The sequence below is a fragment of the Zingiber officinale genome, chromosome 7B (genome assembly GCF_018446385.1).
Source record: "Zingiber officinale cultivar Zhangliang chromosome 7B, Zo_v1.1, whole genome shotgun sequence".
Classification (NCBI taxonomy): domain Eukaryota; kingdom Viridiplantae; phylum Streptophyta; class Magnoliopsida; order Zingiberales; family Zingiberaceae; genus Zingiber; species Zingiber officinale.
Window position 1 is genome coordinate 110,571,054 of NC_055999.1, and position 57,714 is coordinate 110,628,767.

The following is a 57,714-nucleotide window of genomic DNA, read 5'->3' on the forward strand; positions in this document are numbered from 1 at the left end:
ATGTAAATTTTTCCTAGATTCTATCTATTTAGTAGATAGGATCCATCTAAATTAATCAATTAATTTATATGATTTATTTTATAATCCGTAGAATACGGAGATCTCACCTACCGGATCTCACTTATTAGAATCGGATTCTGAATCACAATTTACGATACAAAGATGGACGGCTGCATACTGCATTCATGGGCGATTTGCATAAATCTCAGATTGCCGTAAGAAGTTGGTGGGTGGAGAGTATTACGACGGCGATTGCATACCTCTTATTAATTGGTCGGACGTGGAGATGCGCCTATAAGACAAAGGCGAGATCTCAATACGAGCCGATTTAAGTGATAGACTAAGCCATCACTGCATAACTCATTTTTGTCTCATCCACGCGCAGACAACCGAAATGCCATTCACATTATAAATATAAATATCTTTTTAAAAATTTTGATGTAATATATATAAATATTTTTCTTCTCCACGGGCCATCCTCGCCGTCAATTCGACGATGGACGGTCTGCATCCCACCGTCTCCCCGAGCTCCGTCGACGCTCTGCTAGCCAAAGTGATAAACAAAAAAAAACAAAAAGGATCCGAGGAAATGCTACTCTTTTCCCACTTTCCTTTTTCTCACTGTGTCGTCATTTCGATGGGAGGCTTCGGTCGATGTTCCCGCTCTGCTGATCCCTAACGGAATCATGTGAGTTTTCCTTCCCATTCTATCGGTTTCTTATGGGATCGGTCGCTTCGTTCGACTCTTCACGGTCGGATCTTGGCTCCCGGTGCTTTTTTGTTGATCTGAGGTCGGGGGGCCGTGATTTTCTTCTATTGGATTCTGGATTTGGATGACACTCCGGTATTTTTCGCTTAGGTTTCTGGAGTTGGGGTTTCGAAGCTCGAAATTGACTGTTTAGGTTCTCGTGTGGTTTCTAGGGTTTCGCAAGTTATGATCGAGACCCTATTGGTTGTGTTTACTTTAGGGGCTTTCGTGTTTGTTCTTTTCCTTAGTTGAATATTACTTGCCTTTTGCATTGGCTTGTCTAGGTAGTCTGTGTTTCAGGGTTTAAGGTACGGTGACCTTTTCGAGTGATGCCTAGTGAGGCGGATAGTTCGTGAGAAGTGAGTCTCGCAAGAAAGCGAGTCTAGGTTGTCTAGCGCTAATTTGAGTTAACTGCAGTTGTGATTTGTCAAAAATGGATGCTTAGGAACCATTTGCATCCGGTTATATGGTTAGTTGGAACAGAATGGTTGATAATGAGATAATTAGATCACCTACTTTGCTGAGATTTTTGTATACTTGAGTGATATTCTCGAGAGAAATGAAAGTTTTCATCTTAAAAATGTTGTCATAGAAACAGAGGACAAATACCAACTTGATATTTTGTTTATTCTTTCTGAGATATCAAATTTCAAATGCTTTCTGCAATGATGACTAAGGGTTCTTGATTCTTAAAAAGATCTAGCAGTTTATGTCTTGAACCATCTAAAATTATGTTGTTGTTTATAGTGTGCTTACAAGTAACAACCAAAGCGAGACAATGCTAGTACCTGCACGTATTTAAATTTACAGTCATTTTTGTTCTCCTTAAGTGTTCCCACTCCAAAGGTGATAGATGTTTTTCTTCCCACGTGGTTCTTTTATTTTCAATGCTTTCCTTTCTGTTGTCTATCAGCAATTTTTAGGCATCAATTTTGGTGGTATATAGATATTTGAGCCTTATTATGTACATTCATTCAAGTTAAACAATCTTAACCTAAAATGACTTTTTCCCTCTCTCTGTTCCTATCCTCAATTTCTGAAAGTTGTTATGCTTTTGGCATATCATGTGTCTCAATGCTAGACTTTTGTATACAAATATTTAGTGCTGAGAAATGAAACGGAATTACATTTGACATTTGATGCAAGTAGCTGCCTTAAAGTAGGACGCTAACTTTAGATCTTGCCATGTGATTGCTACAACTCTCCCTATGAACATTAAAACACTCTAGCATCAGTATTCTGCAGGTTATCATAATATAATTTGTTAGACCAGTTAGGACCGGCAAGGGTTGAGTTTATCTGTCAAAAAGTAAAACAAACGCTTTCTCGACTGTTCAATTCAGATTAGCAACAATAGTATAATTAAAATAAACAACAAGAAAATGAAGGAAGAGGCGCAGGGTTTACTTGGTTACAACCTAGGTGGTGTTAATTCAAGGAATATGAAAGCTCTAAATATCTCCTTCGGTGAAGGCGGAGAAGCCTCTTACACTCGTTAATTGCTCAGACTATTGCTAGAAAAAGAATACAAGAGTTGATCTCTATTTCCTAGGTCCAGGGTCTTTTTAAGATCCTGGAAAATCTTATCCGTGGCTTGAAGGCGCCTTTCATAGGGCTGGAAGGCGCCTCCAGCGAGGCGCCAAAGGATAAAGCTTTACCCTTTGGCAACGACTAAAATTAGCTTGACCGAAGGCGCCTTCTATAGGACTGGAAAGCGCCTTCGTACTGTTCATCAAAAGCGCCTTCCACGGTGAAGGTGCGGAGGCGCCTTCAATTCAGCAGCAATTCCAACCTCCTTTCGCTCTTTTGCTGCTCCGATCGCCTGGGTGATTGCGGTCATCCGAAATAGGGCTCACCCGGACCCATTTTTTGGCCTTCTCCTCGAGTAGGCTTTCGCTCTGGCTTCTCGTCCACCGGTGTATTTTTCCGCAGCACCTCGTCCCTCGAATACATCGAGCCCGTTGGCTCCCTTCCCGTGCAATCCTTCTCGCTAGCTTCATCTTCCGCTCGATTTTTTGTGTTCCTAAGCTCTTGCACACTTAGACACAAGGGTCAAACACAACAGGATCTAACTTAACTTGGTTGATCACATCAAAACTACCACGGGTTCCAACAATCTCTCCTTTTTGATGTGCATCAACCCAAGTTCAAGTTAGGGTAAAAACAATAAAAATATTGTAAAGAAATTGCAATAATAACATTTTAGGAACATTAAGTATACTGTTGCAAAATATAAAAGTTTGCAAAATTCAAAAAATTTTAAAATCTCCCCCTAAATTCTCCAACTTGTACATATTTCTCCCCTTTTGATCACATCAAAAAATAACATAAGAAGTTAGAATATTTTGAAGTTAATTTTGAGGGGTACTTAATAAAATAGTAAACAGAATGTTTAAAATTTTTTATAAAGTCGTACTTTGTATTTAAAAAAATTAACGAAAAAATATTTTGGAAAAAAAGTCTAACCTTGTTAATAGAGTAAATCGTTTTAACAGTTAATTAATTAAATATTTATTTCGATAATTGGCTTCCAGGTTGTGGCGAGGCACTAGACCTTTTTGGATATTGGAGCAACAATCACTTTCTTAGACAAAGCCTTTTAAAGAAATTAATATTCAATTTAACTCTTTTATAAAAGAATTGTAGTCTAGGTATGATCTTGGAACCCAATATAAGTTTCTACCTATTAGATTAATCAGAAATTTTGGAGGTACATAATTTTTAGGAATATTCCTAATTTGTCTATGGTGATGTCTAATATACTAGTTCAAATTATTATATCTCTTAATATTTTGATTGTTTAAGCATGCACGATTTTTCAAGTATTCTATTTCTGTTTTTAGTTTATCATTTTCTATTTTTAAATTATCAAACAAATCTAATGGGCATGCTTTTGCTAATTGTCTTTTCAAATTATTGTTTTCTTTTTCTAGTTTTACTAAATCCTTAGAAAGAGCTTTAATGAACTGAAAAGATTATTTGTGTGAAAGAGTACGTACCTCACTTACCTTAAGTTCTGATGCTCCCCCTTCATCGCAGCTTTCCTCTGATGATCCTCCCCATTTATCGATGTTCATCTCTGAGCTGGTTTCGTCTTCCTTTTGATGGTCTGCTATTAGGTCTAGTCTGGCGGTTTCGATTTCGGAGTCGGAGGACGATGATTCATCCCATGTGGCTTTTAGATTATGTTTGGGCTGAGCTGACTTCTTATTCTTTTCCTTGTCTTTGTTCTTCAATTTTGGGCAGTCATCCTTGATGTGTCATTCTTCATTGCAGCATCAGACCATCCTTTTGTTTCGATAATGCTTTCTCGTCTGCGATTTAAATTTATTAGATTTAATAAATTTATTAAATTTTCTCACTAGTAGTGTCGCTTCATCTTCGTCAATTGACGCTTCGGAGTCAGGACCTTCCTTCTTGGCTCTCAAGGCAAGATTGTTGTTCGAATTTTCGATTTCTTTAGAATCTGCACATCGAGTTTTGTGAAGTTCAAAAGTAGAAAACAAATTCTCTAGTGTACTTACCTCGAAATTCTTAGAGATGTAGTATGCATCTACTAAGGATGACCATTCTGGAGTTCTTGGAAAGTCGTTGAGCGTATACCGGATTGAATCTCGGTTTGTTACTGATTCTCCAAGATTGTTGAGCTAAGTGATGAGTTCTTTGATTCGTGCTTGGAGTTGCACTACCTTTTCTCCATTGTTCATCCGCAGGTTTGTTAGTTGGGTTCGGAGGATGTCTCGTCTTATTAACTTTGCTTCCGAAGTGCCTTCATGGAGTTCTAGTAACTTCTCCCAGAGCTCTTTGAAGGAGTCGTAGCTGCCGATTCGATTGACTTCCTAGGGCGGAAGGACGCTGAGCAGATGAAATTCTACTTTACTATTCACCACGAAATCGGCTTGCTCCTTCTTTGTCCACTGGTATTCTTCTGTCTTTCGGAACTACAAAATTTTATTTCATAATTAACAGAATCTCAAAATTTGTTTTAAAGAATACCTCCATCCGACGTTTTCATTGCGCGAAGTCTCCCCTGAATTTTGGTGGGTGGATGCTTGCACTGACCATCGTCTCGTTGCTTCAGTCGGCGGTTAGTCTTTCTGAGGCGTGTTGACCCTGATACCACTTGTTGGACCAATTAGGGTCGGCAAGAGGGGATTGAGTTTATCTGTCAAAAAGTAAAACAAACATCTTTCTCGACCGTTCAACTCAGATTAGCAGCAATAGTATAATTAAAATAAACAACAAGAAAATGAAGGAAGAGGCGCAAGGTTTACTTGGTTACAACCTAGGTGGTTGTTAATCCAAGGACAATGAAAGCTCTAAAAATCTCCTTCGGTGAAGGCGGAGAAGCTTTTTACACTCGTTAGTTGCTCAGACTATTGCTAGGAAAAGAATACAAGAGTTGATCTCTATTTCCTAGGTCCAGGAGTCTTTTTATAGCCCCTGGAAAATCTTATCCGTGACTTGAAGGTGCCTTCCATATAGGGATGTAAACGAGCCGAACCGAGCCGAACAGTATCAGGCTCGAGCTCGGCTCGTTTAAGTTATATTCGGGCTCGAGCTCGGCTCGAGCTCGAGCTCGAATCGAGCTTTTATCACAAGGCTCGAGCTCGGCTCGTTTTAGAATTATCAGGCTCGCGAACAGTTCGAGCTCGGCTCGTTATTAGCTCGATTATCAAAGTTAACGAGCCTAACTCGTTAAGCGAGCTCGGACTCGTTTTCGAGCTCGTTTAGAGCTCGTTTTTGGCTATTTTTTGGCTCATTTTAAGGCTCGCTTTTTTGGCTCGTTTTAGATGTTGTTTCTTGGCTCGTTTAAGGCTCGATTTAAAGCTCGTTTTAAGGCTCGTTTTTTTGGCTCGCGAGCCTATAAACGAACATGTTCGCGAGCTCACGAGCCGAATATCCTTAAGCTCGAGCTCGGCTCGATAAGATAAACGAACGAACTCGAACGAGCTTTTTCTCGAATCGAGCTCCGAATAGCTTGCGAACCGTTTGGTTCATTTACATCCCTACTTCCATAGGGCTAGAAGGTGCCTTTGTACTGTTCATCGAAGGCGCCTTCCGGCCATGGAAGGCGACTTCCACAGTGAAGGTGCGTGGGCGCCTTCAATTCACTTTGAAGGCGCCTCTGGCAGCAATTCCAGCCTTCTTTCGCTCTTCTGCTACTTCGATCGTCTGGGTGATTGCGACCATCCGAAATAGGGCTCACCCGAACCTATTTTTCGGCCTTCTTCTCGAGCAGGCTTTCGCTCCGACTTCTTGTCCCGTGGAACGTCGCGCACGTCTTTCTCGTCCACCGGTGTACTCTTTCGCAGCACCTCGTCCCTCGGATGCACCGAGCCCGTCGGCTCTCTTCCCGTGTCATCCTTCTTGCTAGCTGCGTTTTCCGCTCGATTTCTTATGTTCCTAAGCTCCTGCACACTTAGACATAAGGGTCAAACACAATAGGACCTAACTTAACCTGATTGATCATATTAAAACTACCACGGGGTTCCAACATAATTAACTGTAGCTGCCTTAAAATAGTAGAATTCAGATCTTGCATTGTGACTGCTACAACTCTCCCTATGAACATTAAAACACTATAGTATTAGTATTCTGTGAGCTATCATAATATGACTTATTGCCCTTCTAGATACTTATGATTCTATGACTGTTGATCACATGCTACTAAGGGTTAGATCTATAATAAGCAGTCAAGTAAATATAGAAGGTAAACTCAGCCTCATTATTCCAGATATACGCTTTCTGGTTCAATGTTGTGTAACATATGATTCTTATCGTTTAAAAAAAAAAGGAACTTGAGCTTTCTGATAACCAAACTTCAGCAAAAGATGAAATTTGGTAAGTGACATATTGCATTATTGCAACAGGAACCATACATCATATACTATAAAATCTATCTTACAAAAGCATCAATAGATAAACAACAGCTTTATTTTTTGGATGGCACCATTCCATGATTATGCCTGGACAATCTCCCTCCATAGAACTCTGTGTTGGCTAGGCAACCATTTCTATGAATCCGACATTTGACTTCTTTCCTATGTGGCAGTGTGGCCAGTTTTGATTGACTTGTTAGGTCTTTGATTCTATTTCAACCAATTCATTTTTTGATTTACTGCTTGTTGTCTAAAGACTTATTTTTCTTTTCTGGTAGTAATCTGCTATGGCTGATAAGGAATCTGTTGCTACACTTATTGATTCTACTACTACAAAGATACAGCAATTGCATCAGGCATTTGTTGAACTTGAGAGTCACAGTGCCATATCTCTGAACTTGAAATGGAAAGAACTAGAAGAACATTTTCATGGCCTTGAGAAGTCTCTAAAGAAAAAGTTTATTGAATTGGAAAATCAGGAGAAGGAATATGCCACACAGTTCATGAATACCCAAGAGATGTTGGAGAAACGGAAGGCTGCTGTTGTAACCAAGGAGCTTGCATCACTAGATAAATTGCAGGAAAAGAGAGATGCTGCTCTTGCTTCTTTATTTGATCAATACAAAACCTGTTCCCCAGAACTCATTGCTGATGGTGAGGGTGCTAGAAATGTCATGGCTGATGTTATTCTGGAAGAAAAATTCTGTGTTGTACTGTCTAATTCTGACTTAGATGTGTGTCCTACAACAAATGGAGATGCTGGCATTGAACACCCATCAGAGCTGGTGAAACTCTGTGCAGAAATGGATTCAGAAGGACTACATAAATTTGTCTCAAACAATAGGAAGAATGTAAATTCCATACGTGAAGAAGTCCCATTTGCACTTATAAGGGCACCAAATCCTTTCATTCTAGTCTTGGATTCCCTGAAGGGCTTCTACACTACAGAGAATATAGGATCGAAGAAAGATGGGAATCTTTTGGGTCAACGAAGGACTTGTCTCATGCTAATGGAATCACTCGAACAGTTGTTGGCTGATGATGCACAAGATTCACTGCCGGATCAGAAAATACTGACACCAGATATTAAAGAGAAAGCAAAGGTAATAGCTAAAGAATGGAAACCAAAATTGGATCATCTGGACATTGAAGCCAGCTGTGGAAACTCATTGGAAGCACATGCATTTCTTCAGCTTTTGGCTACTTTTGATATTATCTCAGAATTCAAACAAGATGAAATCTGCAAACTAATGCCAGCTGTTACACGGCGCCGTCAAACTGTCGATTTGTGTCGTTCACTTGGTTTGTCACATAAAATGCCAGGTTTGCTGTCTTTATCTTAGTTATAGTACTAGGGTGATGTTGATGTCAAGATTTACTTATAATATTTAATATTGTGGTAGGATGTTCAGGATAATGTTAGATAGTATAAAACAACATCCAATAATTAAGAATAACATATCAGAAAAAAATTCCAAGTAACCCAGTCAATATCCAGTGTCAGATCATATGTTTTCATTTGAAAATTTTCAAGGTTCAAATGCTTCACCATTCAAAAATGTAATTTTGGCCACTAGTTCTTTTTGAGATTGTTATTAAAGTTTTCTTTCATCATTGCTTGAAGCATTCAATTATCTTCTAGTAGTATATCTTTTATTTTTATCAAGCTTCGTGTGCTAATACAGGGAAAATTACTAGGGGTAATCTGTGAGATAGTGTTCCCTCTACCTATATGCATATTCTCATATTATCAATGTACTTACCATCCTTGTACACTTGAATATCTACAAATTGGTCCCCAAAAGGTAGTAGGTTGCTAGGCATCTATATATGATAGAATATCTGTTTTGCAGTCCGTTTATTTGGACTAATCTTAGAAATCTATGGTTCTATTACATCCTTTTTGTGGTTGCTTTCCTTCTTCTAATTGGATCATTCGTTCTCAGGTTTGATTGAAGTTCTTCAGAATAGTGGGAGGCAACTTGAGGCTGTTAATCTTGCATATGCATTTGAGCTTACAGAACGGTTCACTCCGGTTCCATTGCTGAAAGAGTATCTAAAGGAGGCAAGAAAGGTATCTCAGGTTAAAGCTGGAAGCATGTCACCTGGTACACAGGTCGTGATCTTGTCCACTAGAATGTCTTATTTTGAATTGATAAAATTGCCTACTAACTGACCTCCATTTTATTTTATAGTTAGTTGTTAAGGTGGGGTTTTATCAATGAATGATTGATGCCACAACTGGTCTTGTGTCTGAACTGTTTGGGCAAATTACCCTTATTGCAATAAGTTACCCTCTTTTTTCTATCTATCTTGATGATGAACTGTTAAATTATTTATTACCTTAGTCGAATTAAGATTAGAACTATGATTGAAATCATGTATCATGTTGAGCATCATAGCTAAAATGCCTAAATTATTGAAATCTGATATTGAGTGACACTAGTAGTTTCTCATGTTGCCTGGACCTATAGGGCTCATCATATTGTGCCAACACTAATGCGCCGTTGTTATGCTACAACACACGATAAGATGGATTTTAATAGTCCTTGTTATTTTTTATTTCTTATTTTCTCCTAAATTCTAATCTAATGTATCCTTTAATTTTTTTTACAGGTAAGTAAACTAAGCAGAATAAGATTTTAACTGTAATTTTACACCAACATTGAAGTAAAAAATGTATGAAATCATTTTTGATTCAATTACTAATTGATATAATCTTTATAACAAGTAGAAAATTTATGTCAAATACAGTTAAATTCATCTTGGGATACTTTAACACATGACAAAACTTATCAAATATTGGTATAGTATAATATAATAAAAAAAATATTCAATTGACTATTTAATTATTATATTGTTATTTTTATAAGTAAATAAATTAAGTGAAAGAAGAGTATGAATGTGATAAAACTCTCCTAAATTCGCTGTGGCATACTTCAATACCTGTTAAAGCATGCGAAATGTCAACGTAAGACAATATTAAAATTATATCATTCTAATCGGAAACTAAAACATACACATGGAATAACATTTTAAACGATGCCCCTATTTATATGGTTGTCTTGTCTTCATCTTTTTCTTTTTCATCTTCTTTACCTTCATTTCATTGTTGATAGCATGTGTCAGCTCTTCAATTTGGTAACAGAATCATATGTTCTGATTGATCAAAATTCCACCATGGATTGTGATTTCAATCCTTGATTACTATACATGATGGCCTTGCTATTTTATCAGATGATGGAACTGAACTGAGTATTTTTCCTTTCTTCTTATCCATTTTTTTTCCACAAATATTGGAAACTGCCACAACCTTTTTCTAAAGACATGCGGATATTAGTTCTGGGTTGATTAATAAGAATTTATGATATGGCATTCTGTTTTTAGTTTGCTAAATTCATGTGAGAGAACTGCAATTCCTTACTATCAAGTTTGCTTAGATTTTTTTATAGTGGAACTTGGTAAATCCTGGTAATTTGTATCCATAATAATTACCCCTTGCTGGATTCTGGCATATTGCATGAATAATTGCAATGAAATCTGCTTAAACTCATAATAGGATAGTCCTTGATGGTGTGCAAAAGTGCTTCAGTTGGCTTTCACATGTCTGATATGTGGTGTGACAATCCTTTTGTATAATGTCGGCACATTTTTACCTTTCAACAATATAAATATATAAATTGATCTCTTTCCTCGTAGCTTGAGCCTTTAAGATAAGTGGTTAATTAATTTAACATGTGGTAAAGGCGATTCGCTCGCCCCCAGCGCCCCCGCCAACCCGTCCCTAGACCAACACGGAGGAGATAAATCACGGGTGGCTACTAGCCATTAGTGCAAATGGCCAAGACATGGGGGAGGTTATGCTCGGTCATGCCGAGTTTCGACCCCAAGACCTCATGTGGTAACACTCTATGTCTTAACCATCGCACCGCCCCGAGGGGACACGGTTAATTAATTTAACATGAAATTAGAACCGGAGGTGCAGAGGGAATTCCATCTGTATCCAAAAAAAAAATGCAAGGGACAAACATGCGCAGTTCATTGAAAATTAAAATTATACAGTTGACAAGGTCTGCATGATATGAAATAAATTCGATTGTGTACTTATTTGAAGTTATGGTTTGAATAGTTGAACAGTACAGCCAGTACAGTAGTAAACAGTAGAACAGTAAAACCAGTAACAAAATAGGTAATAACAGTTGAACAATAATAGCACGGTAAAGTTTTAACTTTTTTTTAAGTCCCAAATGCGATTTGTTTTTTTTTTTTTTTGAAAAAGGGACTTGGTCAGATAAGAGAAAATTCTGTCTTATCTCTTTTTTTTTCTTGTTTGTTTTCTAGGGAGCCTCACCTGTTCAGGATCTCACCGTTGAATCGTTGTCCCGGCTTGCATAAGACTTTGGGTAGGATACCCTTCTTAGCCTGCACAAGTCTTATAGGTTTTTCTTTTGGTTATTCCTAATACAGTACCTATCAGTTACTAAGATAAGGACCGAGGAAAAGAACTAAGAAAAGATAGACGGAATAGAGAATAGTCTCCCTGACTAGGTCAGGGAGCGTTTAGTTCATCGTAAAAACAAGCATGGATTTTACTAATGGAGAATTTTTACCGGAAGATGGAATTTTTACCGACAAAAACTTAAAGATTTACATATTTTTACAAGTAGTACATAAAGAAAACTTACAAAGACACTTGAGCACACTAGAAAACACACTGGGGAATTTGAATACTTGCGTTGGAGGAGTGGATGCTTGGAGAGGAGAGGTTGAGAGCTTTTTATAGGCAAAATGGAGAGAGCTTGCTTGGAGAAGAAGGAAAGTAGGGAGAGAAGATAAAAGAAGGGCCTGGAAAGATAAGGCTTAGTGAGAGACAGTTAGTTGTCCTTCTGTCTGCGTGGAAAACAGGGAGAGAAGAGAAAAGAGGGGCCTAGAAGGATAAGGCTTAGTGAGAGACAGGTGGATGTCCTTCTGTCTGAGTGGAAGTACGGTTGTTGTTTTATGGAGAAAAATGTCATGACTAACGTTTAGGTAAAGTTCTAGTGGGGTTACTGTGGGAGATGTTGAAAATGTCATGGTTGTCATTAGGACTCCATTAGGTTATCTAAATTACTGTCGCTTGTGAGATCTAGAGAAGGATTTTGAGAGCTTCCTGCTAGGTCTGGATTCATGCTTCGGTGGAGTGCTGCTCTGTATGCTTTGGTAGAGAGAACCGAACTGGCTAGTCTCTTCGAGCAGAATCGTTCAATTTTTTTGTTGATAATGTTGGAGTAAAATTGTGTTTTAAAGGCGAAAGGAAAAAAATCTAGTGCCCATATCTTTTGGCTAATTGATTTTTTGAGTTTAGGTTTCTTCTACTAGGAGATAATTGTCAGGATTTATCAAACGGTCCCAAGCCCAATTGGTTTCTTATACTAATGCTCTCCAGTGTTTTAGTTGATCCCCAAAAGTAGGAGCTTCCCAATCAAGATATGGGTCAGAAGGATAGTCTTCAAGTTCAAGTTGATATCCTCTAACTTCATTGATGTCGAGTTTAACCAAATGTTTGGCTAGTTCAATATTAAGATCAATCAATTCAGGAGGAGAGTTGTCAAAAGTACAGACTACAAAAGTTTCTTCTTCTTCTTCTAAGGCCAGAGAAATAATAGTTCCAAGCTTCTTAGGAAAATCTTTGACAAAGTTTGGATCATGTATCCAGACTTTATAAAGAAGCCCATGATCCATCAGAATGAAAGGAGTAATGAGACTTCCTTTGTATGAGGTTGCTTTATATTTTTCATAGTCTAGATTGACTTTGTCGAAGAAATATAGAAGTTGGCACAGACACCATATTTAGCAGATTTTTCACAGGCTGGACCAATCTTCTGGCATTTGAATTTTGGGCTAAATTCTACTTCATAGACAACAGTTATCCGGGGGGGGGCGCTTATGGAAAGCTTTCAAGATTTCACATAATTCAATAAAAGTCTGTAATATAGACTGTTCTTCTAGATTTCGAACATAAGAGTTTATGTCCTCAGGTATAGTATTAGGCATGCTCAATAAATGGGCTTCTGAAGTTCTTTGGACAGAGGTGGTAACAGCTTATTCCTTTAATTGAGCGCGTGTCAAATAATTAGGCAGAGGAGACTTTTTGTCTTAAAAATGTAGGAGAGGAAGGAAGTCCATAAGCCCCTTCGATAATTTGTGCATATGTCGGAATCTCATGGGTTTGTGGCATAGTTGGCCAAGTTAGGCTCTGGTATCATTAAAAGCCTTTTCAAGTGAATAGTATCCTTTAAAAAAAAGGATGTTCTAAACCTTATATTGCTATATTTGTTTCTTCTCAAGTGGCATATACCCCAGCTTGTGTTCCGGAGAAGATGACATAACAAGAGAATTTCTTGCCTGCTGGTTTATGCATGGTTGTTAAAAAATAGTTTGATAAAGCATTAATAACTACAATCTTATGTTCAGAACTGTCAGGAATAGTTGGAATGCATCAAATGTTATCAATGAGGTAGTGTTGGATGCGATCTAACTTGTCTCTAAATGTAGAGTGGAACTGATTTTCATGCTGTGTGAACTGTTCTAATTCTTGATTTCCAAACGTTAATGTTTTAGTAGCAAACGTTCGTACCTTCCTTGGTCTATCCATCGTCTGAAAGAAAAGGGGATTAGTGTAATAAGCAGGATAAAGTATCTACTAAAGAATTATTAATTCCTTTTATATGTTCCCAGTGAATGTGTAAACCCTTATTAATAATGGTATCTATGAATAAAAGAGCATAAGATAAACGTAGTCAATCTAGGATGATATTTAACTACAAGAGACTTAATGATAACTGACAAGAAGATAGTTATAAAATTTCTGACAAGGACCAGCTTTTAAATAAAATTCAAAACTCTAAATGGTATTCTAAATTTGACATGAAATCAGGATTTTCGCATGTCAAAATGCATCATGAGTCCATTGAATGCACAACCTTTTCTTGCTTCGAAGGACATTTCGAGTGGCTTATTATGTCTTTTGGTCTTAAAGTAGCCTCTCAAATTTTTCAAAGGAAAATGGATGACATTTTTTTGAGATGTTTCTCTTTTCACTTGTGCTTATATAGATGATATTTTAGTTTTCTTTAAAACTAAACGAGAACATTATGCTTATCTTCATATTATTTTTAACCTATTCGAAAAACATGGTTTTATTATTTCTCGAAAGAAAATGACAATAGCAACTATCTATATTGATTTCCTAGGAGCTGAGATAGGCCTGGGACAAATAGCCCTTCATCTCATATCTCTGCTAAAATCCTTGTTTTTTCGATAAAATGGAGGATACTAAAACTCTAAGAGCTTTATTAGAACTCCTCAATTATGTGAGATTAGAGCCGTCAATTTGGGTTGGGCCCGTCGGGTTGGCCCGTCCCGTCAAACAATTTAAGTGGGTTGGGTTGGAATTTTATCAACCCAAGTCCGCCGTGGGCCGACCCGCCTAGGCCCGCGACCCGCGCGGGTCGGCCCGCTCGGGCTTGGGTTGGCCCGCGGGTTGAAAAACACATGTAAGCTAAGTTTTAGGCGAATTTATTATCTTTCTTTGTTATAATTTTGAAATAAAAATAGTACTTTTCATCCAACATAAGTACTCGTTTGTGTTCATTTATATTTAAAATACATGTTTATGTATACATTTAATTGTAGAAAACTTTTTCGAAGTAAAATGTTGAAGATATGAATATTTTTTAATTTTTTTAAAAAATTTTGATGGGCCCGCGGGTTGGCCCGCCCCGCCCCGCCACAGGTTGGCCCGTCTAACAGCTCTATGTGAGATCTTATCTAAAAGATATAGGTAAAATTAGCGGTCCCTTGTACAATAAGACATCCTTAATAGGACAAAATCATTTCAATCAACAAAACATAGCACTTGTCCAACAAATTAAACAGTTAGTTAAAACAATTCCAATGTTAACACTCTCGTTTGATTCTGACGATTTAGTCATTGAAATAGATGGATGTGAAACAGGATGAGGAGACATTTTATTTAGAAAACTTCCAAATATGAACCTAAAACTATTTAAACCTTATACAAATATGCCCCTAGGAAATTTAAAAAAAAATGATATTTAACTTCACTAGACTTTGGAAATATTAGCTGTTATTTATTGTCTAGAAGTATTCCGATTATTCATTTGCAATAAACAAGAAATTACTATTAAAATAGATTGTGAAGCTATAGTCAAATATAGACAAAAAGTTTAAGAAAAGGATTAAGTACTAAGAGATGGTTAAATTCACAGATATCATTATTAATAAGAGTTTACACATTCACTAGGAACATATTAAAGGAATTAATAATTCTTTAGTAGATACTTTATCCCGCTTATTACACTAATCCCCTTCTCTTTCAGACAATGGATAGACCAAGGAAGGTACGAACGTTTGCTACTAAAACATTAACGTTTGGAAATCAAGAATTAGAACAGTTCACACTATATGAAGATCAATTCCACTCTACATTCAGAGACAAGTTAGATCACATCTAACACTACCTCAATGATAATATTTGATAGATTCCAACTATTCCTGACAGTTCTGGACATAAGATTACAGTTATTAATACTTTAACAAACTATTTTCTAACAATCATACAGAAACCAGTTGGCAAGAAATTCTCTTATTATGCCGTCTTCTCTGGAACACAAGCTGGGGTATATGCCACTTGAGAAGAAACAAATATAGTAATATAAGGTTTAAAACATCCTTTTTTTAAAGGATACTATTCGCTTGAAGAGGCTTTTAATGATACCAGAGCCTAACTTGGTGCTAATTTTTTTATTAGCACTTTATTAAAAACAACACCTCTGGTAACAAGCTCTGTTATGCCACAAACCCATGAGATTCCGACATATGCACAAATTATCGAACGGGCTCATGGACTTCCTTCCTCTCCTACATTTTTAACAGACAAAAAGTCTCCTTTGCCTAATTATTTGACACGCGCTCAATTAAAGGAACAAGCTGCTACAACCTCTGTCCAAAGAACTTCAGCAACCCATTTATTGAACTTGCCTAATACTATACTTGAGGACATAAACTCTTATGTTCGAAATCAACATACTTTTATTGAATTATGTGTAGTCTTTCTATAAACTCTTGGAATAACTATTGTCTATGAAGCAGAATTTAGCTCAAAACTCAAATGCTAGCAGACTGGTCTAGCTGTGAAGAATCTGCTAAATATGAGTGTCCGTGTCAACTTCTATATTCCTTCCGCAAAGTCAATCAAGACTATGAAAAATATAAAGCAACCTCATACAAATGAAGACTCATTACTCCTTTCATTCTGATGGATCATGGACTTCTTTATAAAGTCTGGATACATGATCCAGACTCTGTCAAAGATTTTCCTAAGAAGTTTGGGACTATTATTTCTCTGGCCTTAGAAGAAGAAGAAACTTTTGTAGTCGATACTTTTGACGGTTCTCCAATTGAATGGATTGATCTTAATATTGAATTAGCCAAACATTTGGTTAAACTCGACATCAATGAAGTTGGAGAATATCAACTTGAACTTAAAGACTATTCTTCTGACCCAGATCTTGATTGGGAAGCTCCTTATGAGGATCAACTAAAACACTAGAGAACATCAGTATAAGGAACCAATTGGGCTTGGGACCATTTGACATATCTCGGCAATTACCTCTTAGTAGAAGAGATCTATATTGAAAAAATCTATTGGCCAAAAGATATGGGCATCAGATTTTTTTTCTTTCTCCTTTAAAACACAACTTTACTCCAACATTATCAACAAAAAACTGAACGATTCTGCAGAAGAGACTAGCTTGTTCGATTCTCTCTGCTAGAGCATACAAAGCAGTACTCCACCGAAGCATGAATCCAGACCTAGGAAACTCCTTCTCTAGATCTCACAAGCGATAATAATTTTGACAACCTAATGGAGTCCTGACGACACCATGACATTTTCAACATATCCCAAGACGTTTTCAACATCTCCCAGTAACCCCACTAGAACTTACCTAAACATCATGGCTAACGTTTTTCTTCATTAAAACAACAACAGTACTTCCACTCAGCCAGAAGGACAACCCCCTATCTCTCACTAAGCCTTATCCTTCCAGGCTCCTTTTTTCTCTTCTCTTTTTGCTTTCCACTCAGATAGAAGGACAACCACCTGTTTCTCACTAAGCCTTATCTTTCCAGACCTCTCTTTTCTCTTCTCTCCCTACTTTTATTCTTCTCCAAGCAAGCTCTCTGCACTTTGCCTATAAAAAGCTCTCAGCCTCTCCTCTCCGGGCATGCACTCCTCTCACTGGCAACGCAAGTGTTCAAATTCCTCAGTGTGTTCTCTAGTGTGCTCAAGTGTCTTTGTAAGTTTTCTTTATGTAATACTTGTAAAAATATGTAAACCGCTAAGTTTCTGGCGGTAAAAATTCTCCATTAGTAAAATCCATGTTTGCTTTTACGATGAACTGAACAATCCCGAACCTATACTCCATTCCGTCTATCTCGTGGTAACAAAAATGTATTGTTCTGAGGTATATCAAGATTCAGTCTACGGTTCATATTACGTCGACCAATCCTTCCTAATTCATATCTTTGTTGAAATAATTTCTTTTGTAATTCCTTACATAAGGACTCAGAAAATATCGGATCCCCGCCTACACAAGCAAATTGTTGATAAAATTCCAAAATAGCACTTTCTTTTGACCCAATCTTTTTTTTCTCCTTATCATTCAAATTAAGGAAAGACAAGAAAATTTCAGGGTAACAAACATTATTTAGAATTTCTCTTAGATTCTTAGTTCTTTTCCTTAGTCCTTATCTTAGTAACCGATAGGTACTGTATCAGGAATAACCAAAATAAGAACCTATAAGACCTGTGCAGGCTAAGTAAGAAGGGTATCCTACCCAAAGTCTTACGCAAGCCGGGGCAATGGTTCAACGTTGAGATCCTGAAGAGGCGAGGCTCCTTCGAAAACAAACAAGAAAAGAAAAAGATAAGACATAGTTCTCTCTTACCTGACCAAGTCCTTTTTCAAGAAAAACAAATCACTCTTTGGACTAAAAAAAAGAGTTAAAACTTCACCGTACTATTAATGTTCAACTATTATTACTTATTTTGTTACTGGTTTTATTTTGTTAATGGTTTTTCTGTTTATTACTGTGCTGGTTTTTCAGTCTTTCTGTTCAAACCATAACTTCACATAATCGAATTTATTTTATTATTATTATTATTGCAATAACTGTTGTAGATATGGATGTTAGCCATGCTCTTTGTTTAAATGGCGGGGGTCTATTTGGCATCTTTCTTACAATAGCTAATTTCAAATAGTTAAATTGCTGTGTTTGATGTGTTGAGCCTGCTTGAAGCCTTTGCATATACTGATATTAATGTTATCAGGGTTCATAGAAAAACTGTTTGAAATGTCAATTCCAGAGAATCTTGACATTTAGCAATGGAATTAGTGGTTGAATGCAATTAGCGATACCATCATTACTAGAAACTGCCTATATGTTCATACATGATTGAACTAACTTTGAGCTGCATAATTGGTGTTTTGCATGCATATTTTGTGTGACAACGTAAACATGAGTTGCTCCTCAGTCATGAAGCTATGTGGTAATGAGACGTGATTAAGTACATTTACTTCACATACAAGACTTGGGATGTCATGGATTGAAGATGATTTGAAAAATAACATATTCTTCTGGGTCATCTTTATTTTTATTTTTCTTGCAATTGCTCTACCCTATAATCGGGGCAATCGTTGCTTGTTGCTTATAGGATTTTCTGAGATTGAAAAATGTCTAGACATGCATATAGTAACATTAAAATAGATAGGAGTTTGAGCTTTTGTTTTGATAACTTGGCAAGTAGTCATTTCTTTGCTTAAGTTTCTTCATTTTATTATCTTATTTACTACTGCAGTGTGATTGCATCGTAAAAATAAACTTCAGATCAGCGCTGAGTTGCATGCATCACAAAAAATAAGCTCTATTTACTTGTATTCCTTTCTTTTCAGAATGAAATGAATGAACGTGAATTATCTGCTCTTAAAGCTGTCATCAAATGCATCGAGGAACATAAGCTCGAGGAGCAATACCCTATTGAACCACTGCAGAAGCGTATTATACAGCTAGAGAAAGCAAAGGCAGACAAGAGGAGGGCTGCAGAAGCTGCAAAGCCCCAGTCCAAGAGGCCTCGTGCTGGCGGAAGCATTTACAACCCTCGTGTCACTGGCATACCCGACAAAAGCTTTTACCGGGCAGCATCCGAAAGGTTTGCTCACCCATATGACAGCCCTGAGAGGTTCGCATACCCTTACGAAAGACAATATATCTATGCTGCTGAAAGCCATCACCCTACTCTGATGGGATCGACTCCATACCCCATTTCCACTACTCATCCCCCATATTATGGAAATGCTTACCGAGTCCAGTACCAGACTGCCTATTTGCACTAATGGAAACAGCTACAATGATCACGATCTCGTCTAACTATTAGCACTTTAACCCACTGGGTCCTATATGTTAATCTCATAAATCTGCATAACCAGAAGATTTTATCTATATGTATTAATGTGTGTTTACCCTTTTGACTGACGCAGATGTTTTTCTTCTAATGTTCAGTTTGATCTTATATCATTCTTGTTTGTGGCTGGGTTGCCAACGATTGTGTTTCTTGTGCGCCGTTCCTTTTGCTTATACTTGGCAATTTAACAATTTTGATTTATACTGCTCTTGTGATTGTAACTTCAAAGGATTACTTGCCAAGTACCTTCTAAAACTCTTTAGTTTCTTTGAATATCATGGCTTTTCTCTGATTTATCAGCTTGTCTCTTAGGGCATCTGCAGTGGGAGGTTTATAGCATACAATGTATGCTATAAATCTCTCAATATAAACCCCACCTTCACTACATAGGTGGGGTTTATAATTTTTTTTATAAATCTGTATCAAAATCCAATTTTATAAAAAAAATAGTGGAGAGATGATAGAGAGAGAATTTTAAAAGAAATGAGGTTTTTAAAAGAAAGAGGTTTTATGATAATAGAGAGTGATTTTTAAAATAAGGTTTTTAACTTTTGCTGTGATAATGATGTGGTAGAGCATAAACCTCTTTAAAAGGTTTACGATTACGGATGTCCTTAGGCGTGGGAGGTTTAAATTTGGTTGTATTCAAGTTTATCATCTTCAGTAAATGAGGGATTTAAAAATTTTGTCTTTTTACAAAAAAAAAAATTAAACAGGAAATACCAAATGTGGGATGATGGATCTGGTCTTATAAAATTTTTTTATTGGGGGAAGGGTTCATGAATAGGTGGCATAGAAACCTAACATTTTATAATTGTCTTTTATTTGGAGAAATTTTTTTTATAAATGTATCATAATTAGAGATTAAACCGTAGATATTTGAGTGATAATTTAACGCTTTATGGGGAATTGGTTCGGTCTCATGGATGTTTTTCATTGGTCATCAAGTAAATTGGGAAGCGCTTGCGATGAACAATCTACAAATTTAACATTTTATGATTGTGCATTTTATTTGAAAAAAAAAATATAAATATATTATAATTAAGATTGAACCATAAATATCTAGATGATAACTTATGTTCCATTTTTTTGTTCTTACACTTTAGACTTTGAGGTGCATATAATACATTCAATATGATTCGATCTGAGATCTGAATCCTATACTGGGGGAGTTTTGTGTATGGGATTGTCTTACAGCTTGATCTTTTTTACGATTTAGATTTTAAGGTAAATTATCTGTCAATTTCAAAAATATGAGAACAAGATATTAATTAATCTGTTTTCCTTTATCCTCAATCCAAATTTCTGAGATTATTATTATTATTATTATTATTATTCTTATTATTATTATTATTATTATTGTTTTCTTCTAGGGACAGTGTTAATAATTTTCAATAATATAATACGAATTCAAATTTCAATCGGTGATTTTTTTAATAGACACAAATGAGCCATATATTCTTAATTGTTATTTAAATGCGTGAGACATTAGAAGGATAATATAAGCGAAGCAAAGATGATTTTCGTTCTTTCTTTCTATATTTTTTAAAAGAAAGTAGAGTTCTATTGAAAAAAATAATTTATAGATTATTCGATGGAAGCCCACATAGAGGATGCCAATGGAATTTTCTCGGCAACAAATAGATTCCTTCTCACGCATAGAAATTGGGATTCATTTATAGTTATGACTATGATTTAAAATTTGGATCTCTAGTTTTGATTTACGATAAAAAAAAATCATATAATTTTAAAACTGTATTATGTGTTACGTCGTCGATATGATTTCAATTTTTTTTAAATATAAAAAAATGTAAATAATTTTTAAAATTTAAATATTAATAAAATATAAAAATAAAATATTGCCTCGTGTAGTATAGCCCATGATTGTCGGGCGACAATGTCATGACACTTAAGATGTGTGCAGTATCCTCGTGATGTGCAAGACATCCTTGAGATGTAATCTGATCTGTCTGATCGACAAGGGGACACGGGGACAGAGAAATTTAGGGACAGAGGATTTGAATTCACAGCATCCTGATTCCCCAAAGTTCGAGAGATTCTCGGGCGGTGGTGTCATGAACATATGTCGTCTAAATCGTGCCACCTTTAACTCTTGGCTCCGCGATAAAGGTGTCATTTTGCGGGCATCGCTGTAAGAATTCGATCGGGAAAGGCATACGTAGTTGTGCTTGCTTTTCTTGCTCTTGATGGCTTTGTAGAGGAAAGGAATTAGGCCCTCCATCTAGCTTTGGAATGAGAAGATGCGGGAGAACATGAAGATATTATTGACTTATTAATCTAATTAAGGGACAGTTGAAGTGTCCCTCTCATTCTTAATCACTCGGATAAAAGTATTGTCATTGACTAATTCAAAGACACAGATCATTCAAGTCCTTAATCCTAATTAAGGATTATCATTGATTCATCTGACCACCTTAGTTAGGCCTACCATCACATTTGACCTACCAACTTGCTGGTTGTTAAATTCAACTGACTTGATTAACCTGATCAGCTTTCCAACCCTTTCGAATAGGCCACCTGATTGATCCATCCAACTAGACCATTTTGTCAAACCCAATTGAAATAGTTTTAAATGCAACGCTAGCCCATTCAGCTAATCTAGCTCACCCAACCTAGTTTGCTTGATTGTCTTGTTCAACCTATTCGGCTTGCTTGAGCTATTCAACTTGTCTTGCCTACTCTTGATCAGTTTGGTGATTGAAATTTAAATCCTTATCGTTTAAGAAACTCGTCCCACCTCTTATAATCACATCATAACTCAAGGGGACATCCACTTAACATTTATGATAATTTAACAAATTGTACACTAGATATATGTTTGGTTTTTGCTAGATTTGTTAGCTAAATTTAGTTGAAGAAATATAAGTTATTTCAAACCTAGTTAACTTTGATTTCTTTTTCTCTTTTTTCTTTTCACTCAAATCACCTCATAGAATATTGGTTATATGCTAATTTAATAAAATATTTGTGTTAAATTTAATAGAATTTATATTGATTATTTTACATTTAATAAAAAACCTTAATCTATTAAATAGATTATTTAATTAATTCAAATGATAATAACAATAACTACTAACAAAATGATTAATCCAACGCCCTTAATTTCTTGGTCCACGTAAGGAGTAGAGCCGTCAATTTGAGTTGGATCCGTTGAATTGGCTCGTCCCGCCAAACAATTTAAGCGTGTTGAGTTGAAACTTTATGATCGGCCCGCGACGGACTTGACTTGGCCCGCGGGTTGAGAAACACATGTAAACTAAGTTTTATGTCATTTTATTACTTTCTTTGTTATAATTTTGAAATAAAAATAATACTTTTCATCCAACATAAATATTTTGTTTGTGTTCATTTATATTTAAAAAATATATTGGTGGATATATTTAATTGATTAAATCTTTCCGAACTAAAACGTTGAAGATATGAAATATTTTTTATTTTTAAAAAAAAAATTGATGGGCTCACGAGTTGGCCCGTCAAATCGACAATCCACCTTAGATTGGGTTGAGTTGGAAATTCTAACCCGTCATGTTGACGGGTCAGCCCGCACCACCCCGTCCCGTCAAATGATTGGCCCGTCACGAGTCGACCCACTTCGTCACGGGTTGACCCGTCTAACCGTTCTAGTAAGGAGGCATAAATCTGCCAGCCCTCGATAGTTAACTTCGTGCGGGGGATCACGTAGTATCGGTAATCGCGGCGGCCGTTTCCCCAAACAGATTAGGGTTTCTTCAGCTCCCCCACCCAAATCCGAGACGAAGGAGATCACTCCTCCTGCTTCCTCGCAGTTGGAGAGCCGCCGCGTCGAATCCGAGTCGAAGGAACGGATTCGTCTGTTCGTATTCGGTATCTCCCTTCTTTCTGATTTGTCGCATTTATTTGTGCATGACTTGATCGATTTTGTGTGAATCTCGTTGGATCGCATTGTTGTAGCCAGCCCTTCCATGGAGTTCGATAACTCTCACGACGGCGAGCTGGAACCCTTGATCCAGATTCAAGCTCAAGAGTGCGATATCGACCAAGCTATAACGATCGACCCTCTGGGGCATGAGTCGGCAGCAGAGCTCCTCTCCGTTCCGCCTGAAGTTTCCGGAGAAGGACGGGAGTTGGAGGTCGACGTGTCTGCTCAAGTTGCATCCGGAGGTCCAGACGAACCTGCTCTCGGGGTGGAGTTCGACTCTCCGGAAGACGCCAGAGCTTTCTACTCTACGTACGCCGAGCGCATTGGCTTCCGTATTCGCAACAGCAAGTCATTCACCTCCCGAGTCGACGACACAGTGATCATGAGGCGCTTCGTGTGCTCCAAGCAGGGCCGTCCGTCGAAGAAGGACCCTTTTGACCTTACCAAGAAGCGGCGCAACCGGTCGTCCTCCCGGGAAGGTTGCAACGCAATGCTCCAGGTCAACCGTCGTGACAATGGCCGATGGGCTATCTCAAGGTGCGTGCTTGACCACTGCCATTCGCTTGGTATTCTCCCCAATCCATCGCCTTCTGTGCAGAAGAAACTTGCAAAGAAGCCTTGGGAACTGCTGGTCTGCCCGGCTGCTGAAACCCATCAGAATGGGTTAGGTCCTGGTGGCGGTGTGGCACAGAGCCTGTTGGAATACTTTAAAAAGATGCAGACCGATAATCCTGCGTTCTTTTATGCAATTCAAGTTGACCAGAATAATTGTGTCTCTAATGTTTTCTGGGCTGATGCCCGATCAAGGATGGCATATAGCTACTTTGGCGATGTTATTGTCTTTGACATGACCTGCAAAAGAAACAAGCGGGTGGTGCCCTTTGCAACCTTCACTGGGATGAACCACCATAGGCAGCTTATTTTATTTGGTTGTGTATTCATGACTGACGAGAGTGAGGCTTCTTTCATTTGGTTGTTTGAGACATGGCTTGGATTGATGAGTGGATGTAGGCCAGTTTCTTTCATCACTCCTTACAATGAGTCCATTGCTTCAGCTGCAGCTAAGGTGTTTCCAAATGTTCGGCATAGATTTTGCAAGAGGGACATTTTCAGTAAGTGCAAGGATAAGCTCTTAGGAGTTTATTCTCAACACTTATCATTTAAGGGCGAATTCAAAAAGTGTGTGAACGAATCTGAAACTGTCGAAGAATTTGATTCTTGTTGGAGATCATTGCTTAGCAGGTATAATTTGGAGGATAATATGTGGTTACAAGAACTTTATGCAATTCAGCAGAAATGGGTTCCTTTGTTCTATAGAGGCACATTCTTTGGAGAATTTTTTGGTGCTCCAAAGTTGGAAACTATGTACAAATTTTTCCAGAGGCATTCAATAACAACCACCACTTTACGTGATCTAGTTACTCAATTTGATAAAGCAATGGTGGGACAATTTGAGAAGGAACTACAGGCAGACTTTGATTCAAGTCACACCAAGCCTGTTTTGAGGACTCCATCACCTATGGAAAAGCGAGCATCTGAAGTATACACAAAAACAATTTTTGCATTATTCCAGGAGGAACTTTCAGAGTCAGCTGGCTTTTTGATGGAGAAGGTCACAGATGGTGTTGTTAGTAAGTATCATGTCACAAAAGTTGAGGATGCAAGTAAAGCATATATCGTGACACACAATGCTTCCAGCAAATGCATAAACTGTAGTTGTTCTATGTTTGAGTTTTCAGGGATACAATGTAGGCATGTGCTTAGAGTTTTGATAATTACTGGCATTCTTACACTTCCGGATGAATACATCTTGAAAAGATGGACCAAAAATGCCAAGAGTTCTGGTTTTTCTTGTGAGGACCATAGTGTATATCAAAATAATTCTGGAAAAAATTTGACTTGGCGATGCAATGATCTTTGTCGTGATGCCATTAAGTTTGCAGAGGCAGGGGCTACCTCTGCAGTAATATATAAAGTTGCTAAGGGGGCTCTGCAAAAGGCATTTGCTGAAATATTTGCTGCTAAGAAAGGTTCCTTCTCCAATGCACCAGGTAGTTTTCAGTTGTTTTAGCAAAAAAGTTATTTGTTCTATTTTTAAAATGATTAAGTGCACCAGCATAATGTTTGAATTAGTAGCAAGGAAATGATATATAGATTTAGACTAGTATCTAATTTGACCATGGTTTTCTGGTCATTCAAATATTCCATTCTTGAGGTTGAAAATATTTAAAGTTATGGCTAAGGTGTTGAGAAGTTAACAAGCTATTAAAAGGGTCAGTTAGCACAGATGATTTCAGCTACAGTTGGTAATAGAGATGATAACGATGAGTAACATCAAACTATATTAAAATAAGGGAAACATACATAAAAGGTTAAAGGCTTTTAAAGTTGAACAATATATGTTATAATTAGACAAGTTGAATTATCTAAGATAAATTTTTAGACGTAGAGAGGGATCAGGAAAACTTAAACATGAATGAAAGAAATCTAAAGATCTAGCTATCACAAATCAATTGACTTGGCATACATTCTAACTGCACATAAGATCCATGCGGCAATCCAAATAATTGGGAAGTATGATTTCTGGTGGTGGTTGTGATTTTTTCTAATTCTAATTGAGTTGTGCTTCATTACCTTTAGTTAGTCTGTGATTTTTTTTTATCTGAGTAGCTTGGAAAGATGATGAATTACCAATGTGCTAAAGTATTGGTGTTCTATTTATTCCAAAATTTCTATATAAATAGTTCTCTGTATTTGATTATTGTATGCCTATTGCTGAGTTAACCACAGCATTTTCTGTAGAATATTTTAGATGCCTTGTAGATGTGATCATCCTCATGTTTATTTTGTCTCCATTGTTTAAATCTGTATCAGGAAGGTGAAATACTTTTTGTTGATTGTTGGTGGGAAGAAAAGTTCTAGTGGCCAAGTTCTGTTTGCAGCAAAACTTGAGCACCAGAACTGCAGTTGAGACCGTGAGCTCGAACAAAGCTGGAAAAGTGAGATCACTGATCTTTTTTCTTTTCTCCTTCCATTACGCTATCTACATTCAATTGCTTTCCCAGTGGCCATTGCCAAATATTAATGGCAATGATATTCCATCACTTTTCTTTGATGAAATTGGTTTAGACATTGATTTTTATCAATAACCATGGCCATTGACTCTTGTTCTGTTACTTTTGAAGCAGAACCTGATAAATTGTCATGGGAACGAGAATGTTGCAAGAAAAAAATCATCTTTTATGTATTTCAAATTTAATTTGAATAAATTATTTTTTTAATTTTACTTTCTAAGTTTTTTTCTATTAGTTAAATCATGGCATATATGCTTTTGAGTGAAATTGAAGCGAAAACATGTATTGACATTTCAATTCAAGCAAAGAATTGTGTAAATTAATGGATGGTTCTGTTTCTTCATCACTTGCTCTAACTTTCGCACTTTTTCCCCCCTTAACATATGGGACTTGTAAAGACCGTATATTTATGTAAAAATTAAGGAAAATTTAGAATTATTCAATTTTCAGACTAACTACTATAGCCTTGGCTACTAATTTTTCCTACTTTTCTCTCATCCTCCTGTTTTCTGTTTGTTCTAAGGTGCTCTAAGAAAGTCCCTGTATCAATTTCAGATATGATCACCAAGATTTTCTATTGGTTTACGAACGTGCCATTTTATCCCGTAAGGGAATGGCGTATTAATTGGTGTTTGACTATGAAGATGATAGTTGCTGTTGATACCATCTGACAGGTCAGTTTTCGGAGTATGATTGCTTTACAATGCTTTGAGTTGTTTATGTATGCTATGATGTAGATAAATGTGTGAATGCATTTTATTAGTATTTTTCTTATTGGAAATGGGTATGATGTTCCATGACTTCTTACTCTGTTGTTGCTTTCTTTACTTTATTTTTTTTAAATCATTTTCTATTCCCTTTACCATGTCTGTTATTATTATATCTTGATAGACTACTTTTCCTTGTTATTGCTGCAGCAAATGTGATTTTCCACGATGGTGGTGTATCATTCATTCACGGTTCTTTCACCAGTAGTATTCAGAAAAGGATCCAACATTTATCTGGAAAACTGCAATGGTATACTTTGATTTGTATTGAGCTACATAATCTTCTTTGTAATGTTTGCCAATGGATTGACTTAAATCCAAGATCATGCTGTTTGAAGTTATTATTTACTTATTTGTTTATATTCAATTATCTGATTTAGAACTAGGAATCCAATGACTAGGGTAGCACAGGATATGAGATAAAGAGAAGAAATGAGAGAGGAGGGGAGCCCCCCATAAGAACTTTCAAAATAGAAATTTTTTGAAAGGTCTGTGCAAACCTGAAATTCCAAGTAGGAAAAAAAAAATGAAAATGGAAACTTGAATAGCTGTCTTTCTGTCACAACTAGCTGTCTAGATATGGTATCACCAACTAATTCATCCAAGCACAACTAGCAGTTTTTCCGTACCAGGGTTTTAAAAGTACATGCAGACATCATGCAATCTCATGACTGCAAAGTGCATATGCTATCATTATTAATATTAAATAAATTTTGTATTCATAATAAGATATAATTTACATAATTGTTTAGAATCCAGAAATAGTTTATACATTAGATGAAATGGAAAACCATGCCATAAAGTAAGATATGTGAAGCTTCTGTTAAATAGCATAAACAATATGCAAAATTGTAATCTTCAAAAAGCATGAAGATCATTAATTTCTAACAATCAGTACCTTCCCACAAATTTTAGTTTGGGGAAACATGTGATTCAGTAGTTTCTCCTGCAAATATAAGTGAATCTAGGCTTCTCTTCTCCAGAAATTTCATTAGCTCACTTTCTTTTGAATTTAGTCTCTATCTATTTCAAGCTCAGTGCAGTATATCAATATCTTTTTTTTTTCTACTCCATCAAGCTACTTTTACTTTGCACATAATAAATAATTCCTGAGTCGTTATATGTGCACAAACTAACTTAAACTATACCATTCATCTCCATTTCCAATTTGTTCTGCAAGACTTTAGCTGACCTAATAAACTAGCTTAGTTCAGTTTAGTGAACTGAAGATTAAGATAAAGTATACTGCATATGCATAACATCTGGGACTGGGAGGCAATCACGTGCCCTTTTAAAACAATGATTTATTCATGTATACTATGAGGAAATATTGTTGCCAGAAACTTAATCACCACTTGAGTCCATTTGAAGCCATGCACCACTTTCTTCAAGTTCATTGTAGAATTTCTACGTTAAGGCGTGGCATCCTTGCACAATGAGTTGTAGGGTCGAAGGTCCACGGACGCGCACCAGATGAATAATCTGGGCCGGCTGTGTTAAATTCCGGAGACACCACGCTTTACCCGGGCCAGCATTCACCGTTGATTTACCTCCTCCTAGGATCCCTGTGGGGCCAGGCCTAGGGGGCCGTTGGGCGGCGGGACCCGCCTTTTTGCACAATTGTAGAATTTCTATGTAGATAAATGACATTATTTAAACATAATCTCTGTTTGCATTCAGTCGTTACCAAGTAGGGTCATATTCTGGTTCAGGGATTTGGTAACTATGAGCATGTGTTGAAGTACAAAGCAATTCCTGTAAGATATCTGTATTGAATCTCAATAGAAATCAAAGAACGGTGGTTGCTAAATTTTGCTAATGAAGGTTGTTAATACGTGTGAGTTCCTAAGCCAACTAGACTGTAGGATTGGATGTGTATTAGTTTGCTCCCTGAGAGATGTATTGACTTCTATTAGTTCAACGTATCTTTTTGAAGAGTGATATACTTATTGCTATTTTTTAGTTGCATTGTAAGTTAATGATTCTTATAATTAATAACCTATTCATCATACTGCTAGCTTGGCCAGTTCATTGTAGGGGTGGGCATCTGTAATTAGAACTGACAAACTAAACTAAATCTAGCAGATTAAAACTAAAAAAAAATAATCTATTAGTTTATCAGTTTGATTTTGATTAGATGACTAAAATAGGCCAAGAAATGAGGTGTGAGAATGTGCCTCCTCAATCAAGACAGTCATAAGTACCCTCATATTGTATCCAGTAAAGTTGGATGGCCAATTATTTTGTTATTTGGAAGGAAAGAGAGAGCCGAAGAAGATAATTAATTATTTTTAATTCTTTTTATATTTCCTTCTAAACATTGCAGAAATGGAAGGAAATGAAGATTGGTACCTAATGGATACAACTAGGTGATTACTGTTAATTCTTTTTAATATTAGAATGCAATTGCCAACGCAATGAATTCAAACTAATGTTAGACATTATGTGCGTACGGTCAATTATGTGATATTATATGCAATAAAAAAATATGAAACAAATGTAAAATGCACACAACAGTAGCAAAAAAAATGTAACGTGGTTGATGTATTACCCTCAAATATCTACCAACGCACTCTTAAATATGATACGTTGCTGCTAAACTCTTAACACTGAAAAGCTTCATTGTAGCCAGTGAAACCTTCAACTAGATGTCCTTTGGTTGGGAAAATCCTTGATATAGAAGTTTAGTTACTGAAACAAAAGAATGCAGAATAGGTTGCAAAGTTATCACATTACTGGACAAAGCCCCTCTAGCATGAGATCTGTATTTTTGACAAAAAAAAAGGTTGATGATTTGATGCCTAAACATAGTGGCTAAATTGAAGTTAGCATGACAAAGAAAGAAGTCAAATTCACAGGATTTCATGCATTCAAGTACAGCATCAAATAGGTAACAAAAATTCCCTTTCCAGTTTCAACCACCAATTTCATGAAATGTATCTATCACTGGAGAAATGGAAAGACTACAAAAGTTAGTTATTTTGTGTTTACTAGACAAGAAAATAACTAACTTGTCTGTCTTCTTTATTCTCACTGAGTAAGAGCTCTCAATTTGAGCAGACTTTCTTTATGTCAATTTACACAGCATACATACACTGCAAAGAAACCAACCACTTGCACAATCTCTGACTTCAAGTTCTGCAGAGGAAATCACCCTCAAGCATCCTCTAAACTTCAACTTTTTCATGGCGGGCTTTACGAACTGCCTGCTGGATCTGTCTCTCATGCTCTTTAAGCATGTCTTCAACATCCCCACCTGGAGGCATCAAAGGTCCAGAATACTGGATTCTTTTGTGCCTAGTACCATAACCCTGAAATGTGTAAAGTGTGCAAGAACTAATTAATATTATAAATCAAATAACAATACAATTCAATTCCAAGAAGAAATACGATGTAATCTTAAAACTCTATGCTTATGGATGATGTACAAAAACAAGTTAATGGATGAAGTGTAACAAAAGAACATACGACAGCAGTTTCCCTGGTCAATATCCAGTCATCCTTCTTGCGGGTAGAGGCAGATTTATTGAGTATAGCCTTGTTATCGCCAGAAGCATCAAGTTGGTTGTACTTCTTAGTTTCGCTTTCAGAAGTCAACTGCATTTTTTGCTTCTGCCACAACATGAAAAAGATAGTTTGAGAGATAAGATCAATCGAATCCATGGAACTGATAGAAGACAAGTGAATGAGCCAGCATTGTGTTTATGACTGCAAATGATCTGTGACTGCATGAATGACATGACTGTGCTTATGGCAACGATTTTTCTTTTCTTAGAACAGGAAAGTACCCACATTAATTCATCTAAGAATCTTGAAAGAATTGCAATGAAAAGGTAAAGAAGAAAGACCAAAGAAAATATGTGAAATACACAAAAGAAAGATCATCAGCAAGAACAGATATTCAGCTATAGATGGTAGTAAGTGCTACTCTGAACCAATGATATCCAAAAGGACATGTAGGTTTCATGTACTGCCATCCAAAGTTTAGAGGATCAGCTCATTCCAAGTATATCGACCAATGTCGAGTGCCAATTGGCCTCATATGTAAGTTTCATCAACTAAATAGCTATCTTTGAACTCTAGATGATTAAATTTTATGTTTGTTTTATCCAGATGGTTAGTTGTCAAAAGTAGAGTGCCAATTGTGCTCTTGATGTTTTCAGAAAACTTTTTTTGATCTGTAACAAATGCATTGCTTTTCAAGAGACCACTGGCCTAAAGAGCAATGCCAACCAAGGGGCAAACAAATAGGTTAATATTCCATTTCTTCACCCTTTATGTTAGGCAGTGGATACAAGATACATCACACAATATACTTCACACAATCTAAAACCACATTGTGTATGAAATATACCTGTTCCATGTTTGCATCTGACAATGGAATTCCTTTGGCATCTTTCATCCCCTGCCTTACAGATTCTGACCTTCCCTTTTTAACATCTTCTTTTTGTCTGTTGTCCAACAAAGAGAAAGTGAGACTTGCCAATATCGAGGATGTAACATACTTACATTGTTTGAATTGTTTTACAACAAAAAGGAGGCAAAGAGGTATATTTTAAGTTAATCTTAAAAGTAAATTACTTTCTAAGTCTTTCATCCTGAAGCTTAACATCATACTCCTTGCTTGGTGGATATTTAGGCAAACTTGAAGCATCGCAGGCCAATGGTTTGCTTTTGAAGAACTGCAAAGCATAAATAGAGGTTGGTGATTGGTAAATCATATGTGGAATACAAGAAAGCTATTTTGAACTTCTAAGGGGATGCAACTTTATGCATTTACAAGGACATGAATAAAATATGCTTTAGTTAAACTTCTAAAGAGATTATACCGTGCAATGTTAGGCATGTAGAATGAGAGAGAACACAAATCATTTTCCAGCAAGAAATTGTCATCAAGAACATGCTAAAATATTGCCAAGATAAGAACAGTGAAGAGATGTTTCCTGTATCCGCTGCCTGGCCACTAAAAGGAAACATCTCTTTACTAAGATGTTGAGTACAGGAATGTGAGTATAACTTCATACGTAGCATGCACAGTTCAAAAGAGGAGGATTACATTCTACACATCATTTAGGACCAAAAATTTGAATACTTGACGACCACCCGTTACCTTACATCTCTCACAATGTCTTGGTCCCCCTCCATGATGTGAGGTACCACGCCCATGGAGACTCCATATGCTTGGCAAGCCAAATGGATGCAAAGATCCAGTCCCCTGTGCTAACCAAATTTATACTCCTGGCTCCATCTAACAACAACAACAACCTAATATTATCCCACTAGGTTGGCTTCTTGGCTCCATCTGACATGAAAACTAAATTATGAATCCTACAAATTGATTCCCCTCCATAAATAGAATCTTTGCTTAAGATGCCCCCGCCATGGTGTAAGTTTCATCTCGCCACAATGCCCCTAACTGCCCTCCCCTGTGTCTCACCCAGTGTGCACACTAGTCTCTCTGCATGCTCTATCTCAGTGGTTACAACTTAGCTAAGCTTGCAATGATCACAAGTCTTCTCCTCTTTTGTTTCTTCTTCCCCCGTTTCTTTTAGCTCTGTTTCTTCCTCAGAGATCTCGCTCCCGAGACAAATCTGTCTCATCGAACTCAAATAGTTGTGTTTGTGTCATGTTTGCACAATATGGGCAGGGGTAGAGGAAATGCCAAGTCCAACCAACTTAGATCATCACCATCCCTACTATGCATAAAACTTTTGCACAATAATTCTTACATCAAGTTGTACTTTATCATCAAAACAACACTAGATCTATATCCTACATTTAGGTGCAACTTCCCAATTAGAATTCTCCCTCACCGATGCCATTCATATTATCCCTTACATATGCCTTAATTGAAGGGCGGGCGCTCCCTCCTGTTCTGTTTAAACATAATATGCTTGCAATATATATCAGGAAATAATTTTTAAAAATGATAAAAGAAAGCAAAACATAACAACAACTGCAATAACAACAAATAAAAGAGCAGAAAATAAAAACTTATATGAATGATCAAAGCAAACTAGATTACTGCTCACTTCACTACCAAGGGCTGAAGCTGTTGTTCCACGACTTTTGGGCTCGAGTGCGAGAAGGGATTCTAATAGAGTTATAGCTGAAGAGGGGAAATCCCTAAATGTCTCTGCAATACAGCGTTTATATTGGTACTGAGGTTTGAAAACAGTAGCATGAGGCAATTTCGATTTCTTCCAGTATTCTTCTGATGGTGATCCACAGAGTTTAAAAATCTTATGCAATTGTTCCACCTACACAGATTTAATGACCCACAAAATAGATCAGATTCAGTACCTTAACAGAACAGAAAATGGCAATGACAAAGCACAATTTTGAATTCTGCATGATACTTAAAAACTCATATTGGATCATGAGTCTCTAGATTCAGATTATACCTCTGTTCTTCCAGGCATGATTGGTTTCCCTACAAACAACTCTGCAAGGATGCAACCAGCGCTCCACAGATCTACGGAAACACCATACTTTGTAGCACCAAGCAATAGCTCTGGGGGTCGATACCACAATGTTACCACACGACTTGTCAATGGTTGTTTCTGACCAGGAATGAAGGGTGTTGATAGACCAAAATCAGCTATTTTAAGAATGCCATTATCACTAACTAAAAGATTTGATCCCTTGATATCACGATGAAGAATTCCTCGACTGTGGCAGTGAGCAAGACCTTGAAGCAGTTGTTGCATGTAACACTTCACCTAGAATACATATTAAGATGGTCTGAGAATACATACTTCTGAAAATTGCATAAGTAGTCGATTACACATAAGAGACCTGTGGTTCGGTGAGCTTGGGACCCCTCCTTGCAAGAATTCCGGCAAGATCATGCTCCATGTACTCAAAAACAAGATACAAACTCTGTGACATTTGTGATGTAATTATACCTTCAAGCTTTATAACATTTGGATGATCAAGCTGACGAAGAATGTGAATCTCTCTTGCCATAAAGCGAACACTGTCAGGATCCATATTAACGAATCGCACCTTCTTTAGAGCCACTATTTTGCCGGTTTCGAGATCTCGTGCTTTATAAACACTACTATAAGTTCCTTGTCCAATCTGAAAATTTGATCAATATTAGCTCCTTTAATCCCTTTCATCCAACAAAAATTCATATCAATGCTAGATATTACATAAGACAGAAAACATGGCATGACTTGCATGAATCAGAAATCAATAAACATGCCAAATATTCAAGCAAAAGAAGCAGCAAAAGTCAGTTCCAACCTTAGCTAGTTTCTCGAATGAGCCAGATCGGCGAGGCAGCCATCCTTTTATTGCTTCCCCAGCTACAGCAGTTAGCCAAGAAGGCCAGCCTGCTGCAGCATGTTCTCCTGAAAACCCACATGGGGTATCAGGAATTCTAAAATTATCATTATACTCATCAGACACACCTACAACTTCCAAACCATCTCCAGCACCACCAGTAGCTTTCTTCTCTGCTACTCCAGTGGGTGAGCGAACACCACTTGTATCTCTCTTCTCCCATCCTATAGTTTGTGAGTGCAGATTGGACAGTGCATTCTCCTCTGACTTGGGCACAACCCCCTTATCTGCCTTGCCTGCCTTGGCACCTCCTCTCCTCTTGAATGTGATGAATTTCCTCAGGGACTTTGTCGGGTGGAACCTGTGCTCACGGTTCAAGTTTATACACTTGCAGTGGATGCAGCCCATAAGCATGTTCAAGTTTATACAATCAAATCAGCTGATTAGATACAAGTAAACATTTATCTGGGTGAATCGAACAGAAATCAATTGAGCAGCAACACGCATTCAGGTTTGTATCAAGCTCACACTTTAAATCTTCACCTCCAATGTCTTAAAGCTTGCAAAAAAAAATATTTTTTTTCCTTTTTCTGAATCTTATTGATGAACCAATCCCTTGAATCCTAACAATTTCAGAATTCGAGGATGAGCAAACAAGGGAAGTGGACGGCATTCCGATCAAAAGCCGTAGCCATTCTGGAGAAAAGACAAAACAGAGAAAACCAGGATCGTAAACAAATGTAGCAAAAGAAATCGAGAGAGCAAACCTCTTGAAAGTTTTTCCAAGAAGAAGAAGAAGAAGAATGCAATTGGAACTAAGATCACCCACCTTGTTTTCCCCCCTTTGCCAAGTGAAAGAAACGAATCAAGGATTCCAACATCAGGATCAAGAGACAGCGAGAAAGATACTGGAAGGGAGGGTTTCTCGGATCATGGAGCCCTAAAATCCCGCTCTGTCAATCAAAATTTATTCATTTTTATTTCCCATTTCGCCTTTTGCCCCCTTTTATTAGATTAAAAACAGAACGAAGAAATCAGCTAATTTAAGAAAATAAATTTATTCAACTAAAAAACAATTATATGCGTCATTTTAGGACGACAGAGGCCCCAAACTCAATAAAATATTTTGAAACCAAATTATTAAACTTTCTATGCATTTTTCGTCTATTGTGAATTGTTTATGATATTTAGGCTTGATTTGTGAGATAATCAGTCGTAAGGTAATAAGATTATATTATAAAATTAATTATTTTATTTGATACGATTTTAAAATTATAATATAATATAATATAATATGAATTTAAAAATAAATAAAATTTTATAATATAAATTACAAGATTAACATCATGTAATTAAATTACATTAAAAGCTCAGTATTTAGTGCGGTAAATGAAACAAGCGTTCGTGAATAAGTTTGGTGTTTGATTTAGTAAGAGTGTTTATTTTGCTCAATATACATAAGATTAATTAAACAAACAAGCTTGAACAGCTCGTTAAGCTAAATAAGCAAGCTTAAATACATATGTATCCAGCTCATTAACGTTTGTGAATAATATTCGTGAACAATATTCATAAAACATATTCATTAATAAAACTCTTTTCAATATGTTAAATGAAGAATAAAATAAATAAATTTAAATTATCAAGTTTAATAATTAATCAAACAACTAAAAATTTCAAACAATCAAACAAACTTAAATTGAGAATTTAATAACATCTAAATGAATCAAGCTCAAGCCAAACTTGAATTGAGAGCTTGATAACATCTAAACGAACCCAGCTCAAACTCATAAAAAATAAACCAAGCCAAGTTTGAACACTCATTTCAAAAACTTGGTTCATTTTAATCTCGGCTTGACTCGATTTAATTATCTTATCAAATAAATTTGAACATCCTACAACTCAGTTCGGTTCGTTTACCTTCCTAATTTAATTAAAATTTAAATTACCAAACCCCTGATTTTAATTGATTAGACGGAAAATGAATCCGCGACGGATCTGCTTCGTCGTCGCCTCCCTTCCCGGTGATTCTTGCTTTGTGGACGAAAAGGCACGGATTCGCTTGGTGGGGCAGAGGGTGAGAAGCGAAGCTAGGGTTTTTGGTTCTTCATCCTTGCCCCGCTCGGTGTCGGATAATGGAATGGGGGCGGGGCGCGACGGGGAGTGAGTGAGACCTAGCAATTCTTGACTCCTTTGCCTCATGTTCTTTGCCCGCTTCGATTCGCGAGTACCTTAGCGAATAGAATCGCAGCCTCTTGTCACTAGTCCTAGGATATCTCTGTCTACTGGCGAATCGCCCCCATCTATTGATAGGCATTGTTGTGCTTATCGCCGATCGCGCCTTCGTTATCTGATTCCGGGGAAAGATCCAAAGTGAGCTTCCTCATTTGCCGGGCTTTCCTGTGCGTTCCTGTTGAGAAAGATTGGATTTTTATGCTTCTCCACTCACTTTGCTCGATATTTAAGGTGTCACGATTTGAGGTGGTGAAGTGAAGCGCGAGGGGTGTTGAGATGTTGGATTTGGCGTTGGATTCTGACAACGAGGTCGGGACGGAAGTGATTAACTCGAGCCATAGCGGCAACAACCGGAGTAGTTTATGGCTTTTCCATTTGATAATGTTGTGCCTCCACTGCCTCTCGCGACGAAGGAGGTGGCAGAGGCGGGGCTTGTTAGGGTGGCAGAGGCTGGGTTTGTTAGGGTTAGAGAAGGGGGAAGAGGAGGAGGATTGTGAATGGGAGTGGGGAAGGAGAGAGACAAGTACTGGGGCTAAGGAGGAAGGGTGATGCCGCGGCGGCGATAGCGGAGGAAGAAGAGTGGAGGAGTTGGTCGATGCATGAGCGGAGGCAGGGGAGGAATAGTCGATTCTGTCCCGAAACTTCCCCTGTCCCTTTGTCCCACACAGTAAACGACAAAGAGGAACAGTGTTTCTCGCGTGAGAAACACGTGACGCCGAAGAAGAACGAGTCAAAATTGCCGAAAACACTGCGACGTGAGAAACCTGTCCGCGAACTCACGTCGCCCTCTCTGTGCCCTAACGGTCCTTCCCACACCGTCTGTCCCGACGAAGGCCCACCAGTGGGCAGTTCAAGTCGTCTTCCGACTGTCGACGGCAACAGAGACTCCTTCCCACGGCGTCTGTCCCGACGAAGGCCCGCCGGTGCGCAGTTCAAGTCGTCTTCCGACTGTCGACGGCAACAGAGACTCCTTCCCACGGTGTCTATCCCAACGAAGGCCCGCTGGTGCCAAATCCCGTCATCTTCCAACTCTCGACGTGCCCTAACATTTCCGTGGAGGTCAATCCCTTCTCCTCCCTAAACCCTTCGTCATGCCCTAACATTTATCTTCCTTGAACCTAAGAAAACCATTTAACAATTAGTCTGTTGTTAGTTATTTCTCTATGGATATTTTTTGGACTCTTTCTTGAAAACCATTTAAGTTTCTTATCACTTATGTTGGAATCTTTTATTCAATTGTTAATTGTGCACATCTGCTTTGCTTTGAAGCTAGGCATAATTCATTCTGTTCTTTTGATTTTATTATTGATAGTGAACTTTCTCGTGCACGTTTCAAGATTGGTACAATGCAAATTCAAGTTGAAGAACACTTGAGCATTGATGTTGCTATCAAGTAGATTGTGACATAGTTATCTCTTGATAATATTATGAGAGATCTACTCCTACACACTTTTAAATGATAGTTGAAGACATCAATCTATATAAATAGATACTATCTTAAACTTGAGTTTGGAGTAGACACGCCTTAATGGACTTCCAGCTACTAGTTGGCTGGTGGTGAGAGCTGGACTCCATTGATCCTTGTGTATGTCCAAGCAAATGTTGCCATTGTTGTTGATGTTTGGATGGAAGACCTTTGTCTTGAATGCTACCTTCAGATGAACCAGCAAACTCACATATTCATCTCTGAATTAGGATTCTAAAATATATGTTTTTTTTATAGCAGACGAAGGGACATAATTTGTGTAGCATGCTTACTATAATGAGGTACATCATTATAAGTTGCACATAAATTAGATGATGTTTTTTCCTTTACTTTGAAGATTCAATTTATCTCATTTCGGACTGAAGGGGTTCTTTTAATTAGCTCTGATTTTGTTGAATTTTATTTTTTAGGTTGTTGTTGAATGGCATCATCAAGTAACAGCAGTATCGACCATACCAAGTTTGAAAATGTACAATGCAGGTACTGCGGACTAAAAGCATTGGTGCTAGTATCTAGATCAATGAACAACCCAGGAAAACTATATTATGGATGTAAGCAACATGGATGGTTAAAGTGAGTGAGGTCTGATACTAGACTAAATGAAGATACCAGTGCTATACATTCAAGGATGTTGCCAAGAGTGGAGTTGAGGGTAGGAAGTGAATACATTGCGTATCCTGAACACAATATGAGAAATTGGAATGTACCGCTTATCGTTTGGATATTAGTGACAGTGGACTTATTTCTTTTGGCTGTATATTTGTTTTGTTTGTTAGTTGGTCGGGTTTAGTAGTAATGTGATAAAAAAATATAATTATGGATGATGTTGACATGTGCTTTTATTGTTTACGGATGGATATTAGTTATGTATTCTTCAGTTAGCTTCGTATGTCAACAAATGATGTTATGATATTATCTTTGCTCATCTATGTCTAAGCTATCTTTAGCACGCATTGCCGATATTGCTTCCCACTTTGAATTGTTCTTTGTTAATCTCAAATAATGAACATAATTTTGACCCAGATTTTCTGCTAATTTATGACCAAATTAAATTGATAGTCATTTGTTAAGTAGATTGATGAGTTAGCCTCATGTCATTTAGATCGAGCGTGAGGAAAAAATGTACCGAGCATTTAAAAGGCGCATCGAACAGATATCTTTATGACAAGCTTTGCAGAATTTAATAAGGATTGAATTTCGACAAAATTACTCTCGATTTCTGATCATAATTAAATAGAATTCTTAAAATGTGCGTAGGTTTCGGACAGTGAACTTTATTTTTTTGTTTTTTTGCTAAAGCCCAATTTAAATTCACCAAACCCATACAATAATAATGATTTATTTAAAAATAAATCATAAAATAATTGTTTTAACAGCTCTTCAAAATTAAGAAAAAACTTTATTTTAAAAAAATAAGAAGAAGAAAACTCCCATATTTTATTGTTCCATGTTACAACGTCGAAATTTTATTGTTCGATGAACGCAAACTCCCATATTAAGCCTCAATTTTGCCTTTTCAGCGTTGCAGTGTTAAATTGGTTCATCATCAATGCTAACTTCTCATTGATTTCAATCAGAAAGGATTTGTTTTTCTGATGCTATTTAAAGACAAAAGAAAGAACACATTGCACTAAATCTGCCAGCCAGCGGCTCATGAAAATCTCCATTTGATGATCACACACTAGATCAATCCACCAAATCCTAACTAAGCATACCTCAATTTTGCCTTTTCAGCGTTGCAGTGTTAAATTTGGTTCATCATCAATGCTAACTTCTCATTGATTTCAACCAGAAAGGATTTGTTTTTCTGATGCTATTAAAGACAAAAGAAAGACCACATTACAATAAATCTGACAGCCAGCGGCTTATGAAAATCTCCATTTGATGATCACACACCAGATCAGTTCACCAAAGCCTAACTAAGCAAACCTCGCCATGGTTGGATCAGGTTACCAAGGATGTAGAGTTAGCTAACAGCTACAGAAGTTGATCTGTATAATCATACACTTTTAATAAGTTAACCATACCAAAGACTTACCCTAAAATTGTGTAAAGATCCGAGTAAAAAAACTCGGATTCCTAGAGACATTATATTGCATAGCAGGAGGAAGAGGTTTTACAATTGTATCTATGCTGAAAACCCGCTGAAGAAACTGCAATGCAAGGAAAAATAGTTTCAAAACCAACAATACTTTAGTATCAAAAGAAAGTACTTAATCAATGAACTCTTAGTAATTCAAGCACTAAAGCCAGCTGGTACGTTCAAAGATTCTAAATACATGATATCAAGATTCTGAAAAGTCATATTAGTGAACTTGATTACCATTATAAGTGCATTGATTCAGTATCAAGATTTAACTAAGGTTCTATGAAAAACATGAATATGAACAAATTATTACTTACTGCATATCCAAATGTATTAGAAATCAAACCATGATCTTGGCAGTTCAAGATATCTAGACAAGTATCTTCCTTAGATACTCTCTAAATCCTTTCACATTATAAAACAATTAAATATCCATTATAAGAGTTAGTTTCTTACCATCATTTCGGGTCATTTGTTTGAAAATAACCAATATCAGAGTTAACCTGAGATAGTTGTGTTGACAAAAGTGGTTGAAATTGAGTTTCGGCCAGACTTAAACCTTCAACACTAGGCATGCAACTTGTACTTTCATAATGATCTTCTCTAGCCTGATATAAAAAAATCATAATGATTTAATTCTATATATTTTTTCAAATAAAATGACAACAAATAAACAACACTTTAATAAGAAAGGGGGTGAAACCTTAACAATTGTTGAAGTTTGGTTATTTTTCTTCACCGCTTTTCTTTTCTTTGAAATCTTATCTAAGCCACTTTTCAATCTCTTATTTGAAACTGCTTTCTTCTTTATTTTAATTCCTTTGACTCCAAGAGAGTTTCCTTCACCACTTTCAAACTCTCTTTCAATAGAGTGTTGGGCAGTTGGTTCATTAACTTATAATCTCTCATCCACCATCTGAAGCATACTCAACAAACCATCTTTAACAACCTTATAAGTGTGTTCCCTCTCTGCTGCCTTGGTAACCAGTTGAACATACAATCCACTCAATTCTTTATATCACATACTGTTGCAAGTTTTTTGATCCAAACTACCTTTGTCTGCAACAAGTTCAATAACTCCAAAGTATCCATCTTTTGCTTTCCGTGTCCACCTTTTTAATATATATTCACTTGGGATTTTCATGATATTTTTCATCGTAAATACTTTCAAAATATGAGAACACAAAATCCCAACAAAATCATATTTTCTACAGCTACACTCAATCTTTTGACCCCATGAATAAAGTGTAACTATATGATGGTAACTTTTTTTGTAAAAAGTAACTTTGTATTTTGTATGTGATCCAACATCCTCATAAATGTGTATAATAGAATCATGAGATTTGTGCCACTCTTGTTCAAAACACTTATATGCCTCAGGAGTATAAATAGAACATGCATGCTTTAAAATTTCAATTGGATACAATAGACATGGAACACTTGTATTTGATCTAAAATCAGTTTTTAACTCCTCATATCGACGATCATCAAGCAACATTTAGAAGTGATTAAAAAATTCTAAAAACTTGTGTTGATAAGTGACGTATCTTTTCAGAATACTATTCATGCTCTCACTTCTTTGGGTTGTAGTCATATCTGCACAAAACATATGTCGTCCATATACTAAAGCCCATCTTTCTTTTATGCAAAACATACGTCTCAACCAATCATTGTCTTCAAGTGCATACTTGGTCAACATCATGTTCCAAGCTGAAATAAAATCTTCTTTTTCATCAAAATCATATATACACGAGGCAAAATCTTTAGTAAACTCTTTGAACTCAGAAAAACTCCACTCAAATGTATTGCCGCATTCTGATAAATGTGCCAAATACATAAACGATGATGTGTTTCAGGACATCTGGAAGTCAAAGCCTTTGTCATTGCTGCATCTTGATCTGTAAGAATAGTTATTGGTTTTTTTTCACACATAACTTTAGTAAATGTATCAAACAACCACTCGAATGTCAAAGATGTTTCATCATATAATAAAGCTGCACCAAAAATTATGGATTGCTTATGATGATTAACACCCACAAACAACGCAATTGGACGACCTTCATTATTCTTCCTGTATGTTGTGTCAAAGCAAACAACATCTCCAAAATTGCTATAATCAGCTCTCATTTTAGCATCACACCAAAAAATATTAGTTATCAAATCATCTTCATCAACTTGAATAGCATAAAAAAAATTAGGATCATCAAACTGCATTTTCTGTAAATATTCCAATACACATCCTGTATCACCAACTCTAATATTTCTTGTTCTTTTGGATCACAAGTAGTTGTTGTAATCTTGAGGAATAAAACCTAAATTCTCTCTCCCACCTACTTGTTTCACCATAAGATCATGAGATGCTTTTGGGGGAATTCCCACATCACTTGCCATCTCAATCTATATTGCCGCAGAAGCAGATATATTCCTATGACTTCTGTAGAGGTGAGTTTTGTTTGGACTTGAAAGATAATGATTATGCTCTTTAACAAATTGCTCCACACTCAAGTTGCCATTTTTTCGACAACTAATCTTCATTTTAGCCTTATAACCAAACCTTGTTTCAGGACGATGAGATTTCACATAAACATCTCGTTTGTCTTTTCCCCTTTTCCTTGTGCACAACAACAAAAAATCCTGTCAACTAATTTACCCGATTTATCATTGTGGCTTTTACTCCTTCTTATGCCAAATTCAACTTGTTTAGCATATTTCAAATAAAATTCATAGGCATCCTCTTCTGTCTTAAATTCCATACCGATTTTTTGTATCAATTCTTCTATGATAGATGTGTCATCACTCATCAATAACATGGTAGAGTTCGTACCCTCATCGATAACATCAAACTCATTATCCTGACAATCTTCGTTTACATCAAAATTCAACCTACGACAACTCGTAGATTCAACCAACGACAACTCCATTAAAATTAGCTTGATCTTGAACAAAAAATAATAATCAAGAAATGTATATATTTTCTACACATATCACAATGCGAATTCTAAAATGTGATGACAAAATAGTTATAGATAATTAAAAACTGAGCTATTTTGCATCAGCAGTGATTCGAATGAAAGTTGAACCATGGAAGTAGTAGGGAAATATTATGAAGATTTGCAAGGCAGAAGCTTAAACTCATGGTCAATTCTCTAAATAAATCAAAAGAACAGAATGAATTGTGCCTAGCTTCAAAGCAAATGTGCACAATTAACAATTGAATACAAGATTCCAACATACGTGATACAAAAGAGTCGAACAGATATCCATAGAGAAACAGCTAATAGCAGACTAATTGTTGAATGAGTTTTTTTAGGTTCAAGGAAGATAAATGTTAGGGCACAGAGAGGGCAAGTGGGAAGGAGAAGGGATTGACCTCCACGGAAACCGGTTGCCGTCGAGAGTTGGAAGACGACAGGATTTGACATCGGCGGGGCTTCGTCGGGACAGACGTCGTGGGAAGGAGAACCTGTTGGGGCACAGAGAGGGTTGCGTCGGGATTCAACTGTCGATTGGGAGTCTTTGTTGCCGTCGGAAGACGGCTTGAACTGTGCACCGGTGGGCCTTCGTTGGGACAGACGGCGTGGGAAGGACTGTTAGGGCACAGAGAGGGTGGCGTGAGTTCGCGAACAGGTTTCTCGTGTCGCAGTGTTTTCGACGATTTTGACTCGTTCTTCTTCGGCGTCACATGTTTCTCACGCGAGAACCACTATTCCTCTTTGTCGTTTACTGCGTGGGACAGAGGGATAGGGGAAGTTTCGAGACAGAAGAATCGAACTGGGGGAGAAAGGCGACGGAGGTAATGGAACTCTTTAATCAAATATTAATTATATTACATTACACATTACACATTTGATTACATTACCCCCTAATTAAACATAAAAATTATTTCCACTAAAAACCAAAATAAGGGCTATGGCTCCATGAATTATTCTAACTTATTAATTAAAGTAAAAGATATATAAAAAATCTATAAATTAATGGCTAACTTTCTTTTTAAATAGTTATTTTAAAAAAAAAAAAAGAATGAGAGCTCTCAAGGATAAGCAAAATACTTCCTCTCTATTATTAATTGAGTGTTTTGATGATAATTTAAAAGTATAATTAAGTATGTTAGTTTTAAAAGAATAAGACAAAATGTTAATAAAAAAATGAATAATAAAATTGAAAATTTCATAGACAGTGTTGTATCCGTCTCGTTAGCCCATTACCGTGGAGCATAAAGTCCCAGCCCAAGCCCAAGCCCATCTGACCTCTACCGTATATCGTTCGTTTCTCGATCCGTCCCAAAACCCTATCTTTGCTTCTCCTCCGCGTGCTCCTTCGACCCAAACCCTAGCCATACGTTCTCTCCTCATGGCGGATTCCGGAGTGGAGATGGCGGCCGCTGGAGAAGTAGAAGAAGAGATTAAGACCTCGGGGGAAGAGGAACCGATGCAAGTCAATGAATCTGATGCTGCGGCGGACGAGATCGTAGCTGCCGCCGGAAACCACAAGCGAAAGCATGAGGATCTGGAGCCCTCTGACGACGCTGAAGACGCACCGGCCAAGAAACAGGAGGTCTCAACCGAGACCCTCGCCGTAGCTGACGTCGAGACAAGATCCGGCAACGGAGAGGTCACTGAGGATGCCTCGGTGGAAGATTCTGGTAACCGTGTGTTTTTTCTATGCTTTTTTGGACTTTTGGTTAATGGCTCCTTTTCTTTGCGATGTGTCTCACTGATACGCTCGTTGATGAGCAGATGAGGTAAAAGCGGACCTTGTAGAAAACGCTGACCAAAATCTAGAAGTGTCTGAGGTTGGTGAAGTGAAAACTGATGACCAGGTTGAACAACAACTTGCTGGAACCGATGGCTTGGGTATTAATTCTTTTTTCCTCTTTTGTAGTTTTTCTGATTGTTCATGATTTTATGTGGCTTTATTTATTTTCTTGTTTATGAATCTCTTTGGCCCTTAGTCGGTTAGTCCCTTCCTTGTTGGCGTCACTATTGTATATAAGTTATCTATGAATCGTTTTAGTCTTGTTCCGCATTCTTTTTCAATGTGAGAATGAGTTGCTTTTGAATGCTTTTAGCTTGTCTTGTCTTGAAATAAATAAATAGTGTAAATCAGTAATACATGTTAGTGTTCCAGTGCCTGTTGAGACTGACAAAGAGATAAAAGAATCAGAAACACAAACGGATGAAAATGGTAATATTCCTTCTGAAAAAGATCCCGAGAGCTTCGCATCACCTCCAATAGATTCAGAAGTTGTATCTCATAAAATTGAAATTCCCAACAACAAGGTATTTCACGTCTATTACTTTTTATAATTGTAATTTTAAATTTTTTCTCCTAGCCATCAGATATGTTCCTACTAAAGTTATTTATTTCATTATTTTTAATGTCGCTGGAATCTGGATTATTTTATGCAAATGCTTCTTGTGTGTTATGTCAATATTCTTAACTGCATTCTTTTCGATGTTCTAAGATCATTTTCTCTTTTACTGCATCCATTTAATGGATGTTCATCCAATATGAGATCAGGTGTGTCCTTGTTTTGCATATTTTTCCCTCATCATATTCCCTTGTACTAGTATTTTATATGGTGCAGATCGTTGATATGCATAACTATGTCATGTTGCTTGTTCTATTTCCTGCCAAAAGAGATTAATTGACCAAAAATATGTTCACAAGGAATTGTTCAAAGGATAGCATTTTGCTTTGCATTTTTAACAGTAACCATGCAATTCTACGGGCATTCACCAAAAAATGCAAGATTTACTGTGCCATTTGAAACTATCTAGTGACTTCTTTATCTGCTTTCTGTGTTTCATTAATGATCTTAGGAGGTGATTGGGCTTAATTTTTTAGTATTAAAATGAACTTTTGAATATTCTCTTCGCACGACCATATTCCTTTTAAGCTAATTGCTTTTATGGAAGACCTAGTGGAAAGTTGTGAGGCTTCTGATTCTGGTTTATTACACGTAGCAACAAGGGACACAATGTTTCTGGGATGTGTACATCATGTTAAAAATCTAATGTGCATATATTGATGGGAATGTGATGTGGTGTGGCATAAGTCTCCTTTGCTTTTGTTTTCCATATTAAGGCTTAGCTAATAAGCTAATATAGTATAGGACCGGCGTATATATTTTTGTTCATCTGTAGTGGTTTGCAAACTCCGCCCATGACAAACCATTCATGGCCGGTCCTAAACCTAGATAAAGGAGGGTTGCGTTAGGTTGTTATAACTATGACAAATATTCAATGAATTGATCCATTAAACTATTGTGCTAATGCTAGGTTATTTCCCGGAAGGAACGCGTTGCAGGGTCCAACTGTAACGTCTTGGCAAGGACCATTACATCTCCAGAACTAGGGTGTAGTGCTAAATATACAAGAGTTCGCATTGCAGGGTCTGACTGTAACGTACTAGCAAGGACCATTACATCTCTAGGAGAACTTGGATGTAGTGTTAAATAGGCAAGAATTCTCATACCATAGGTTGAATAAGAACAAATATGATAGGAAAACTAATAATCTAAGATTTGGGGCAGGGAACATAAGAACCCTAAATCAATAGAGGTAGTAGATACGATGATTAGGAGAAGAATTAGTATTTTGTGGGTACAAGAGACAAAATGGATAGGCGAGAAGGCAAAGATGATAGAGAACTTGAGTTTTAAGTTAGGGTACACAGAAAAGAATAAAGCAAGAAGTGGAGTGAGTATTATTGTAGATAGTTCGTTAAAGGATGAAGTTGTAGGAGTAGTTAGAAAAGGGGATAGAATTATAGCTCTTAAGATAATAGTGACGAAAGAAACTATGAATATAATTAGTATATATACAGCACGCGTAGGATTAGATGAAGCTACCAAATCAAGATTTTAGAACGACTTAGATGAAATATTACAAAACATTCTGTCAAATGAAATGATCTTAATAGGAGGCGTTCTAAATGGACATGTCGGAGTGAAAATGAGAAATATGAGAGGATAGATGGGGTTATGGGTTTGAAACGAGAAATGAGGAAAGGAAAATTATATTAGATTTTGTAATCGTATATAATCGTATATTAGCTAATATGCTTTTTAAGAAAAGAGAAGAATATTTAGTCACGTTCAAAAGTGGGAATAATAAATCGCAAATTGACTTTCTTATGGTTAGGAAGAAGGATAGAATGATTTGTAAAGATTGCAAGGTCATCCCTAGAAAGTTTAATTTCCCAACATAGGTATAGGTTAGTAGTGTTGCATATACACCTCAAACATAGTATCAATAGACAGAAAATATACGACTCCTAAAGTTAAGTGATGGAAGTTAAAGGATGTGAAGCAAAATATATTTAAGTAGAAAGTAGGAGTACAAACATTAGGTTTGGTTGTTTTGTTGTTGTAGTGGTTTGCAAGGCAATGAGTTCCCTTACATTCCCGTCAAGTTAATATACCAGATAAGATGAGTCATTAAATTGTAGTTTTTGACATAGAAAATAAATGAGTTCCTCCCATTTTCCAATTTGAGGTTTGTATTCATTCTAGTCACAGTTTCTGAGTTGATGAGGTGACATGTACAGGTTGGAGTTCTTATTGGGAAAGCTGGTGAGACAATAAGGTACCTTCAGTTCAACTCGGGAGCTAAAATTCAGATAACCAGAGATGCTGAAGCTGATCCAAATTCTACAACTCGTTCCGTGGAATTAATAGGGGCCTTTGAAAGCATTAACAAGGCAGAAAAACTCATAAAAGATGTTATTGCTGAGGTTTATTTTTTGTTTGCATCTTATCTTCATGACAATTTTAGTTTCAGTTTCCAACTGTTTTGAGTTACATACTAATTTTTTTCTATACCTTTTTCTTCTTAGGCTGATGCTGGTGGTTCACCATCCCTGGTGGCTAGAGGTTTTGGAACTTTACAATCTGGTGGAGAACAATTTGAAATTAAAGTAGCGAATGAGAAGGTATATGTTATGTGTAGTTACTTATTTTATTGTTATGGTTTCTTTATTAGTTTGTTCTATTTCTGTACAGGTTGGGTTAATCATAGGCAAGGGTGGAGAGACTATTAAAAATTTACAGACCAGATCTGGCGCTCGCATACAGGTAAAGATCATTCAGAAGAAAATTCTCTTGAACTTTATAGTTTTTTTTTTCTGTTGCTGATACACTGATTGATAAGTACTTGTTCTTTGTTTCTATTCAAATGTTAGTTGATACCACAACATCTTCCTGAGGGTGATCCTTCAAAGGAAAGAATTGTTCGAATAACTGGAGATAAAAGACAAATTGAATCTGCTAAAGAAATGATCAAGGATGTAATGAATCAGGTCAGTTCTTCAGCACTATATCTTTTTTGCTTGATAAACTAGCCTACTTGTAAGTCAATTATATTGCATATTTTATTGGCTTCATTCTCCAAGTCAGATTGGTGATGGTGTTATTCCTTTCATCTATATTTCCTCCATTCCAATATTATATTTGCATTTGGCTTCAAATAGAGTAAATGTTGAGTGCCTGAAGCCTTGGCATGATTTCTTCCTCTACTGGCTTAGAAGTTGTTTTTTGTAGCATGCTTACTTAAGTTTTCAGTTTTTTAATGAGGTTGATGGAAAAGTTCATTGAAGCAGAGTTGCCTTCTGAGTGCTTTAGGGTATGTATTGATCCTGCTAAGTTTTCTCTGAAGGAATTGGAATCTAATGATGACAATTCTACAATAAAAACAGAAATGAGAAAGACAAGCTGCTAGTGATAAAGTCAAAAGTCTGTCTTGTGATCGTGGATTGCATCAGTTTTATGATGTTTCATCTTGATTACCTATATCTGTAAACCATATATTACTGATAATCCAAGCTGAAGTTTTGATTTATTAGATATTTGTAAATGTGAAAATTTGGCAGATTTAAAGTTTTAGATGGTATGAAATCATACCCTCAACATAGGATTCTTGCTGTTATAATTATCAGACACAAGATTACTCCAAATTTCTTGTAGATGGATACGGTATATAGAGACTTGAACCACTCCCATGTCTCTCCCTCTCTTTCATTTGTGGTGTATTCTATTCTTATATTTTTTCTATGAGCACCACTGGACCCTATCTGGGTTTATATTTACTAGAAACAAATGAAGAATGCAACATGATGCAAAAGGGATATGCATTAAACTACTCTAGTTCACTCATAATCATCTACAAATGAAATTACAATTTATAAGTAATGTACTATCTTCTAGAATTATAAATGCTTAATTAGAAATAGAATATTAGAAGTAGGAATCTTCTAAAACTAGGTAAAAGCTTGATTAAAATCAATGTAAGTGTTCCAGTTCACATGTTCTCATTCAGGTTAATTGTTGATCCAGTCATTATTCATTATTATAGCTTAGTGTAGCATGCATATCTTGTTAACTTTTTAAGGGGAAATTGTCATGTTGGATGTATTTATAAACTGTGCATTTGTTCAAGGGAGCCACTGTATAACCATGGTTAGAAGCTGAGCCTTGTATAGGTTCATGATTGTATTATACTAGTGTTCAGTTAGGTTGGTTTATGTACTGACTGTCAAATTACTTCTTTTTAGCTAATGATGATACAAGGAACTTTTTGCAATTTTGACATGTCATCATTCTTTTAATGATTCAGCTATACATGTGATTGCGGTAACTCTAGGTGTATTGAGTCAATTTCTTCTGAACACTTATTTTAGCTACAATTCATGTATTCCTAATTATGGTTGGTATCAATGAGTTTTATGCTTTGCCATATTTAAGTGTGCAACTTATTAATTAAAATATTAATATCCAACTTGATGCATTGGTTTTTTATAGTGTTGAATTACTCACTTTTGTTCACATGGTTTGTGGCTGTTTCTCAGATTTTGGAACATTATCTTCATTCTTTAGTAACCCTCTCTCTTTAGGTTTATACTAATTAAGTGTTGTCCTGTACAAAAATGTCCATGCTAGTAACAGAATTGAGCCCATGGAATTCTATTCAAATCTGTGAAGTAAAATTGAATTTTCTTCCTTGTCATGGACTATCTTTAGGAACTTCATATATCCTGAGTTTTAGGCCCAAGATTTATGCAGAACCTTTGTATGGTGACCGAAGAATATTATTACCTCGTAGTACCTTTGATAATTTAGAAGGTGCTATTATATTCCATGTAAACATCTCTGCTTGTTTAGAACAACTACCCTTTTTTGGTGACTGAAACCAATACTCTAATCGATCATTTTGAGAATGAGAGTTTTTGTCGAAGAAGTCTGACAACACTTGACATGATCAATGTAAAGCCTGCTTGCTGCCAATTTCAGCGGTTTAATTGTGTTGAAGATGCAAATTTGGAATTGGTTGGCTTTCATAATGCAGATTTCAGTATGCTTTTCAATTGAGGTCTACAGTGCTTTCTTGGTGTAGCAAAAAACTCCATTCCTCAATCTCGCCCACTGAAGAGGTATAGATTGTCCTTGTTGCTATCAAAGAATTTTCATAGTTGGTAAGACTGCTGGACTTGAGATCAAATTCATATTGCAGAAGCATCATGTCAGTGTTATTTAGTACCATGGAATATGGATGATCCAACATGCCTTAAAAAATATAAAATTCTTCTAAAATCATTACTCATGATTGCATGGTACATATGATGGTTAGCTTTTGATGAATATAGATGTATGAATTTATCACTTCAAAAAAAATTCACGCTAGTATTGACATGATTCATGGGAAACTTGATTGTAATATGCTATTTTTGCTTGACTTTCCTTTCTATTTCCAAATGTAGACCTAATGAAAGTCGTGCATATTATTTCTGTAAGTTAAATATGAAAATGTGGTCCTTCAGATAGCAATTATTCTTGAGTATTTTCCTCCATAGATGTCTCTAAATTGAAACATTCCAAGGGTCTTTGTTTTTGAAATTTCTAATTGAAAATCCCATCACAGGATTTCATCTTTGAAAGTGAGATTTGTTAATGCTATTGTTGAATAAAAAAGATGCATGAAATTAGCTAAACACTGTATTTGAACAAATGTAGAGTCAAAAAGGATTTGACAGTACTTATTACCAGTTCTTCCTCCTATATATATATTTCCATATCCCAAAATATCTGAGGTTATTATCATTACAAAATTTGTCGTGTAAGAAAATTAAGTTATTGTTTGCACATTTAGTTGAGCCAGTCAATTCTATTGATGGTTAGTTGATAAAACCTAGGATTGATATCCACGTGGCACTTGAAATTTTACTAGTCTGGAATGAATGCGAACAGAAATCTTCAAATTACACATGATATTGTTTAACTTGTTTCATTGAATCGTTCTTTAGCAGTTCTTTCGGAGCTGTATTTTCTCCACCTGATTATGAGTTGGACCTTAGAGGTTTAAGGTATTGCCTCAGCTTACTGGCTGGCTCATGCTCATTATACAGTTTCATTGATGTGGTTGTCTTTCCTGTATTCTACATCAGAAATTAGATAACCATTTTTAACAGGGTACCTTGTTGGATACTAGATGTATCAAGGATCCTTGTTGCTACAAAAGGAAATTGTTTATGAAATTTTGTTCTTGTGCACACATCAACCTTGGACGTTATGAACTATTGCCATCCTTCTAACAGCAAGTCAAAATTAATTTCTAGCCTGCAGCAATTTTCATGAGTGCATATATGCTTACATTGTGAATCATGTCTCAATATCTTTAAAAATGAAACAGGTTGGGCTTTAGCGGGATCTTTTGGTATATAATAGGAATTATGATTGCTTCTCACTTATAAATTCATTGTTTATATTTTAATTTGAACATGGCCTCTTATGACTTCTCAGATTGCGTGTGTTCTAACTTAGAAGTTTAATTGTAAACTGCCGACTGAAAGATATTTCAGAATGTGCTGACTGAATATGCTATGCCATCTGAATTGCTTCTATATTATTGATTCTATGCATATTTTGAATGCTATTGGACTCTTCAATGTTAAATATGCTTGCAAATATTTATTTGTTATTGAATTTTGTTCATTTGTCTGCTAAGCTGTGTAGCTTAAGTTGTCTTAGTCATGGATTTTCAGTTCTTTACGATTGTTTTTAAAAAATATATAATTTGTTCGATATGCCAGAACATTCTCCTAACAGATCTCTTATATTATGTTGATTGCTTAATATCGATTCAAATTATTATCTTTGCTGTACTTTATAGGCTACCTTGTTAGTGCTTATGTTTTGGCACTTCCATAATATGTTCCTTTGACAACGTTGGCAAATATAGTGTGTTGCAAATAAGGCCTATGAATTTTTATTTTTTGATTTTTATTTTAACTGGTGTTTAATCTCAACAGACACCTAGGGCATCACATCTCTCTAGTCACAGCCAACAAAACTACCGGGCTCGTGGGTCAAACTTACAGCCCCACTGGACAGCTCGAGCAACTTCCCCAGCACAACGTGGAGGTCATGATTACCAGCAACGAGGTTCATATCCACCTCAATCTGCACATTATCCCCAACCTTATGGTGGCTACTCACAACAGTCTGCTCCACGAGGTGGATTTGGCAATGCTGGTTGGGATCAGAGATCATCTGCGCCTGCCCATAATGCTCCAACTAGTGTGTATGACTATTATGGGAATGGTGGCCCGCCATCTGGAGCTCAAGCTTCTATGGCCAACCCCATGTCTGGTCCATCTCCAGCGCCTATGAACTATGGGCAATCACAACCTCCAAATTATGGACATTCTGCTCCCTATGGACAGCCTGCTCCCATGCAACAGAACTATAATCAGAGTTACAATGACCCCAGATACGATAGTCAAGCACCAAATCAGCAGTTCTATAGCCAGCAGTCAATGGGCCCACAACCAAATGCCTATGGCCAAGGAACTACGCATACAGGCTACAGTCAGCAACCACCGTATAACAAGGCAGCTTATGGTGCATCCCAAGAGGGGCCTTATGGTGTTCCACATCAAGAGGGACCGCCATCTTATGGTGTTCCACCGCGAGCAAGTCAACCTGGAGATCCAACATACCAGGGTTATGGGCCGCCATCTTATGGATCTGGTGCTCAGCAATATCCTTACGGTTCCAATGCAGCTTCTCAACCGGCACCTGCTTATAATCAGACTTATGGGCCTGCATCTGGAGCTACTGATGGATACGCCCAACCGCCACAGGCAGTTTATACTCAGCAGGGGGGACAAGCTCCTGGCTATGGACAAGCGGGACAGCAAGCATCTGCATACTCTCAGCCAACTTCCCAGCCTTCTGCTTATGGGCAGTACCCCACACCCCAACAAGGCTATGCTGACCCTTCCTCAGGCAATACAAATTATGGATATCATGGTGGCCCTGCTCAAGCAGCTTATGGTAATAACATCCCAGCATCGGGTTATGCCAGTGCTCCTGCTGCCGGTAGTCAACCTGGTTATGCTCAGCAGCCATCAAATCCTTCTGGTTATTATGACCAGACTATGGCTCCTCAGGCTGGATATGCAGCCAATCCAAATACCGCACCAGGCTATGCAAATCCTAAGAGCGTCTCCCCTCAACCTGGATATGGTGGTCAGTATGATTCTGCTCAATATGCTCATCACTGATGAAATTATACTGATTGTTGCTAGAACTTTTAGTATATTCGAAAGATGTGGTTTGTAGCTGTGGACATTTCGGTTGGGCGGCTGAAGCCTCTTACTGTACTATCTAATGTTTTCGATGTCATTTTGACTGCAATGAGTACTCAGTATGGAGACATCACTAGTTAAGTTGGACATGTACCCTATCTTCTATCTTATGTATCGTTTTACTCAATTGAATTCTTTTGTTTTCGCTGCGGACAAAATGTGGCTATTTACATCCCAAGTTTTAGACGAGTAGATTTTTATACGGTACCTTTGTGACACTTAGGAGAGGAGGAAAGAACAGCTTAAGAGTTCTCGTTCCTCAATACGATGATGGAGAACTCTAAATCCATTTTGGTTTCATATCTCCTGAGTTGAATATGGTCGCATTTGAGCTTAGTTGTCAACTGCAACTCGAAACTTGTTATTTTTTATCGAAGGTTATTTACATGCCAACTAGATGGTTTCTACCTGCTTTAACCATATTATGTTTGATGATACTTTCCAAAATGATAAATCTCAAATTATAATCCACACATAATAATTTCTCATAGCTCACATATCTTTCAAGTCTTCAACTTTTTGCATCATCCCTGATGTTCTTGCTCGGTCAAACACTCTTACCTCTTGGTCTTTTTGATCTCTTAATCAAAGCCTTGCCTCCAGATCTTTAACGTCTTGCACGAGGACTTTTGTCTTAAGCAACTCATTACAATTCATTGAGCCACTTGATCGTGTATTACTTGCACCATCAATTTTACCAATTTATTAATATTTATTTAAAAAATATTTTTTAAAAAATTTAATTTAGATTTTTTAAAATTATTTAATAATATTTTAGTGATATAATGGCGTAGTTCATTATAAATTAACTCCTTAAAAATTTTCAATGTAGGAATATTGTACCTTTCTATAGTCTATTTTTCAACTTATTTTCTTAAATCTTATACCTTTAAAACATTAAACTTATTAATCTAACTTTTTTACTTTTTGATTTTATTCTATCTTTTATTAGGCTATTTGACTTGCATAATATATAAAATAATAAATTTGTCAAACTATACAAACTATTCAATAATAAAATTATATATATAATGAAAATGATGAACATATAAAATTAATTAAAAGATATAAATCATCATACTAAAATATAATAATATTAATGTTAGATTAAAAAATTCATTGATATAAAAAAAATACTCAATATTTAGTATAATATTATTTTTAATCTACTTTAACGCTCGAGTTTTTAAGAAGTTTAAACATTAGTTGATGATTGAACAAATATTACAAAAATAATAACAGAAATATAAAGTAGAAAATTTTAATACCGAAGGAACTAACAAATTATATGGTTTAATTTTTTTATATCGTTAGTGGATAGACAGACAACTTAAATAAATGCATGAATTTTTAAATTTTAATTTTGCATATTTATAAATTTTTAAATATTTTTTAAAATATAAAATATAAATTATAATCTTGAACTAACCTTGAATCAAATTTTAACCGGCATTTTCAAACCGTAAATCGTAACCATTAATATTAAGAATCGAGATTTTATCAAATCACAATTTTGAACCGTGATCGGATGTTTTGGAATGCTATGAAAAGAGTGATCGGGTGCCTTGGAATGCTAAGAAAAGAGAAATATATATATATCATATTGGAGCTGCCACTGAAATCTTCAAGGCAACAGGGGGAGTAGGAGGTCAAATCACTACCCATGTAAATAGTTGAGCACAAACAAATGATAACATGAATTCAATCAATCCAACTTCACAGAAGATCAACTCCAAAAATTGAAGTTTCAATACGAAGATCATCTCAGTCCTCTTGGAGCACGAAGTGATGATAAGAGATAGTGAATAAGAGATAGTGATTCTGTCTGGAAGTTAAGTCAAATGAAAGCCGGTAAAGGTGGCGTTAGTGTTGACGGAGCGACGATTTTGACATAGATGTATATATGCGTTGGAAATCTAGACCCTCACAGGGAACCAAAAGCTTGTGATAACGGAACCGGTGGTACTTGAATCTTGCACACACTCAGCTAAGTACACGGAGCGTTAGATACCAAAAATTATGGAAGAGATCTCTGGCACAGGCCCTCCGACACTCAAGTCATGTCCTTTTTCCGGCAAAGCAGTATATGAAGGGAGGAAAAAAGAACTGCTAAAGATGCGTGCAAATATGCGCATACCTGACCAATGAAAAGGATCTTCCTTTTTATATAATTCTGCTTGTCTTTTGAGTCTGCACTCTGTCAGAGAATGTTGGGTGAGGGAGGATGTCCGGTAGCCTCTTATTGGTAGGAGGAAGGTTCCCCTATTAGTGTATGGTGGAATACTGGAATATTTCCTGACTCACAACAATTATTTTCTGACAGAAGGTTACGATTCTCTGATACTATTGTCGCTTAGTGTTATTCGTCCTACCCAGGTTTAACCATAGACAGCCTAAAATGATTGCTCAAATGTGGTGCAAGGACTGAGCCTTGATGCCCTTGCCCGTGTGCAGTCGACCATGGGCAATCAAGGGACTACGCCTGATGAAGAGAATGAGGTGTGCAAAATCGGTCAGGAATCATCACCGGTTGTGATCGAGGACTAAGCCTGCATGACCAAACCGGTGCAGAGCTGGTCGTGGATTGTTTGGTATATGTGTCAGGGTTATATGTAGAGACAGAGTTGGGATAACCTAAGCAGTAGGTAGCCGACCGGGAATTAGTCAAAAACCCCGACCCGGGGCTCAACCATGAGGACCCGACCTATCTGTGACCGATCGGGAATTATACGGAGGATGAAGTGGGAAAGTTGAACCGCCACTTTCCCTTGACTGTTGACTGTCACGTACTCTTGACCATTGACTTTCTGGTATTATCGGACCCCTCATTTACGCACCGTATCAAATAGGATAAGCTCTCATGTAACGAGAATTGAAACTCACACATAGAGCATTGCATATGTTCGTGGTATTTGAACTATTTGTGATGTTGGATCGTCCGTCAAGATTCATCCGTACTTTCAAATTTATGTTAATGGGTGATGAAAATTTTCATAAGACCAGACAATCATCTCTATAGATTATATAAAAAACAATCATCTCAAAGGTAAAAGTGAGCATCAACCTATGTTACAAAAGAGTTGGATATATTGTCCGACATGAAGGAATTAATGGCTTTCTATCTACTGATTGATTGTACCCAATGGAAAATATACGATGACAACTCTTATGAACATACAACTCAAATCATATATATAGTGGTGCCGAGCTTATTGCTCTACAATGGCTTTCATACAACCTAATATTCATTAATATTCCTCCTCTTTTTTTGGAAGTTTGTGTGTATCGAACTATTATTTGTTTTCTAATAAAAGGTCAAATTACGAGGAAAATAAGTACTATCAACTTAAGCTTTGAGATTTAAAATTGAGATAAATATATTCATCATGTGTCAATCATTATTATAAGAGTTAGTAGTTATTTATAATTTATCTCTTTCGTATTAGTTCTGTGATTTCAAAAACTCTCTATGAGATGATTTGGAGATAATAATTGATCATAAAAATATGAATTTACAAGAAAATCAGATTTTTTTTTTTTTTTTTTAAAATAGAGCTAAAGTCAATATAACTCATCCGACGATTCTATTCAATTGAATTTTGACTAAAAAAAGGGTCGGACCTGCTTTGTCACCCTAAAAGCTATAGGAAAAAAAATTGTTAAAACATCGAATTTGGAACAATTGATTAAGTTTTCCGTCAAACGTTAAAATAAATTAGAAAGCACATAAGTTCAGTATCCCATAATTGCATGTTCCATTTAAAAGAAATTTTTTTATAAATATATCATAATTGTAAATCCAATTACAAATAACTAGATGGCAATTTTATACCCTTTCACTACACCATAATCTTGAGGTAATCCTAAAAGCTATCAAAGTATGCATCAACTGTTTGGCATATGCTCCTAGTTTACTTTCCGCTAAACTAATTTTCTTACCGTGGCGCCTTTAGAAAATGAACAACATCAAATCAATTTTTGGAGATCATTTCTTGTTATTTTTTTTTACCGGCGTGGAAAGTTCATCCATCTTATATCCAATTTATATCAATTAATC

General features: G+C 36.6%; 4 protein-coding genes across 4 annotated transcripts; 3 read left to right on the forward strand and 1 right to left on the reverse strand.

Annotated features, from left to right (window-relative positions):
• Nucleotides 1–534: 534 nt before the first annotated feature.
• Nucleotides 535–19,269, forward strand: LOC122006892 (FRIGIDA-like protein 3). Its single transcript, XM_042562579.1, has 4 exons — nucleotides 535–688; nucleotides 6,909–7,953; nucleotides 8,577–8,746; nucleotides 18,648–19,269. Exons 2-4 carry the CDS (start codon nucleotides 6,918–6,920, stop codon nucleotides 19,086–19,088), a joined length of 1,647 nt encoding a protein of 548 aa, XP_042418513.1. The 5' UTR covers nucleotides 535–688; nucleotides 6,909–6,917; the 3' UTR covers nucleotides 19,089–19,269.
• Nucleotides 19,270–22,849: 3,580 nt separating this feature from the next.
• LOC122006893 (protein FAR1-RELATED SEQUENCE 5-like) lies at nucleotides 22,850–32,467 on the forward strand. The gene is made up of 8 exons (XM_042562580.1): nucleotides 22,850–23,020; nucleotides 23,108–24,706; nucleotides 24,815–25,126; nucleotides 25,950–26,074; nucleotides 26,673–26,823; nucleotides 27,067–27,166; nucleotides 31,384–31,464; nucleotides 31,556–32,467. The coding sequence occupies exons 2-4, from the start codon at nucleotides 23,119–23,121 to the stop codon at nucleotides 25,955–25,957; spliced, it is 1,908 nt and encodes a 635-aa protein (XP_042418514.1). The 5' UTR covers nucleotides 22,850–23,020; nucleotides 23,108–23,118; the 3' UTR covers nucleotides 25,958–26,074; nucleotides 26,673–26,823; nucleotides 27,067–27,166; nucleotides 31,384–31,464; nucleotides 31,556–32,467.
• Nucleotides 29,840–34,887, reverse strand: LOC122006894 (probable serine/threonine-protein kinase At1g09600). The gene is made up of 8 exons (XM_042562581.1): nucleotides 34,168–34,887; nucleotides 33,715–33,999; nucleotides 33,321–33,638; nucleotides 32,949–33,176; nucleotides 31,498–31,598; nucleotides 31,271–31,367; nucleotides 30,385–30,528; nucleotides 29,840–30,227 (listed from the first exon to the last, which is right to left on the reverse strand). The coding sequence occupies exons 1-8, from the start codon at nucleotides 34,618–34,620 to the stop codon at nucleotides 30,084–30,086; spliced, it is 1,770 nt and encodes a 589-aa protein (XP_042418515.1). The 5' UTR covers nucleotides 34,621–34,887; the 3' UTR covers nucleotides 29,840–30,083.
• A 9,402-nt stretch (nucleotides 34,888–44,289) lies between these two features.
• On the forward strand, nucleotides 44,290–53,784 carry LOC122006895 (far upstream element-binding protein 3-like). Its single transcript, XM_042562582.1, has 8 exons — nucleotides 44,290–44,655; nucleotides 44,750–44,866; nucleotides 45,141–45,292; nucleotides 47,565–47,750; nucleotides 47,853–47,948; nucleotides 48,019–48,090; nucleotides 48,198–48,314; nucleotides 52,317–53,784. Exons 1-8 carry the CDS (start codon nucleotides 44,364–44,366, stop codon nucleotides 53,571–53,573), a joined length of 2,289 nt encoding a protein of 762 aa, XP_042418516.1. The 5' UTR covers nucleotides 44,290–44,363; the 3' UTR covers nucleotides 53,574–53,784.
• The last annotated feature ends 3,930 nt before the right edge of the window (nucleotides 53,785–57,714 follow it).

Bases quoted from the DNA above. Each gene is read 5' to 3' on its own strand.
- LOC122006895 (XM_042562582.1), top strand. From the start codon at position 44,364: ATGGCGGATTCCGGAGTGGAGATGGCGGCCGCTGGAGAAGTAGAAGAA. The intron at 44,867-45,140 runs GTATTAATTCTT...TTAGTGTTCCAG, and splicing joins TGCTGGAACCGATGGCTTGG to TGCCTGTTGAGACTGACAAA. The intron at 47,949-48,018 runs GTATATGTTATG...ATTTCTGTACAG, and splicing joins TTAAAGTAGCGAATGAGAAG to GTTGGGTTAATCATAGGCAA.
- LOC122006892 (XM_042562579.1), top strand. From the start codon at position 6,918: ATGGCTGATAAGGAATCTGTTGCTACACTTATTGATTCTACTACTACA. The intron at 7,954-8,576 runs GTTTGCTGTCTT...ATTCGTTCTCAG, and splicing joins TTTGTCACATAAAATGCCAG to GTTTGATTGAAGTTCTTCAG. The intron at 8,747-18,647 runs GTCGTGATCTTG...CTTTCTTTTCAG, and splicing joins GCATGTCACCTGGTACACAG to AATGAAATGAATGAACGTGA.
- LOC122006894 (XM_042562581.1), bottom strand. From the start codon at position 34,620: ATGCTTATGGGCTGCATCCACTGCAAGTGTATAAACTTGAACCGTGAG. The intron at 33,177-33,320 runs GTATAATCTGAA...AAATCTGTGTAG, and splicing joins TCATGCCTGGAAGAACAGAG to GTGGAACAATTGCATAAGAT. The intron at 30,228-30,384 runs GTATGTTCTTTT...TACACATTTCAG, and splicing joins TGACCAGGGAAACTGCTGTC to GGTTATGGTACTAGGCACAA.
- LOC122006893 (XM_042562580.1), top strand. From the start codon at position 23,119: ATGGAGTTCGATAACTCTCACGACGGCGAGCTGGAACCCTTGATCCAG. The intron at 24,707-24,814 runs GTAAGTATCATG...TTGAGTTTTCAG, and splicing joins GGTCACAGATGGTGTTGTTA to GGATACAATGTAGGCATGTG.